Raw genomic sequence first — 65,471 nt, 5'->3', positions numbered from 1 at the left:
TTATAATCCAATGGCTGTTGGTTAATGTGCGTTTGACAAGTTGATTTTATTGATAAACGCTAACTCTGCTTTTTAATAACCTACGTATCTATCTATTGTTTTGCATCCTAGAGATAGATTTGACATAAAATTTCGGTTATTTGTTTCTACTTATTTCTAGTAAAAAAATCAACAGATGGATAATTTATTGAAATATAATAATAAGAAGTTAAAAATAAACTAACACAACAATTGTTTTGCATACTAGAGATAGATTTGACATAAAATTTCGGTTATTTGTTTCTACTTATTTCTAGTAAAAAAATCAACAGATGGATAATTTATTGAAATATAATAATAAGAAGTTAAAAATAAACTAACACAACAATTTAAACTAAAGATTCTAAATAAAGGCTAGTAATAAAAGCTCCGAAAAAAAAAAAGAATTGCCCATACTCAAAATACTAAAGCTACTGACTAAAATACTGACTTTCCGACTACTTTTCTCCGAATAAAAATTACGAAACGACCGAATGAGATACTAAAGTCTTCGAAAAATTAACATCACTGTTTGTTGCTATAATACTTTTCTACCAGTATAAATTACGTTCTACTGAAAACTATGCTTGGTATTTTTTAAACTTTACTTGCCTACTATTAATTCATAAATTACCTTTCATATTTCATAGACTTGGTGCCATTTTAACTATAACATTATACTGAAAATATTATTCTCAGTGGTTAAACAATACTTTTAAGAAATATAAAAATGTACTTGTAATAATAACTTATACTTGCTTCATTTATCATGAATTTTATTTACCATGGGTATGCTTCGATATCGGTACTTATTTCAGGTTCAGGAAAAAGTTAGAATTAAAGTACGAGTAGTATTTACGCTTTAATCTAAAACCAAGTAGATTTTGGTTTCCTAGAATATTGTTAATCGACTTCCCAAAAAGGAGTAGATTCTCAATTCGGCCGGTATGTTTTTTAACCGACTTCCCAAAAAGGAGGAGGTTCTCAATTCGGCCGGAATGTTTTTTTTTTCTATGTGTGTACATCGATTACGCCGAGGTTTATAAACCGATTTACGTGATTCTTTTTTTGTTCGACGCGAAATAGCTGCCAGTTGGTCCCATAGTCATCAGGTCAGGATCTGATGATGGAAACCCTGAGAAATCAAGGGCAGCCTTCGAAAGTTGTAGGCATTTAATCAACACCCAACTTTTGTTTCAACGATTCTTCTTCACCGGTATTGATGAACCAGCTCCCTCCTCTTCCTCCGATCCAGAACGGTACACGGGTACCTCATCCATATTTCGTAACAATACTAAGTTTCCTTAATAGATAGTAAGTTAGTAGTTTCCTTAGTACATTTAATAGTTATATTAGTGAAAATACGAAAGCAAAAGCAACAAAAAGCTATTTATTTTCTTAACATAAACAGACATTACATGCAAGCATCGGTCGTTGCAAACGCACTGCGCTCGGATCTTTCGAACTCGCACACGAAAACAGCTGAATGCGACCCGAACCCGATCGCGTGTGCCAAACTGTTGAGGTATTTTCATTATTATTGAGAGTTAAAAAATAAATTTAATAACCAACAATAGAAATTATAACAGTTCATGCAAGTTGTAAAAATATGATTATTTTGTCAAAACCTCTGTTGTCGGTAACTTAGTAATTTTGTCGGAAGTTCAGTATTTTAGTCGGAACTTTAGTTTTATTACTCGAAGATCGAATTTTCTTTAGGAGAAAAAGTTATTTGAACCTGCTCATATTTGTAGTTAAAATTGATATTTTTTGTCGTTTATGTTTTCGTTTTTTTGTCAGTAATTCATTATAACGCTGGTTAATTAGAATAATAGTCGGCCACAGATCGCTGGAGATTAATTTGTTTTTCGGAACCATTATTATTATCCCTAAATAAATATCATATTAAAAAATACCTAAAATTCTAATACTTACAGGAAAGCAAACCTGTTTTTCTAGCAGTTTCCTGATAACATTTTTTATATATTTTTTGTACTTTTTAATGATGTTACTTGGCAAGTTTTAATAGAAAATTATATACTTGATTCATTGCGTTTAGTAGGTTTATAACAAGGTGTGTGAAAACTTGCCAAGTCATCATTAAAAAGTACAGAAAATATATAAAAAATGTTATCAGGAAACTGCTAGAAAAACAGGTTTGCTTTCCTGTAAGTATTAGAATTTTAGGTATTTTTTAATATGATATTTATTTAGAATCTACTTTCCAAACTGCGGAAAATCAAGTGTGCATTCCTGTAACTATTTTAACTGAGGTATGTGTATGGAACTTGGTACTTATTCAGATCTCACTTCTTTTATAGGCGAAGCATTCCCATATTATCGAACTTGGTAGCCTTTCACATTTTTGTTTTGGGTTTTATTTTACCTAAAATATTTACACTTAAAATTGTACCTATTAAATATTTTACAATTTCTCTATTATGAGTAACATTAACTATGTACTTCAATACTATATTGCCTATCCAATAAGATTATTGATACTACAATAGTACAAGTTAGGTTTAAAACATTAGGTTTATAATTTTACTGATAAATTACACGCATTTATTGACTACCTACCTACTTTCTGCAGGGTTTGTGATCTGTGTTTGTAACTTTTACAGTTTACTAGTCCAATGTTAATTATATTTTAAGATTTTAAGACATTCTTCGAGTCCCTCAAATCTTGTTTAAAAATGCTTGTACCTAGTGTAATGGCAGTTAAAATAATTTTACTATATGAATTGAGACCTAGTCATTATTGTTAATTCTTCCTCCTACTCCTAACATATAATCACATGTCACATTAGTACTTAGTCGTCGAGGCGTAGCTGGATATTCTATGGGACCAAACTCTTTCGACTGGATGTGGTGGAACCCGGAGCGTAGAGCGAATATTTAATCCCTGGGAGTGTGTTTACGTCCCATTGGTTACGCCTTTGTCCTATTACATATTATCCACATGTTACCGACTCAGTCGATACCTTCCTTCTGCGCCTTCAAAGTTTTATCTATTGACTGACATATGAGTGATAACACTAGTTTACAAAATCAAACTTTTTGCCTGTTGCCGTGGATTTAATGGTTGGTAACATTCACTTATGTTTAGTTTTTATTAATTACACCCGCAAAAATTTTTTTGTAGCTCGACTTTACTTGTTATTGACTTTCTCTTTTCTGAACCTTTTTCAGTCGCTAAAGTACGTATTTTAGTGTAATTATACAAATATGTGAAGTTTTTACAACATGAGTAGTTCAAGGAGGCGTTGTTTGAACAATCCAAACCATGTTTGTTACTTATGTGGAAAATATGTGTTTGAGAAGAGTAGAAATGTCATCAGAGACGCTTAAAAATACTTATTTTTTATATTTTGGAATGTTGTTGGATAAAAATGACAAATCTTGGGCTCCTGATCGTGTTTGTAAATCGTGCGTTGAATACTTAAGATTATGGAAAAGTGGTAAAAGAAGTACTTTTAAACTTAAAACACGAACTATTTGGAAATAATCGAAAAATCATCTCGACGACTCTTACTTTTGTAGCGTGAACATAAACAGCTTAAACACCAAAAATCGAGCTAAATGGCAAAACCGAAGTAGTACATGTGTTCAGCGTCCAGTGCAGCATTCACCTGAACTTTCAGAGAATAAAAATTATATTGAATTTTGAAAAATTATAATGAAAATTATGTTGAACTTGTCGAAGACCTGTTCTTACAATTAAGAGATATGGGATGCAATTTGAGCATAAACTCACTTCCTCTTCAGTCATCTGGACAGATTTCCGGAAAATTTAGGAGATATGAGCGAAGAGCAGGGAGAACGTACCTATGCATCAAGATTAACGTGTCATGGAAGAACGTTATCAGGGTTTCTGGGATTTAAATGATGTCTGACTATTGCTGGTCTCTGATACGCCATTTCCCAAAGTCTACACATAAGAGAAGAGCTTTAAAGTCAAGTTTTTTGGAACTTAACAATTAATATAATTTTTAAACAAATATTCTTTAAGGTAAATACACGTTTTTTCTCTTTAAACCGCACTTAGCTGTATCTCAAAAACTAGAGCTGATAAAAAAAAACTACTAATAGTTTCAAATATGGTTAAATATGAGTAGTCAACAACAGCTTAAAAAATCCCGGCAACAAATGTACTGTAAACTAGTGTAATTATTGTGCTTGTGCTTTTAATGTACCAAGTTACATGTTTTTAATTTAAGATTTATCAAGCAAAATAAAAAAAGAAACATTACACATTACATACAATGTTTCTGTATGGCTTTAAATATAAAGGCTGCACACGCAACGAAAGCTTAAAAAATGGAGTAACTGCTCCCGTTTTCCCAACATTTCCCTTCACTGCTCTGCTCCCATTGATTGAACCTGCCCAGGAGTATGAAGAATAAATGTACCAAGTTTCGTTAAAATCCGTCGAGTAGTTTTTGTTTCCATAACGAACATACAGACAGACTGACAAAAATTTTACTGATTGCATTTTTGGCATCAGTATTGATCACTAATCACCCCCTGATAGTTATTTTGGAAATATATTTAATGTTCAGAATGAGTTCATTATGATAGAGCAATTTCATATTATCACAAAAATAGGTTATGTTATGTATTACTAGCTTTTGCCCGCGGCTTCGCTCCCGTCAACTGACTTCTCTACTTTACCCTATTTTTTTTTCCATAAGAACCTTCTCCTGACAATAATATACACAACAAAAAAAGAATTAGCCAAATTGGTCCAGGCGTTGTTGAGTTATGCGCTTACCAACACATTTTGCGATTCATTTTTATATTATAGATTTACATCAAGAAACATAAAAAACAAGGTACACCAACATTATACAAGCCAATAGTAATATCCCATAAATCCCAGTAGTTGGAGGGTTTGCCTGATGATAAAAGTGGTGATAAAACTCCTGAGTTTGACCCCTACCCATTGCACTAGTGACATGAATGACTCCAAATACGATTAAGCACTGACTTTATCTACTTGGAGAGGCTTCCCAGTTATGTGCAACCTTCATAACTGGCAAAGGTTAATAATAATAGAGACATACAAAAATAAAAACTATTTTTAGGTGCATTTTTCTTTTTTTTTTTCGGCCACGGCGACTGGTATTTGCGCATACATAGGCACGCATGGGTGTATCAATCACCAAATTCCAGACTACGGTCTGCTTTGTGAAAGTTTCTAAAACCTACAAAGCTATCTCGGCCCGGGAATCGAACTCGGGACCTCTTGCACAACGAGAGGGACCAACGAGGTATTTAGAATAATGATAATATGGATCTAAAATTCTAGACAACTGTCAAACTTTAGTTCACGACCGGCATATTCGGCAAGCCTGGACGCAGCCTTACATGGGGCGATTGCCTTCTAGACATTCTGGCTTTTTTTTTGACGTTTATGCCGCTTTGCGTTAAGTATCTATCAGGGATGAGCAAAATATTTTGAGACCAGTTTCATAAGATTTATTGACGTTGATATTCACAAAGAAACCACAGTTTAGCCGATCAAGTGGCTGATGACTTGTTTGACACACTCGGCATCTGTGAAGCACATATTGTGGGACCCTGGATCGTTGCCGCCACAAAGACATATGCTGCAGGGCTGGTTCGGGTTGTGGATGAAGGTACCTTTGGGACATGCGGCATTACCTGCAAAATGTAACGTGGCATCATTAATATAAAGATCAAGCAATCAATCATTTATTTATTTACGTACATCATTATAATAAAAGTGTTTTTTTTTCCTAGTTTATTAAGTTAGATATCAGTATATCTTCAGAAAGCCCTGGGGCCGTATGTTCCAAAACTTTGAAAATATTGGTAGTGCTTCAAATAGAACCACTTATATTTTCGCCATGTCTGTCTGTCCATCCGTCCGTACATCCGAGCTTGATCTCAGTGACCATTAGAACTAGACAGCTGTTTGCTACCAATATGCATATCAATAACGCCGGCAAATGGTAGGATACAAAATATGGAAAAGAATGTTTTATCAGGGTATCCGTATCATCCTTTTCTCGAAGCCTTTCGCGGCTATTTCACCCCTCTGTATCATCCATGTGGACAAAGCTAGGAGTTTAGGTTTTCGATGACCAAGAGTAAGTTGACGACCTCGATGGCGCAATGGTCACCATGCCGGACTGCCGAACTTGAGGTCCCGGGTTCGATCCCCGGTTCGGTCAACATTTGTGTGATGAGCATGCTTGTTGACCGTAGTCTGGGTGTTACAATATGTATTCATAAATATGTATATGTGTAGCTATATGTAGTTTATCAGTTGTGTTAGCACCCATAACACAAGTTAATTAATAACTTACCATGGGGCTAACCGACCGTGTGTGAAAAAGGTGCCCGACATTAAAAAAAAAAAAGTAGTAAAACAAACTCAGTCTCAAAATTACAAGACATTTAAATAAATAGTTTACGAGTTTTGTCACTCACTGACTCACTCACTGATCATCAAAAATCTAAGCAAACCTAAAACCTTTGGCTCCAAGGTAGGTACATCATCATCCTCCTCCGAGCCTTTTCCCAATCATGTTGGGGTCGGCTTCCAGTCTAACCGGATTCAGCTGAGTACCAGTTCTTTACAAGAAGCGGCTGCCTGTCTGACCTCCTCAACCCAGTTACCCGGGCAACCCGGTACCCCTTGGTTAGACTGGTGTCAGACTTACTGGCTTCTGACTACCCGTAACGACTGCCAAGGATGTTCAATGACACACAGTTACTGGTGTCTAAGATATACCTACTTAGAAAGTACATACAAACTTAGAAAAGTTGCATTGGTAGTTGCCTGACCTGGGATCGAACCCGCGCCCTCATACTTGAGAGGTTGGTTCTTTACCCACTAGGCCACCACGACTTTTTGGCATCAAGATAGGTACATATAAAGGGAAAATTATAAAAACCTTAATAACTTGTATACTTTAGTAAATAATAGGAAACAAATTTATATTTGCGGTTTTTCAAGAACATTGTATATGAATGTTTGATTGCATTGATAAGTTTGTTCTTTATTTATGTTCAAAATGTTACAGATTTGTTTTATTGTTATATAATGTGGTATATTGTTATTATGTATTAAATATACATATATATAAATAAAAAAGGTAGGTTAAAATGAAATGAATATATAATGATAAAATCTTTCATATTAATGTTCCATGCTCGCTCGATAGATGGCGTTGTCCTGGTCTAAATCCCGCTATAGTTTCGTTAGTAAAGTAGTACTTTAAAAAGTTATAAATAGGTAAATGTTGTGAATTAAATGCGATTTATATTACGTACGAGTTTTGTATTGTATATCTGAAAAGGAAAGGATAATGTTTATGTTTATCAGAAATTTAAAATTTACGTAAGTACCTATTCGTGTGTACACACACACAAAAGCACAACCTAAATTTGTCATTATTTACATATTCTTTTCTCATGTATTTGAACCAAACTGAAAACTCAATACCTACAAGCGAGTACTGGTGTAAGTCTTTTATATATTTTTGGTCATAAATCGACTTTTTCTATATTTTTGGTGTAACTCTTCCTAATGATGCCTAAAATGTGGAAATGCCAAAAAATTATATTTTTCGTTACAAACCTACATAACATTGTCGTTTATGAAACTGGTGTAGGTAGATTCAGTTAAAACACGTGGCCTTAATGGTGTCCACATCCGATTTCGGCCACAGCGGCTGCTCCCATATAAGGAGATCAGCCAGCTGCGCAAGACATATTATAGTGCACAAGCAGCATTTGCACTTACACAAGTGAACTCATTATTCCTTCACTCTCATAGCTCGATGGGAAAGAAAATCCGACACGACCGGAGAGAGATCAGGTGCTGGGCCGACATTAACGTTCTCTCCGATGCACGGGTGAATCAATCACCAACTTCTAGACTACGGGCTGCTTTTGTGAAGGTTCCTAAAATGCACAAAGCGATTTCGGTCCGGCCCGGGAATCAAACCCGAGACTTCAAGCACAGCAGTCTCGCTTGCGACCACTAGACCAACGAGGTAGTTCACAGCACTTGGCCTTAGGATATGATAAAATAAGTCGTTACGGTTGTGAGCAGCAGCAGGTCGGGTTGTCCAGTCTGCAGTACTGTCAGTGCAATGTGTCATAGTGCAGATCTTTCGGCCGTGCAGACATATGCAAGTGTTGCAAGCACCGCCGGAAGGGAGTTCCTCATAATCAACGCAAGTCTCGAGTTGCCGACTCGCTACAGCACGTGAAGTTGACCCTCCTTGGAGTTGTGCTGCGAAAATGACAAAATAACGTGAATGAAAAATTTTACTAAATTGTGGTCTCTAAATTCAAATTAAAATCAGCGGCAATAACTAACAAAGTCACTTTCGTTAGCAACGATATAGTAATCTGTGCTTTCGTAAGCAGAGCAAGCTTTTATGTACCGATTCCATGACCCCATGCACATTCCGGGCACCGGGGATCATTGTGCTCATACTTATACATTTCCCCTTCTTGGCACTTTTTTTCTTTTTTAATCCTCAAGTCCGCAAAAGATTCGAACTTATCTGAAGACATAAAATTATTAGTATTTTTTAAAATTGTAATTCAAAGTAGGCCTAGATGTCGTACCTGCAAACAAACACAAACCTACGTATCCAATCTAATGTTAAACATACTCTAGTATTTGTTTATTTATTTCACATTAGTTAATGTCATGGCGATAGGTTAAGTTACTCCCAAGTCCTATTCTAGAACAATATTATTCTAAATGAAGTTCATGTCGCCGCTACTTGAAGAAGTACTTACCATCAGCATTGGGCAGGCAAGGTCTTGACGTGCAGAACTCCTGGCCGCCTTGACATATGCAGAAGTTACAACTATCAGCCAAGTAATATTTGTGTCCTTCGACACATCTGCCAGATCGTCCTTTAACTGAATATAAAAAAAACACCCAAAAAAATGAGCTTGTATGTTAAGATGACATTTTACTGGTGGTCCGGCCCGGCTGTACTTCTTTGTTTTGAACTGCAAAACCCTCAGATGACCACTATCGCTGCGGGTGAAACAGGGAATAGGAGTGTAAGACTTGTGCCCAACTTTGTTCCTTCTGGACACTTTTGATTTCCAGATCATACAATATCTATCGTATAAGCGGTGAGCGCCGGTTGCACCTGGCAAAATAAACACAGCAGTAACCTCGAGATAACGAGCAACTGGTTTCACGTAGTTGAGGAGGTTATATAAACAGGAGCTCCATTCTTAACACCGATACTCAGATGCGGCCTCAATATAATTGCAAAAAACGACAGAAAAATTTGACTTACTTTTGAAAATGGAGCATTCAATGTCCGTACAAAAGTATTTCTTTTGAAAGCAAATACAGTAATTGCATTCATCTAGTGTTAATCTATGTCCTAAATCGCAATATCTCGTTTCAAGAGCTGAAATTTGCAAAAAAATACCTCTGAAGTAGTGTCAAAATTATTTCAAAAATACGTGCGGCACTCGGGGACTGCCGCGGTAAAGCTATTGCATAGCATTCTGTATCAACTTATGCAATTATAATAATTTATTTTTTATTTTACAAGTACAGGCGTTCACTGTTGTAGATAAATACTTATACACCTATATACTTTCTCACAAACAGCTGATTATGTATTTGTCCGATTTCGGAGCAGCTCGTCTCGATTCGGGCGAGTTCCGTAAAGTCGTACAATACGTCTAATCGCACGACACACAGCGCCGTGTCGAAGACTGCCGAACTGACACGACGTTAGACGATGCACGGCCTTCAAGCCACACCTCCGTGCCCGTCGGAGTGGGGAGCGTGAGGTTTTTTCGTTACGGAATTTCTGGATTTGGTCCCCGCGCTCAAGACCTGCGATAGAAGCTATGCAATAGCTTAAAAGTGTGTAGGTACGTCTTTCAGTAATTTTTTACTTATCTTAAGAGTATCCCTCTTAATATTATACCAGTTTAGATATTGATCGATATGAACGCCTAAATACTTAACAGTTTGTGACTTAGCGATGGCAGGGCAGTCACAGAAATTCGTGGACTTGCATGAGTGAGCTTTAAGAGTATAAGATGCCGATGGACTAAGATTTGATTTAATGGCAAACGGTATGTAAAATGTTTAACTCACGTTCACCGTTAGTAAATTGTTACGCATCCATTCCATAACACACGTAAGCGCCTTTTCTGCGTTTTGGTAGCACTGGGCCCAGTCATTTCCGTCAACTAATAGGCAGGTGTCGTCTGCGTGAGAAGTTATTTTACAGCTATTGCAGCGTTGATATATATCAGGAAAAGTGTAGGGCCCAGATTACTACCTTGTGGAACGCCGTAGCCATAATAGGACGCACATCGCTTTCGTTCCGTTCGAGTCTAACGACTTGTGTTCGTCCTCTCAAGTAGTCACGAAACATTTCCAACACTAGACCCCGGATTCCAATGCTCTCCATTTTTTTCAGTAATTCAAGGCTCAGAGACGGTGTCGGAGGCCTTAGATAAATCAATAAAGATGCCTAGACTTTTTTGTTTGTTATCAAGAGTCCTCACAGCATTTTCAGTCAATGCTAAAACTGCATCCTCAGTACTCATTCCTCTGCGAAACCCAAATTGGTTAGGATAATATCCAACATATTATGTTGAGGAAGGAGAGAAGACTCTTGTTTAGAACTCGTTCAAGGATCTTTGACATAGCGGGTAGAACCGAGATAGATCTATAATTGTTGACATCATCTCTGTGTCCGGATTTAGGAATAGGGTGAACCACTACTCGTTTAAAGACCGCTGGAAATAGACCTAATGAAATGGACAGATTGCATACGGGCGTAATGATGGGGACCAGTACTGTCCTGGTGGCCCTAATCACGTTAAACGGGATGCCATCCCAGCCTGTAGCAGAATCGGGCTTCAGGGCGAAAATTAGGCCTTCGACGTCCATTTCTGTGGTTTCTAGGAGAACCATAGAATTGGTTGATTTTGAAGACATGACAGTGGGTGAAGGGGATGTAGTCTTTATTTTAGCTGCAAGATTTTTACCGATACCAACAAAGTAGTCATTAACTATGTTAAGCGAGAGACGTGGACAATCAGAAAGATGTAACAGTTCGACCGGAGGAGTGATGTTAGAACTGATATCAGCCACTTTTTTAATTATGTCCCAGGTTGCTTTTATATTAGTTTTAGCTTTAGAAAATTGTTCTTTCTCGTACGAGGGTTTTAGTTTTTTAAATAATTTGTTGCAGTGATTGCGGTAGCGGTTATATGTGATTCCCAACATTTCGTTATTACTGCATTTTTTTTTTAATTTGGCGTTCATGCGGTCACGGTTTCGTATAACCTTAATAGACCAGGCGTGATCCAGGGCTTAAGAGTTCTTTGTTTTTTGGGTATTTTATATTCGTATGTGTTGGCCTAAATTATGGTAGAGAGATTACCTACTAACTCTTCTGAGGCACTATCAGCATCTGTCCTACATATTTAGGATGGGGTCCAGTCAAAGCCTTTAATGGTTTCTTTAGCTGCATCATAATTTAATTTGTACTTGGTAAAAGGGAGGTTACGATCCTTGTTAGCTTGCAAAAATTGTAATAAGGGTTTATGGTCTGCGACGGACGATTCAATGACAATTGCTGAAAAGTTAGTTTTTAGAAGAATATGGTCAATACAGTTTGAAACACGCGTGGGTGTGCCGGAAGTAGACCATGTGCGGCGGCACAGGTGAGATACTCGTCTGAGTTGGTGTCATTGTTGTTGTTCTTGATGTCAATATTGATATCGCCGATCAAGACAACAGATTGGGTGGGGTGTGTGAGAATTTTATCCAAACGTTGGTTACGATTCTATAAGAAGGAGAACGATACATAGCAACGATTGAGATAAACTCTATGGTACAGATAAGACAGTTTGTGTAGGCGAAATTAGGTTCTTTTGCATCATGTTTTATAGAAGATTTGATATAAATAGCACATCCATCATTTTGTTTAAAAGTTTAATTAGTGTGGTAAGAGGTATAACCGTCCAGAGTAGGTAGTTGAGATATTTTGCTCAGCCAACACTCAGATAGGACAATAACGTTGCAGTTAAATCATCGAAATTTTTTTGAATGCTCCTGATATTTAGATGAAGTACCTTTAACCCTCTGATAGGGTGAGTGATATACCGCAAACACGCCTCGGGTGGCCATTTATATGATTTGGCAACACTGAGTGAGTCTAGGTTATTGGGGATGCGCCTTTAGAGGGAGATTGGACATGAAAGGATAGATAAAACTAATAACAATAAATGAATAAGAAATTCGCTATGTGTATAGTTATGAACCGCTCATGTGTTAGATAAGGAAAAGATTTACGTGAGTAGTTGTGTGTGAGATCTTGAACCTATTCTAAAAAGTACACAAAAATCATAAAATAAACTTAGTATTGTTATGACTTTACAAAGTCATTGATTCACTTCCATATGACGCAGCATTTGTTCCGATTTTACGAGTATCTGTTTGTCGCCTTAATTTTTTCGTAGAAAAACATTCTCATTAGTGGTCCAGCAGAAACTAAATTGTTTTAGAAGAATAGCTTTCTTGTACTCGGAGGAAGATACTCGGCAGCAGATTGGGCAGCGATCGCCAGCGATACCAAGGATATGCATACTTAGTCGTTCTTCTTTATTTGCTTTCTTATTGAAATTTCGAACTGATGTGAGGAGTTCGAGTTTAGTCTGTACGCTAAACTCAGTAACTATCGGTCTGGTAGATCCCGATTTTGCAGGGAGGCTGCAAATGTCCCATATGTGCATGGAATTTGTGGGTAAGTTTACTGCAGTTCCAATTTTGCTAACGATATTAGTTAATTCTGATAAAGTTTCTTTTTCTTTTGAGGGAGGGACATTGCGGATCTCAATAGTGGATGAACGCGAAGATACCTGAAGATCTTGAATTTAAGCTTCCATTGTTTGAATGCTATCTTCAGAAGCGGTTCTATTTTTTTTTAACATCTCCATTTGTTTCTTACTGATAAAACTAACAGTCTTCTCAGTCTCCATATTTGATTTCTGAATAGAGGCATTTTGAGATTTTAACTCAGCGATATCGGAAGCCAGTGTCATCATAGAAGAAGCCTGGCCATCCAGTATATTTTTAAAATGGGACTCCTGTTCACTTTTCCATTTATTAAGCAATAGCATCTGCCAGTGGTTTCACCCGCATCCCGTGGGAACCTCGGCACGAACCCGGATAAAAAGTATCCGACAAAGTCCATAAATGGGCTGTCTAACCTAGTAGTTCCTGAGATTAGCGCGTTCAAGCATGCAAAGAAACAAACAAACTCTTCAGCTTTACAATATTAGTATAGATTTGGAAAACCACATGTTTGAAGCCCTCAAGTTCGCTTAGAGATGGTGTCTCCGCTTGAGGCGATAATGACTCGTCTTGAGCACGTTTGTATCTGGAAGATATATTTTCATTTCCGTGTGGGCTACTGGATAGTGAATGCGTTATGTCTGAGTCCAAGGATACTTGCACTAAGTTCTTGTTAGTCGCCGGCGGGGATCGCTGCACGCGTGACATTATCTACGGTGAGATGTCGACCGTAAACTTTAGTGGATAGGTGCGAGTACTATCTCGAGCGAGGCGTCCCAAGGTCACGGTCGGTGCAAGCGCAGATGTCCGAGCGCGATGGCAATTATGGCCACTCTCTTAGCCCGGCCGCAGACATTCGGTTTCCGGATTCAGTTTCCTGATCAGGAATTCTGATTCGGAAACCGAAATTTTTCATACAAAATGTTCACAAGAGCACACACGTTCTTACTTTTTCCGGACGGAAAAAAACCTGACATTCGGTTTAAAATTTTCTCCGTACGTTCGGGTACTCAGAACGGAATAAAACCTAATGACGTCATTCCGAACGCAGCGCTTGCGAACAATTTGGTTCGACCGCCGCACACATACGGAAATTTTCATTCAGAATCAAGGTATTCCGAATAGACGTGTATCAGAGCATTCAGAGCCCGCCTGTGACTTGCTTTTTTATTTCTGTATCAAATATTATTTTTAAAAAATCCTGTATATTTAACAATTAACAAACGTATACATATTTGCATAAATAAACACCTTGTTGTCGCTCCTCTGTCCGTCCGTCCGTCTGTCACCAGGCTGTATCTCATGAACCGTGATAGTTAGAGAGCTGAAATTTTCACAGATGATGTATTTCTGTTGCCGTTGTAACAAAAACAGAAAACTAGAATAAAATAAATATTTCGAGGGGCTCCCATACAACTAACGTGCTTTTTTTGCTCGATATCTATAAATATATATATAGAATATTACTTTTTACACGCTTTTTATTAGCTTCACCTTTATGTTTGTATGTTTGTAGGTTTGTTTGTAACCGACTTCTTTGGGCGCGATTTTGACCTAACGGCCAGATTTCGTTCAAACTTTGTAGATTTATTGAGGACCGATGACAATACACTAATTTGATAAAATTATTCCATTTTTAACCGACTTCCCAAAAAGGAGGAGGTTCTCAATTCGGCCGGTATGTTTTTTTTCTATGTGTTCGACTCGGAATAGCTGCCAGTTGGTCCCATAGTCATCAGGTCAGGATCTGATGATGGAAACCCTGAGAAATCGAGGGCAACCTTTGAAAGTTGTAGCCATATATAGGGTAAAAACTTGACACTCAGGTGTACGCCTAAAAGCACTATTCAACTGTGAAGATTTGGAGCTGACCTGATGATGGAGACCAGAGAGGGTCGAGGGAACTCGACAACTGAATATGTAAAATACCTCATTTGGACTTATATTCTTTGTATTGATGAGAACTTCCCACTTGTATGGATAGTGACAACTATTCGTATCACTGAAAAGCTTTAAATAAAAAACTTATTTACAAAAAAAATAAACCAACTTCCCAAAACACTAAAAAGCAAAAAAATACTAATTTTAGGTGCATCGGCCTAGAAGTAGGTGGCAAAATTAACTTAGTGACATCCATTAGACACCGACTTCTAGGCTTTTCAATTTGCAAAATATGATTTTTGTTAATTTATATAATTTTCATCTATAGTCGATAAGGTAAGGAAATTAATTAAAATTTTCTAGAATTTTTCTCTACAGTCGATAAGGCAGGACTCGATGTTAATTTTTATTTCTTTAGCCGTTTTCTCTAATATTGAAATTTTTTTGTATACTAAAGATAATTTTAATTCTACAAAACAAATAATAGTTTAAAAACAAACTAAAAAGTAGAAAATAAAAAATAGTTAAAAAAAACTAAAAAACACGCTTTTTATAGAAAACCGAACTAAAAAATAGAAAATAAATTTTAATGAATTTAAATTAAGAAAATAATGTTAAAAATTTCAATGAATATAAATTAATAATAGTGTGAATACAAAAAAAAAATATTTAAAAAAGCCAAGTCCGACTCGCACTTGGCCGTTTTTTTATTATTTCTCTTTTACCTATGAAGTTCAAAGTTCAAAGGATTTAATGGACTTTCTATAATACTTAAATAATTCTTCTGGGTATGCTCGTAATTTAGCTCTTTTAACATAGAATTGACTTTCGGATAATCTTTGAGCATTCGACGGGTGTACCTGTTTAGTGTGTTTTTGTTTAGCGCCAGTAAAAGTGCAACCGCAATCAATTCGTCATAGTCCATGATGTTGTGCTTTCAATATAGTTCCTCTTTACATACTGACCATGCAAATTCCGAATGAAAACCGGAACGTGTGCGCTAGTGTCACGGAATCCCGAATCTGAATTCCTGATCAGGAAACCGTATCCGGAAACCGAATGTGTGCTTCCAGGCTTAGTCTAGCACGGAGGCGTGGCCGGCCGGGCGAGCGCGACGGTATGGAAATTAAGATGACAAATATTACTTTATTGTTTATAGGGAAACTAAACTCAATAACTTTGCCCTGACGGTTTATAGTCGCGTGAGCACTTTTAACTTTTTATTAAAGTCGGCGACACGTCCACTCTCGGCAACGATCACGGGCGAAGAATCAATCAGAAAGAAGTTGATTTGAGGGCGGATAAAAATATGAAAAGCAAAATATTTATTAATGATGCAGATATGTTCTGTTATTGATTCTGAACTACCAGTTTTTTGCGCACTGCTTAAAATTCATTCTCAGTAATATTATAATATTATTATCTGTACCTTATTGAAATATTGTGCATGCTTGTAAGTGACATATTTACACTGTAAACACATACGTATGAAACTAAGCAACTATACTTTGTTTTGTAAATATTTTGTTGGTTTGCCTGAATAAATAAATTCCTGTATAAAACTTGGCAATCGAGATCAATCCACCGATACCCTTATAGGTAATACGGTTTAATGCTGTTACGACGGTATGATGTAATCAAAATTATTACATACAAACAAGATCCACTCGAAAAACCCATCTTTCTTGGCAGTCGGGTGAAAAAATCTTACTTAATAATAAAGTAGGCGATTTACTTGCCACTAGCTACTAAACGCGGTTTCGCCCGCATTCAGGGGCTATTTCTTCCCGTAACCGGACAAAGTAGTAGCTTTCCAACAAATATGTAATTTTTATAAGTAGTTAAGTACTTTCGTAGCTTTTGGGGTACAAAGAAACCATCAAAAATGGTTCATTTTATCTATAGAAGTATCGTACCTTGACAAGTTTTTGGATCCAAGTTTCTATCTTTTGGACAGTCTGAAAAAAAAAACCAAAAAGACCATCATATAGAATTATAATATTATTGAACAGACTTGTAGTTTTTATTTCGATTGTATAGTTTCTGTTCTCTGTGGGGTGGTGCTGGCGGTGTCCTCAGACATCTCCAACGCATTCAACACCGTTCCCTTTAGTTGTATGCGAGAGGCTCTCAAATGGCATCGCGTGCCTCCCTGCCTCCGAAGTACGGTAGGGGCTTATCTGGAGGGTAGATGCATGACCTATCGGGGACATGACGGTGCCGGTCGGCACCTCGGTCGAAGGGGAAATTAGGGTGCAAAGTAATTGACCCTATAGACTTAATATCATTTAATTTAAACGTTTTATTGCGCAATATTTTTAGTGTGGTACTGCGTAACTTAATCCTCAAGCCTGCCTCTCAAATTATGAAATACCAAGATATTTTGAGTTGACTTACCTGAGACGATGTTACACTTAATATCTGGGTTACAAAGATATTTTTTAAGTTTAAAAGGACGGCAATAACACCGATGACATGTACCCAATCTAAATTGATGTCCTAAAGGGCATTTTCTATCGACGGGAGCTGAAAGGAGCATAAAAAGTGTGGCTATATAGTATGACAGTGATCTTCCGCGGTTTTTAGCGTCAGCCATCCTCCTAGCCTTTTTCCCAAACTATGTTGGGGTCGGCTTCCAGCGGCGTCTCATACAAAATATATTATGTACATTTGAAATAAAAAATACAACTATTGGATCTGTATTAATGAAGCTTCTGAAGGCTTATATATATATATATATATATATATAAGTACACTTGTTTTATATTCAGAAATTCATTGCCGCATTAATGTGCATTTCACAAAGCGCATCACCCTTGGTCGTGGTCTCCCTGAATCAATATACGTAGTTTGTCGGTGAGTACTCTGGATCCCTCGTTACGACGCTCAGTCCTGGATTGCCAAGCTGATAACGCTCAATGTGGTCGTGTGGCTCTGTTACTGTCACGAAATTTGTCATAAGCCACACGACATGCGTCAACAGCTACGTAGTACAGGATCGAGTAACAATAGTAATGGCGTCCAAGGCCTATTTTGTCACGACGGCCATTCATTAGCTTGCTGCGTGGGACTATTTTAGTGCACAAGCATTTACATAGACACAGATGCACTACCAATTCTTTCGCTCTCATAGCCCGGCCTGAAGTAAAAATATTAACATCTTACTCTTCTTATACTTGTCAGGAACACAATGAATATTATCTGTACAAAACCAGACGTGGAGATGGCAGTAACAGCTGTTACATGAATCTATCATATGCCACCTTCCATTTTTACATCTTCGTGCATCTTTGATAACTGAAAACAAAGAGGATATAATAAAACGAGCGATTAAAAAAACGCTTTGCGACTGGTGATGACATACTGTATTAATAACTTGAGCGGTATGAATTTGAGTAAGGGAAAAATTAACTAAACTAACAACGAATATTGATTAATAATAAAATCCAGAACGAGCTTACAAAAAGTGAATTGTGATAAATCCATTTCATATATTAAAATTTTATCCGAGCGACTACATTATAAAGTGAGTGACTGGAAATACAGAGAGGGCAACTTCATTAAGATAAAATCGATTTTCTAAGTGAGGTTATACATAACGTACTACTAAATAGTTCACTTTGAGCAAAGTTTTGTAAGCTGCTTTGTTAATGATTATTGGTTCCTGATATTCTGTTTTAAGATGGCAGAATTTTGAAAAAGAATCACTGCAAAACCGACTCCATGTAGTCTTGTTTGCCCTACCGCTAGAGTGCAATTAGGCGCGGAGGGGAGAGGCGGCCTGCGGCAAGCCGAAGCTGCGGTGGTGAGCGTGAAAACCATCTGCGACGATAAGCTCGCATGGGACCGCCGGAGCCCCGCAGCGCCGGAGCCGTGACAGAAGCCATGCTTGCTGCATGTTGCATTGTGCTTCCATGCTGCATGCCTGCTTGCATGCTTTGCTTCAATCCCTTCCCTCGCTCCGCTATCCCTCGCTTACCCCTTGATATCTTAATTATACATTTCCGATTACTATTTAGGAAATGTATAGATTTCCTAGGAAATTTGTCTAATGTAATTTATTTCACACATTTTGTATTCGAAACACTTCATTTAAGATGCCGCTTAGTATAAAAAATACATTTGCCAAATATTGAAAAAATTGAGGACGTATCGTTGACACTCAAACAAATATTACGTCGCTCAAATATTATGAAGCTGCTCATTTTGTATTTTAAGTAACTCAAATTAATGTTTGTTAGATACTATTCTGTTGATTTTTCGTCACTTACAGTCAGTCGCTCACTTAGTAATTATACAACCCAAATTAATTAATTTTGACACTTAAAATTGTAATTCACAGTCACTCGTTTAATTGCTATCCAAAACAAAGGAGTTAAAACTGTCAAGTTTCAAATTCTTACGTTTAAAAAATAGCTGGAACTAAAAGACTAGAACTGTTTCCGTACTAATTATAAGTAATTATTTTTTCCAAAATCTCTGTCTCCTACAGAACATCTCGTACAGTGCTAAAATATAGCCAGCGCAAGCTTGCCCAATCTAACAAACTTTAATAGATTCTTAACTTTATCTCTAAAGGCTAAGGTTTAATAATGGTGGTCTGTATATTGAAACAAAACATCCCATAAGTTGTAATACCGTTAATCAAACTGTCATACCCACCATCTTTTGCAATAATGATTTATCTCTATAGCAAATTCCATTTACATTTGTTCAGTCGTTTTATTGCGAAAGAGTCAGAAATTTTGTATTATATTCTGTACTAGCTTCTGCCAGCGACTTCGTTCGCGTTAGATTCGGACTTTGTGCAAAGAGAGGAAGAAATAATAAACACCAGCCTATCCAATTATCTAAATCTATGCGTACCTACTACTACTTTACCTAAATAGAAATAAAATGTAAACTATTCATAATTTGTGAGCCAACCATAAAAGATAGACATATACTGTCATGGTATTTTTTACATAATTTTAAGGAGAACATTTCCGTCCTACATGGTTTCTGTGTATCTTTAACCATTAAGGCGGCACACGCGATGGAAGCATAAAAAATGGAGTAAATTCTCCCGTTTTCCTAACATTTAACTTCACTGCTCTGCTTCTATTGATCGTAGCGTGATGAAAAGTATCCTATAACCTGCCCAGGAGTATGAAGAATCATTGTACCAAGTTTCGTTGAAATCCGTCTAGTACCTAGTTTTTGTTTCCACAACGATATACAGACAGACAGACAGACAGACAAAAATGTTACTGATTGCATTTTTGGCATCAGTATAAATCACTAATCATCCCCTAATAGTTATTTTGGAAATAAACTCTTTTGCAAAAAAAGCGGGCACCTATGCGAAATCCTAGTTTTAAGGACTTTACGTGTATTTCAAAGGGTTTTAATTATTATAGTATGTTTCTAGCATCAAAAGGGTTAGCCGAGCGTGCGTGAGAGTGTATTCTAAATTTGAATTTTGTAGAATTGCTAAGAAATTGGTTAAACTCTGTTTTGGACTAATTGCTGGCAGAAAGTTCGTCGGTGTTTTTAAAAGTTTTTGAAGCGAATTTCAGAAAAATTATAATGCAGTTTTAATTAACAATTAATGTACCTTTTTTGTTAGATCAAAACTTTTTTGAACAACTATGCGTATTTAATACAATTTTCACCTGCTCTAAATGGGTGTACTGATGATTGATGGCAATGTTAAGAGTTTCAGGGCCTTACTACAAAAACTTTAAACCCTGTTTTACACTTGTCTAATAAAATTTTGGCTGCAAAATGAACCATATGTCAACGTCATAATTTGACATTTTTTTAGACAAGGCATAAACTGACGTTTAAAAGTTTTTGTGGTAAGACGGTCAGTATTTTAGTGTAAAGCGTTCTATAGTTTAGATATTGTACCCACGTGTTTTAAAATATCGCTTTTTCATAAATAAACACTATTTAGAGGAGTGTCAATATTTTGGGCTGCGACAAAACCAATCTAAAGTAAGCAGTGCCGATCACAACTGGTCTCCTACCAGACTTTGACATTTAAAAAATACCTTTCTGCCAGCAATTAGCCCAAACCAGAGTTTAACCAATTTCTTAGCAATTGTACAAAATTCAAATTTAGAATACACTCTCACGCATGCTCGGCTAACCCTTTTGATGCTAGAAACATACTATAATCATTAAAACCCTTTGGAATACACGTAAAGTCCAAAAAACTAGGATTTCGCATAGGTGCCCGCTTTTTTTGCAAAAGAGTGTATATTCAATGTACAGAATTCACCACTCTACAGATTTATAATAAGTATAGATTTACTAAACAGTAGATAATACACGGTGTTGATTTCCATTTGTGCCATACTTCAGGAGGAGGACATAAAATCGTAAATAATCGATTGGAATTTCAGTAGACGGGAAATAGCTATATAATATGCACTGCTATTTTTGGCATTGTAATGTCGGAGTATTTCAGAAGTAATCCAATTTTATGAATGAAAATTATGAATAATCGTTGCGTATGCTTTGTGTTTGCGTTTGTGCGAGGGCGCAGCACGGTTTTAAGGCCAGTAACACACGCGTCAAGTTTAAATACAGCTAGATGACATTGACGGAATTCCGAAAAAAAAAAAATTACGTACCAATTTTTTTGTTGATTTGGGTGGAGAATCATTAGCATAATTACGTCCTTGAATATGGCACGGATGCAAATCAACAGCTTGTATAAAAACAATTTATTATTAGTAGAGGTATTTTATTACGATTAAGGTATTGTAAAAATATCATTCCATAAAAAACCCTTCTTTCTTAGAAATCGGATAAAAAAAAATCTTACCTAAAAATACAGGATTTCCATTTTCATCATACTCTGGGGGTAGCTTCATTGATGTTTTGGACGTTGTTGATTTATATGGTCTAGTAGGTGGGTTCTTACATTTATGACATGGTGTCCTAGATGGTTTAGTAGATGGTGGAGTAGATGGTTTCTTAGGTGATTTTGTACATGGTTTAGTCGATGGTTTAGTAGTTGGTTTAGTAGATGGTTTCTTAGGTGATTCTGTACATGGTGGAGTACATGGTTTAGGAGTTGGTTTAGTAAATGGTTTTGTACATGGTGGAGTACATGGTTTAGGAGTTGGTTTAGTAGATCGTTTTGTACATGGTGGAGTACATGGTTTAGGAGTTGGTTTAGTAGATCGTTTTGTACATGGTGGAGTACATGGTTTAAGAGTTGGTTTAGTAGATCGCTTTGTACATGGTGGAGTACATGGTTTAGGAGTTGGTTTAGTAGATCGTTTTGTACATGGTGGAGTACATGGTTTAGGAGTTGGTTTAGTAGATCGCTTTGTACATGGTGGAGTACATGGTTTAGGAGTTGGTTTAGTAGATCGTTTTGTACATGGTGGAGTACATGGTTTAGGAGTTGGTTTAGTAGATCGTTTTGTACATGGTGGAGTACATGGTTTAGGAGTTGGTTTAGTAGATGGTTTCTTAGATCGTTTTGTACATGGTGGAGTACATGGTTTAGGAGTTGGTTTAGTAGATGGTTTCTTAGGTGATTTTGTACATGGAGGAGTACATGGTGGAGTAGATGGGTCTGTACATGGTGGAGTACATGGTGGAGTTGATGGGTCTGTGCATGGTGGCGTAGATTGTTCTGTACATGGTGGAGTTGATGGGTCTGTACATGGTGGCGTAGATGGCGTACAAGATGGTGGGATAGATGGTGGGATAGATGGTGGGATAGATGGTGGGTTAGATGGTGGGATAGATGGTGGGATAGATGGTGGGATAGATGGTCGTTTAGTCGGTATCGTAGGTGGTAACTCAGGTTCCCTGGTTTCACAATATCTTAGACACGCCCACTTCGTGCAGCCGTGACAGAAGCAATGAGTGCACTCATCCAACTGAAGTTTGTCTCCTTCATTGCAATCTTTGATATATAATACTGAAAGAAAAAAAAAGTTATATCTATATAGGAGTACCACTAAGTATAAAGTATCCTACTTTATATAGGGGTTTTATACCAATTTATTAATTATACCAATTAAAAGATTAAAGTAATTAAACGTAATATAAACTACATATTTTCACCATCAATGTTTTTTTTTTGTATTGGCCATTATTTTATTGACAGGTAACGAAAATCTTTCAGAGTCTCTGTTCAGTTCTTTGCTGTTGATTAAGAGACCAGCTACGTAGAACATTTATTTTATTACCATAACAATGTTTATGTACCTAGCTAAAACAACCTATATGGGTGCACTGTAGTACATAACCTTAAGAAACAAAACTGGTTATAACTTTTACTACCAAAGTTTAAGTAAGAATTTACAAAGGGCTTGTCTATCATATTCAATTACCCACCAATTAAAACAAAAAAATATCACAAAACACGAAATTTTATTAGCGGTAAGGAAGTTCCATACGAGCCTGCCGTTCGCCTTTAAAATATGAATTATGTGAAGTTAGGTTTGATTTGATTACCCCAGTTTTTTAAATTTATAGTTTATTGAAGCACATGTTGCGTAAGAAAAACGCAATTTATTTTACTTCTCACACTGGGGTACAATAACTTACACGGAGGTATTCTTTTTACAATCTCATATCTTAATTGAGTGTAGGTTGTTATAAGGTTATGAAGGAAAGGCTTATACATACAGTCTTCCTCTGTGACTTGGTAAGCTCCCCTAGCATTTTGAGGATCATGCAATTCTGGACACCGTCTTCCCATGCACATCCAGTAATGAGCTATGCATTTGCAACGTGCACATCTTTCATATTTTACAGCCCACAGGTCACATTTAGAATTTACTCTCAAAGAATCTGAAAATAAAAATATCATCATCTGCCTCGCTTGTTCCCAACTATGTTGGGGTCTACTGCCTACCTGACCTCCTCAACCCTGGGCGACCCGATACCCTTTCTTTATATTCCGATAACTTTAGTCTTAACATATAATTTATCAATTGTTCTCTTCTCTTCTTAAGATGGAATATAGCGCTTAAAAAGCCTTTTAATTGATATATGACTCATAAATAGAGGTGGTGTACATTATCTTTCAGACATATTACTTATATATGGTAGTTTTCATTTGGCTAACGGTGAATATTTGCACAGACATAACCAAGTGGGCAAGATTATCCACCAGCAGCTTGCTCTGCAATACAACCTTGTAGACCTTGAGGTACTGTACTACAAGTATGCGCCCGACCCAGTTCTCGAAAAGAACCATATCACCTTGTACTGGGATCGATCTATCATCACTGACAGCACTATTGTAGCCAATAAGCCTGATATAGCGGTGGTAGATCGATTAGCGCGCCGTGCGATGATAGTCGATGTCGCCGTTCCGCATGACGAGAACCTCGTGAAAGCTGAGAAAGAGAAACAAATAAAATATCTCGACTTAGCGCACGAGGTTGTCGCCATGTGGATACGGCCGTTATTGTGCCGATTGTCGTTACGGCCAATGGTCTAATAGCCAAGAGCCTCGATCAACACCTCATGAGGCTCTCGTTAGGCAGCTGGATCAAGGGACTGATTCAGAAGGCAGTACTCCTTGATACGGCGCGTATTGTGAGGAGGTTTCTGTCTCTGGGACCCTAACCACAGGTACCTTGGACCCTGTGCCCGGTATCGGTGGCAACGTATATTTTGTATTTTTAAATGTTTTTTATTTTATGTTAAATATTTAAAAATGTAATTTATATGTTTAACAATAATTAAATGATAATTAGAGATATAATGTGTTGTTTGAAAATACAGCTTATAATTGATATTTATCAAGTATTTTTCTGTCTTTCCAAAACCAAATGTTTACACTTGTTTTTAAAATTGAATGCGTTTTTAATATTTTTAAAAGGTGGGGCAATATTATTCCATATTTTCGATGCTGCATATTTGAAGCTACCCATTATCCCTGTGTTCTGTGGTATAATAAGTTTATTTTTCAGTTTAGATCTAATATTTAAGTTATGCGCATCAGCGCACCAAAATGATGGACGTTTATCAGTGATAACCCTATGTATGAAACCTAATAAATGCACATGACGTCTTGATTCCATATTAAGCAATCCTTTTGCATTTATGATAGGAGCTATATGTGAGACCTTCTCGGTTCTCTGTAGCAAAACCGAATGCAAGCAATTTGAATATTTTTAAGCTATTGCATAGCTTCTATCGCAGGTCTTGAGCGCGGGGACCAAATCCAGAAATTCCGTAACGAAAAAACCTCACGCTCCCCACTCCGACGGGCACGGAGGTGTGGCTTGAAGGCCGTGCATCGTCTAACGTCGTGTCAGTTCGGCAGTCTTCGACACGACGCTGTGTGTCACACGTTTCGAAATTTCAATTATGTTTCGACATTTTTATGTTTTTTTTTTCATTTCGTTGTAAAATAAATAATTATAATTGCATAAGTTGATACAGAATCTATGCAATAGCTTTACCGCGGCAGTCCCCGAGTGCCACACGTATTTTTTTTTTGTCTTTTGAAGTATCCTAGTATACATTCACAACATCACAGCAATTGAATGATGAGAGCACCAATAAATCAGATAGTAGTTTCCTTACGTCTTCAGAGAGGAATTAACGAATAAAATGCATTCCGCACTAAGTTATTGAAATGGTCTGAAAAGCGGAGTTCATTGTCCATAAGCGGACCTAAGTTTTTAGTAATTCTTACCCTTTCGAGCTCCTCTCCGCTCACAAAAATTGGTTCGTATAGATTTTCAGCAGTATTTATTTGGTGTTTCGTGCCGATTATCATGCATTTGATTTTCGATGCTTTGAGTACCAGAGTGTTATTTTGAGACCAGTCGACGATTCCATCTAAATCTTTCGTGATATTTTCAATAGCATAATTTATTTCTGAAGGCATACATGATTTATATATTTGAGTATGGTCTGCATTTATATTATGTACCTCGGTGGACTTTACAGTATTGCAGGTTGCAGGGTCTTTGGTAAGTCGGCTTTGTGAAGTTTCTAAAACCTACAAAGTGATTAGGGCCCGACCTGGGAATCGAACCCGAGACTTCGTGCCGCGCTTGCGAAATTTAGACCAATGGAGCAGTAAATTCAACTATAAGTAGATTAGTATTGTGGAGGTATGAGAGCAGAAAGTAAAGCTCATCATACCTCGCAGTATAGGGAGGATCCTCCGACCGGACAGGAGTTTTGTCCGGTGGTCTACTGCCCGATCTATGTGTATTCATTGTGCGCGCGAACACTGCATGTGCGATGCAGGTTAGTTGCGTCTCCGAATGTGTAGACGGCGGTGTTGTGAGTTGTAGTAGTTTTTAGATTCTAAGTTGTAGATGGCGGTGTGAGTTCTAGTACCGCTACAGTATATAAAGATAGAGAAATGAAAAAATATTTTTATAAAAAATAAAACCAACTCCCAAAAACATTGAAAAGAAAAAAAAACTATTTTTAGGTGCACAGGCCTAGAATTCAGTGTCTTATAGATGTACTTAAGTTCATTTTGCTATTTAGCTATTTTTTAACTCTCCAAAAGAAAACCTCCCATTCAAGTCTGAATAATAACGCGCTTGAAATATTTTATTTTCATAAAACTTCTAAAAATTAAAACTTCTCTCCTGGATTTATGCATCAAAAATTCACCTGTTACTTAATATTCATTAGTTTTACCTACCTGGTATATTTCGGTAGTTGTTTGCGAATTTTATTAAATTGTCAGTAAAGTTGGATGCCCATATGTTTTCATCGTAGATAACCTCACTAACTGTAGCCTGAAATATTTTAGAAAACAATAGAAACATTGGTTCTTCATGTTTACGATTTGTCAATAATCAACAAAATGTAGGGTAGCTGTTGTAACTAAAAATATCAAGACGAGCAATACCTTAGTCTGCCCGTGACCATGGATGCTGTAAAGGATCCGAAACGTCGGGTTTAAATAATATTAATATAACCGCGATAACATCCGCAAAAGAAGTTTATTTAAATGTCTAATATTCGTGTAAGTAGCAAAAATCCACTATAAACCAAGCCAAAAATACTCGTTTTATTGTATGAGACCCTTAAAATTTAATTATAGTTATTTCGGTCAGTATTTGCTGTTAAAGCGGCAACAGAAGGACATCATATGAGATACAGTTTACTAGCAGGTGGAAGGACAAGTGGCGGAATCTAGTAATACCTACCTAGTTATATCGCTAGTATATATTTACTGTAGTGATCCATATCGCAGTCCGAGTCTAAAGTTTCGGAGCGGCCAAGACGTTAAACTGCGTCTGCGCCTGAGTCTTTGTTTCAGTTTCACTGCTGTGAGCATTTTTGCCATACAGAAAGGGGTTTTCTCTAGAATTCCTTCTCATTCCTTAACCAATGAAACCGTTGAAAACACATTCTGGTAACCATTGATTTTGAAACTACCACTTGTAATGCTTCTATAACTACCTATGTTATATATTAATGATGGCGTTTTAGTCGATCACCTGCCACAGCGGCTGTTCTCTTATAAGGAGGTCAGCCAGTTGCGCAGGACATATTATAGTGCACCAGCTTTGCGGATACACAAGGTCCACTCCCAATTATTTTACCTCATAGCCCGATAGCCTATATATAATTATCTTACAGTGGTAAAAAAATATAATTATCTTACACATATTATCAGGCACAGTACTCTCAACATGATTACCAAAAGACCGAACGTTTACTGGAACTTAATATTCTTACGATTGACGTTTTATATGGAACTGATTAAAAAGTTAAAAATTAATTGAAATACAATGTTGCTTGTCACATTATAATATCGTACTTTTGAAGGTGTTTATAATTTTTTTTTATGATTATTATTTTTATCGCATATTTCAGGAAGATTAGCGGTTTCTGTGTACTACTTTTCGTATTGTTAGACGGGAAACTGAGGGAAAGTTTTGAAAATCATTTTTTCACTTAAAACACTGTATTGGGTTATTGAATTAGAATCATTACACTGGACTTGGAATGAACTAGAGATTAGAGACAGAGGCTAAAATTAGGAATCTGGAAGATGACTGAATGAAAGAGAGAGATTGCCTAGCTAGTGGCAAAAGTTCTGATGAGGCACTTTTGTCACTAAGAGGGGTTACTTAAATGCGGATTTTTAAAGAGTTTGACAATTTAAGGAAGCTCTGACTTGTCATCGTGGTGTAGCAGTCGTGCGTATTGCACCTGCGCAACAGAGAAGCGAGTCGAACCCGTAACGTCCAGTGGCGAGGTGTAGCTATCAGGCGTCGTCCTAATTGGCAGCGATCGCGCGATGGCGCGATGCGATTTTCATCTCACGATCTCACTTGCGAGGTTCCGAGGTTCAAATAGGACACTCTGATGAAATCTGTATGTTTGAACTCATCGAACGACGAGAACGCATCGTATCATAGCACAATCGCTGCCAATTAGGACGACGCCTCAGGCATTGCAAGCTACTAAAATATCTATTTTTTTGTAGGTTTGCTACTGGAAATTATCCATGGAAAAATGATTGGGTAAGAATAATAAGGAATTGTAGAGGTCAAGAAGGTTAGGATTACCATACGATGTACTTATTTTATTTAGTATTTTCTTTTGTGATGTTAAGTGGCCTCACTTAAGTGTAAAGGTCAATTTTCAGTTTCATTTTCACCTGTATTGAAATTAAATCACCCAAACGCGCATTGTTTTCTTTTTCTAAAATCTAACTCCATATTTATTGCACGTACTTTTCCATTCTGATAAAACAAAAAACTGAATAAGTTTCAGTAGTCACCAATAGAATGAGGGTTTTCTAAAATGGCGTCCACGAGGTGGCAGCACTGGAGCGTCAGGTCCAGGTAACTGTCAAAGTGCTTATCTTTACTATAAAAACTGAACGATTATAGTGATTTTTTATTTTATAATTAAAGCACTGCATTATTGTTTTACAATTGCGGTTTAGTAGATAAAAAATTAAATCATTTTGTGTAAACAAATTCTAGTACATTACGTTATTTACCTTTCAACCTGCTTTTCCTTAGTACCAGCGACTTTTGCACCCCTCTTTCTGAGCTCAATTTTTAGTCCGGAATGTTTATTCTGACCGTAGTCCATAATAAAATCAATAACACTTCCAATATAACAGAATTCCAATAAGCAATAAGTTCGGACCTTACAATTCCATACTATTTGACAGCTGTTTGGACCAGACGCATACGTGGCGCCGCCCGGTGGCAGAAAAAGGAGAGAAAACCCTCATTATAGGTCTGTAATTTACATCACCATTCGGATATCAGATTGGAGGCTCACTGTCTTTTTATTAAATTTGTGTGTGTCAGAAACATAAACCATTTTCAGCCTAACATCCGTCACTCTGATGAAGTCTGATGCACACAATGACGCGAGAATTTTCCCCGTAACGCACACATTGACAGTATAAATGTTGCTTCACTTGCTAGCATCGCGGTGTGGAGTCCTTACTTTTTGTACAAGTCCGTGCACTAGAAATGAAAATAAAATAGCTATCCCGCAGTTATAATAAAGTAGCTATCTAAATTATATACTTCTTTCATGGGATATTGTGTCAAATGTTAGAATAAACTACCATACAATATTCTGGAACTGAATGACATGAGGTTTAGAACTCATATAAAAGCTACAAGATGCTTGGAAACATCCTGGTCCTGCTCTATTAAGGACATACTCATCATCCTCCGAGCCTTTTTCCCAATCATGTTGGGGTCGGCTTCCAGTCTAACCGGATTCAGCTGAGTACCAGTGCTTTACAAGAAGCGACTGCCTATCTGACCTCCTCAACCCAGTTACCCGGGCAACCCGATAAGGACATACTGACATCGAATTAATTACCAAATTAAAATTACACCAGGCATCACCTGCACGACGAGAGAGACCAACGTGGCAGTAGCAGAGGCTTTTAGAATAATGATAGAACAGATCTAAACAACTGTCAAACTTTAGTTCACGACCGGCATATTCGGCATGGGGCGACTGCCTTCTAGACATTCTGGTTTCCATATTTTTTGACATTTATGCCGCTTTGCATTAAGTATCTATCAGGGATGAGCAAAATATTTTGAGACCAGTTTCATAAGATTTATTGACGTTGATATTCACAAAGAAACCACAGCTTAGCCGTTCAAGTGGCTGATGACTTGTTTGACACACTCGGCATCTATGAAGCACATATTGTGGGACCCTGGATCGTTGCCGCCACAAAGACATATGCTGCAGGGCTGGTTCGGGTTGTGGATGAAGGTACCTTTGGGACATGCGGCATTCCCTGCAAAATGTAACGAGGCATCATTAATATAAAGATCAAGCAATCAATCATTTATTTATTTACGTACATTTCATCGTCATTATAATAAAAGTGTTTTTTTTCCTATTTTATTAAGTTAGATATCAGTATATCTTCAGAAAGCCCTGGGGCCGTATGTTCCATAACTTTGAAAATATTGGTAGAGCTTCAAATATTACTACTTATTAGTACTTTTTGCTTGAAATCGGGTTAAATTATAAAACGTGTCGACTTGGTGAAAACATAAAAGTGAATAATTTAAGTATCACCAACTGGACACGCATCAAAATCTTGACGTGTCGAGTTGACGACATGATAAATGTTAAAATTTTGAGTTTCACCAACTGAGCACATTCGTGGTGAGTTAAGTGTGTCGAGATGACGAACCAAAATATGGAAAAGAATGTTTTATCAAGGTACCTCCGCTAACTGGGGAATGTTTTTTTTTTCATCCCAACCCTAAAGATTGATATATGTATTGTTGGACAGGTATTTAAAATAAATAGGAGTTTACTCAAATTTTAATCATGTTTATGTTTTCGGAAATAATGTAAGGCTTATAATTATTTTGGGCTACTTCGCGCTGTTAAGATTTTTCTGAGTTTATGGGGATGGGATAGGTATAAGTTATTATCGGGAAACTACGGAATCCTACACTGAGCGTGGCCCGACACGCTCTTGGCGTGTATTTTCATTATACTGAAGTTTTACTTAATGTGATCTGAAATAAAGTATAAATTGATCATAAGAAATACTCGCAGCGTGAGTGCGATATCGTACAACACGTTTAATTAAATCTTTAATTGCAAACAAGTCTTTGTATGAGTAGATATCGCCTTTTTCCCAAAAAGTCTATAAATAGCTACATGTTGTGCATAATTAAATGTGATTTATATTACTTACGAGTTTTATATTGTATATCTACAAAGGAAAGGATAATGTTTATATTTATCAGAAAACGTACCCATGTATGTGTACACACACACAAGCACAACCTATATTTGTCATTATTTAGGGTGGAGTTTATTTATTATTAAGATATTGTAAAAAGTTTTTAGTAAATAAAAAGTATACATATAAAAAAAATATGATTCCGACATAAAAAAAATTAAGACTTAAAATAATAGGTGATTTTATAATGCCATGAGCATTAATTCATATAATGAGCAAGTACAAAATGTATTTTCTTTTTCCCGGATAGAGTAAAGTTTATAATTATTGTTAAAAATTAAGTTTTAAGGCTTAAGGATTTATTGGTTCTTATATAATGCTAAACTTAATAAATATGGAAACTTATAAATGCCGTATTTATTATTCATTTAAAACCAACATTTACGATTTTGTATATTACCGTGATTCATTGTGTAGGTACTACATGTCATTAAGTACCACCCCCCTCAGTACCAGTAGTTCTTTGTGTACCCCTAGTTGTACCACAGATTACTGAATAGTTACTACGTAACAGATACTTCACTCAGTAGAAAATTTCCAATACCTATTACGATAATTGCCTACTCCTTCGCGTTAACAACCACTGTATGCTAAAATGCGCCTAAATGCTCAAGCGTACAGCAGTGATTGCTTCGCACCGCGCGATTCCACAGTAATCGCAGGGCTGCCTCTTCGGTAAAATTAAATTAACATAACTTTTTATCTATGTTATTGAGAACTGTGAATATGTTCTGACTTTTATGTGGCAGTTAAAAATTTTATCATTTATAAAATATTTAACCAACTTAAAAAAAAGTAGGTGATCAGACATAGGTACAGGCCAAACTGAGAAGTTTGACTTGTATGGTTTGTAGGTATGTATGTTTGTGCGCGATAATCTCGCGTTTGGTTAAACAAATGTTAGGTGTTTATCCCTTCTTTTGCTCGATTTACACTCATCTACAGCACATAAGGCACCGCACGGCATCGTAATACGCGTACGAACGAACAGCACTATTAGAAGTCGGTTAAAAATTGAACGGCGGCGTGCGCGCGCTTCGCTTGCGAAAACCGCACTGAATTTGATCCGCCGGCGGACCGAGACCGCTCGGCTGGGCGGTAGGCACTTATAGCGCGCAAGTACATGGAGTGACGGAGGCCTGGTTGTACGCTAAGAACCATTTCTCTTGTTTATTATAAAACCTGTATAAATTAGGCAACTCATTAAATAGCCTATATTCTGAGATAAAAATATTTTCTTAAAGCGAGCGCGTTAGAGATCTTCAAACTTTTGGTGGTTCAATGGCTACCACTCCACCTTACATATTTTTTTCTCCTGTATTTGAAGCAAACTGAAAACTCAGTACCTACAAGCGAGTACTGGTGTAAGTCTTTCTATCGACTTTTTATGTATTTTTGGTGCTCTAACTCTTCCTAATAATGGCAAAACTTTGGAAAATTCCAATAATAATTATTTGTTATACAAGAGTGCAAAGTTGCTTTTTAACCGCGGGCTCAATTTTGATGACCGAGCAAGCGAAGGATTCTAAAATCATTAGAGTCCTGAGCGATAGCGAGGGAATCAAAAGAGCACAAGGTGAAAAATCTTTGCACTCGAGTGCAACACGTAACTTTTCATCCCACCTCATCGAGGAAATTACTAAATGCAAAAAAAAAAACAAAATGGCGCGCACATATGAGTATCAAAATAAAGAGAAGTACCTATTAAAGTTCATTTATTTGAAAACTCAATTTAAAAATGAAACGAGGTTAAAAATCTATGTAAAAACAATAATAAAAATTACTGAATGAATTGAATAATTATTTTAAGCAGTATTTTATTTGTTTAATATGTATTTGTTTGAAAAATCTTATCAAGATTGTCACAAATGGAGTATTGCCATAGACATAATATTAGTAAACAGGACTGCGCACCTTTACCCAAAAAACGAGCCGAGTGAAACAGTTAGTACCGAGGCCGTCTATCCCTTTCTAATAGGGTGACTATGAGATTAAGCTATGTGAGACAAAGGAGATGGCCAAAAAAACACCCAGAGTCGACAGAAACTTCATATGTACGATTGGATTCAGTATAATGTAAGGATTAAAAAAAGTATTTCATTTCATCTAAAAACCATGGGGTTCTCTTTTTATAACGTTTTTTCGATCATGATTTTAGTTCACAGAAAAGTTTACTTTTACTGTTTCATGTTCATTAGAAGTTGAATGCAGACTCGTAATTGGACCGTTTTGCATCGCTAAGTCATTTGTTACATTTGACAATGTCACATGGCGCGATTTTCAAAGACAATTTTTAAAAAGACGTTTCATAGCCAGTTGTGAAGGTTGCATATAACTGCGAAACCTCTCCAAGTAAGTAAGGTCGGTGCTTTCGTGTTTGGAGTTGTTAAATATAAGACCTTTTAATCACCATCATCATGGGGATATTACTTTTGGCTAGTAAAATCTTAGTGTACATAGATTTGTTTTTATGTTCCTTGATGTAAATGATCTTTAAAATCAATATAAATTCAACGACCTATTTTTGTGAAAATATGATATAGCTCCTATACCCCATGGATTTCAGGCTGGAGTTTTTGGCACCATCAAAGGTCTATCAAAATGAACCTATTGGTAAGCATTTCATTGCTGTCGATTCTGGGTTTTTTTACTTTGAAAATTTGGCCATCTCCTTTATGAAGCTATGTGAGACGAATTTGCTAATATTATTAAACACAGATTGGTATTGAAATTTTAACTTACGCAGTTTGTGACCTTAACATACTAATATAGGCTTTTAATAATTAGCGGGAATTAGCAGTATAAAAGCAGGGAGATTCGAAGTGAAGACTGTTTTGTTTTTGTATTTTTGATGCACATATAGACTGCTGAGCCATTTATGTCGCCTTTCTTCATTTTTTGGGAAGCTATAACAATAGTACAACAGTTTTAAAATCCATCACCCATATTTTGACTCATTACAAGAATTCATGGGCACCCTAGTTGTTTGATTTACGAAAATGTTATTATTAGCTAACCTGTGGAACGATATATTGCAACCACCATAGGATTCACTTTTACAAGTATAAACGCAACACTTTTTCACCATTTTAATAGTTTAAATTGATTTAATACAAAAAATATAAACAAAATTTTAAATGCTGATTACGCGCCAAGAATGTTCAGGGTTACCGCTAAAAAATAAAAAAAAAAAAACAAAATTAAATTAATTTATGTTGTTTATGTTTTAAGAATAAATTAATGCGATTGTTATTAATTTGTTGACTTACAATTGTTAAAATAAGATAAAAATATAAGTGATTCAATAGTATTTTATTTTTAGTTTTGTATAAAGATAAGTAGTTTAAGTTTGTATATATGTATAGTGTGCACATAAAAGTGATTCAATTGTTTTTTTGGGAAGACAAAACTGTTGATCATAACTTTTTTTATGCTGGCAAGGTTAGAAAGAGACTAACGGCCTCCGTTCTAACTATCCCTCTCGGCTCGGATTTGCCTCTGTGTATTATGCAACCAATTTAGTACCTTATTGTGTTGGAATAGAGTTCATTTTCGTAAATATATATTTTGAGCGTGCGCAATCTTGTTTAGTATATTACATCTATGAGTATTGCACACGATATTCTAAATTCAAATCACTTTGCCGCTCTAGAGGATAAAAACGGCTTTTGCGCTCAGATATCAAAGGGTAAAACTACTCTTTCCGAGATGGTGGGATGAAAAATATATTTCTCGCTTGCTTCGTTATAAACCTACATAACATTATCCTTTATAAAACTGGTATAGCCGATTTCGGCCACTGGAGATCAGCCAGCTGCTCAAGACATATTATAGTGCACAAGCAGCATTTGCGCTGACACAAGTGCACTCATTATTCCTTCACTCTCATAGCCCGATGGGACGGAAAATCCGACACGACCGGAGAGAGATCAGGTGCTGGGCCGACATTAACGTTCTCTCCGATGCACGGGTGAATCAATCACCAACTTCCAGACTACGGACTGCTTTTGTGAAGGTTCCTAAAATGCACAAAGCGATTTCGGCCCGGCCCGGGAATCGAACCCCGGACTTCAAGCACAGCAGTCTCGCTTGCGACCACTAGACCAACGAGGTAGTTCACAGCACTTGGCCTTAGGATATGATGAAATAAGTCGTTACGGTTGTGAGCAGCAGCAAGTCGGGTTGTCCAGTCTGCAGTACTGTCAGTGCAATGTGTCATAGTGCAGATCTTTCGGCCGTGCAGACATATGCAAGTGTTGCAAGCACCGCCGGAAGGGACTTCCTCATAATCAACGCAAGTCCCGAGTTGCCGCTCTGGACTCGCTACAGCACGTGAAGTTGACCCTCCTTGGAATTGTGCTGCGAAAATGACAAAATAACGTTAATGAAAAATTTTACTAAATTGTAGTCTCTAAATTCAAATTAAAATCAGCGGCAATAACTAACAAAGTCACTTTCGTTAGTAACGATTTAGTAATCAGTGCAAAGTCAAATAATTTATTTCATTTATTTTAGGCCTTCACAAGCACTTATGAACGTCAAAAAAAAATATAAATAAAGTTGATTCTAGTTGCCCATTCCAAAAGTAGCTTCCTATGGAGAAGAACGGGCAAGAAACTCCATGGTTACTCTTTTAAAAATAATAGGTATTACAGTTTGTATGTATTGATACATACTATAATAACATGCGAAGATCATGCAGAATCACAATAGACAAAGAATATGAGAACAAAAAAAAGATTAAAATGCTGCATGGTGTTCACATTTACAAATGTTTATATTTTTGTACAAAGTTACAAACAAACAATCAAAAGAAGAACACAATTTTACTAGCGGGTGTAATTTTAAATTCGCAATTTGATACTGTCAGTGCGTCCTATGGAGCAGGACCAGCATGTTTCCAAGCATTTTTATCTTGAATATAATCTTCTAATTTATAATATGCTTTTTTACAGTGTGGCTTTTATATGAGTGCTTTCGTATGCAGAGCAAGCTTTTATGTACCTATTCCATGACCACCCCATGCTCATTCCCTATTAGTGCAGAGCACTTCGTCGTGATCTCAAATTCATATATAGGGGCACTGGGGATCATCATGCTCATTCTTATACATTTCCCCTTCTTTGCGCTTTTTCTCTTTTTTTTTTAATCCTCACGCAAAAGATTCGAAGTCACCTGAAAACAGTTTTTCAATGAAGTTCATGTCGCCGCTACTTGAAGAAGTACTTACCATCAGCATTGGGCAGGCAAGGTCTTGACGTGCAGAACTCCTGGCCGCCTTGACATATGCAGAAGTTACAACTATCAGCCAAGTAATATTTGTGTCCTTCGACACATCTGCCAGATCTTCCTGTAACTGAATATAAAAAGATACACAAGAAAATGAGCTTGCATGTTAAGATGACATTTTACTGGTGGTCCGCCCCGGCTGTAGGTACTTCTTTGTTTTGAACTGCAAAACCCTCAGATGACCACTCTCGCTGCGGGTGCAGTGAATAGGAGTGTAAGACTTGTGTGCTCAACTTTGGTCATTCAGCTCCATACTTAACACCGATACTCAGATGTATCCGTTTAGACTCGAAGCTGACCTCAACAAAATTGCAAAAACCGGCCAAGTGCGAGTCAGACTCGCGCAGGTACGGTACTCGCTCGGTAAGGAACCCATTTATAAAAAAACGGGAAAAAAAGTCACGTTTGCTGTATGGGAGTCTCCCGAAATATTTATTAATATTTTTATTTATTTATAATTAATATTTATCAACATGTGTGGTTATAGCGTCAACAAAAGTACATCATATGTAAAAATTTCAACTCCCTTACTAACACGGTTCATGAGATACAGCCTGGTGACAGACGGACGGACGGGCGAAAGGACAGAGGAGCGAAAACAATAGGGTCCCGTTTTACCCTTTGGGTACGGAACTCTAAAAAGGGACAGAGGAATAAGACTTACTTTTGGCACTGGAGCATTCGATTTGCGTACATGTATATACTTTGCCAGAATTGCAAACGCAATAATTGCATGCATCTAGTCTTAATCTGTCTGCAAACTCGCAAGATTTCGTTTTGGCAGCTGAAATTGGCAAAAAATACCTCTGAAGAAATGTCAAAATTATTTTAAAGGTGTACGTCTTTCAGACATATGTATTAACTTAGATTAAGGGTCCGTTCAGACAGAAGACTCCGGCTCGGAGAGGAGAGAAAATCGAGTACTTAGTATTTGTAGTAAGGTTTATTTTTGAATGTGCACTGAATGAATGAAATGAATGAAATTTATTTATTTGCTAGAATATAGGTACATTATGATATAGTTGATACAATAAAAAAAAATTAGTCTCACTATATTCGACTTATAATTTAGTCATGCAAATATTTTAAGTTTTATAATCTAGTAGCTAAGTTTAAAGTACAATAAGTATATTTTTCCTCTAGGTAGGTGCTCTTTGACTGTATAAAAACATTTTTCAATAAGCCAATTTCTGAGGGACTTCTGAAATTTACTCTGTGACTGTACTGTATGTGTGTGCGTCTTCTTAAAATGTTTGTACAGACAGACATGATCATACCCGACCGATTTGGTGTCGTTAAGACTTTTGATGGCTTTAACTACTTCTGTCGGTGTGCAAGGTTTAAAAAATATGTAAGAGTTCATGTTTTCAACACTGTTTTTTTGTTGCATTGCATTTGGTACCGTTTTTTGAAGTATTAAGTGTAGTATAGTACTCATTAAAGATATCTGCTATATCTGATATATAATATGCATTTGGATCATTTACAATCTTATTATTTTCGTTTTCATAATGGGGAAACAAAGAGAACATAAAAATGGTGTCATAAAAGACATTGAATGCATTATTACTATCGATCTCATCGTACACATCAGATCAATAATTGAGACTTGACAAACAGTTAATGAGTTTCCGAACATTTTCATCGTGACAACATTTTTTTAGTACATACCAGTATTTAAGTCTATTTGTTTCTGTTGAAATTGAGAACTTTAGTACTTGACACGTGTTATGATCTGATAACCGATGATTATGAATTTTGTTTGAAGTGTTTTTAATATTACTATAAATGTGATCAATGCATGACTTCAGTCTGGTTGGGGAATCGATGTGTGATATGATATTAGACTGTAATTAGAAAGTATATTTTTAGTTATATTGTACCTATGTTGTATCAATATTTACATCATCATCATCAGTTTGTATCAATGTTTACATCGCCTGCTATAATGATTCTTTTCTTTTTATTTCTGTAGGTTAGTTTGTGTAAAAGTAGGTAAACAGTAAGCGATTAGTGGAGTCCACTCGTGACCAAAGGGCTGGCCTATACTTCGGCCAAAGGATATGCATTGCCGTCCAGCGTGGCAATGCAGCTAGCCTTTTGGGCACGATCCTAGCTGACAGCGATGCGGATGAATATTTTGATACTTAGTTTTAATATTTCCCTATCAAAAGTAGGGTTAATTTTTCAAATAATTTAGTTGCGTTTACATTTGGGATTGTATAAACACAAATAATTTAACAATACAGCAAGGGTATATTATCAACCACGCAGCATCCGAAACAAATTTTAATTGGTGTCATATCCAAATTTTTACGCAGTAGGATGATACATACGTCTCCACGCTTTTGATTTCCCCTAGAAAAATTATTGTCTAATTTAAAGGTTTCAGAAACACAAATATTGTCAATTCTTCAATACTTCATTCTAGAAGGCTAAGTTTGTTCAGTACTCTGGCGATATCCTGATGAAAGACACTAATAACATCGAATTTTCTTTTTTTATTATTGCCGAAAAAATGTTTCTGTTTTGTTTTTCACTACGTTATTTACTGATTTAGCAGACAGGGGTCCTACCATTTGACGCCGAGGATGTTAATAGTAGGTAATTATTTTATCCCATGACTAATAAATAAATACTTACTGATCAAATTAGTTATACAATAACCATAAAACTCAGAAACAGAGTTAAATAAAGTCAAAGCTAAGTGTAAAATGGAACGTTTTCAAGGACGTTTTCAAAATATTATGTTATGCAATAGAAAAATAATATTTATTTATTTCATTTCTATACATAGTCAGGTAAAAAATTAACTTTAATTGTTCTTTGTATTGTTTTGTTTTAATCGATTTCAAAACATGACATTTGCCTAAACAACAGTATTTTATCGAAGTTGTTTGAAATGGTTTCGCATCACTACTACAACTATCAGTTGAAACGTCATAGGGATCATCATTCGGCATGCGAACTATAGCTATTTCCCGCGGTTTCGCCCGCATCTAGGGGCTATTTCTTCTCTAGCCAACAAAAAATGATTTTTAAAAAGTAGTTCAATACTTTTGTAGTTTTAGGGTACAAAAAACCATCAAAAATGTTTCATTTTGTTTACAGAAGTATGCGTACCTTGACAAACTTTTGGAAACCAGTATTTATCTTTTGAACAGTCTGAAAAAAGAAAAAAAAACAAATTATTGAACAGACTTGTAGTTTTTATTTCAACTGTATACTTTCTGTTCTCTATTTATTTGAGGTCTGCACCGCGCCGGGCATGCGTGTTGGTGAGCGCAGCGTGGGAATGTTTTAGCTTCCAAGATGTTGCTGCTCAACTCCGAGCAAGGGACTTATTTTACTGAGTGTTGTTTGGTGTTTATACCGCTATCAGCACCCCGGGCAGGTAAGCTGGGTAACAAAAATCATCAAATGACCCCTCCCGCTGTGGGTTAGCAACGGTGAGGCAGTGTCAGACTTTTACTGACTAAAAACCATCCATTTATGTACCAGGGCCGCGGTATCTCTTTCGAACAAACCCGCATTGCCGGCAGGCCTTGGTTCTGCTGGGCCCGATGGGGTTTGCAGACGACACGGGTCTGTTGTTTAAGCAGACGGCCCCAGATCATGGCCTGAACCAGGGCCGGACGCCAGAGGTCGCCGCTGCCAATTGCCTCGACGAGGACACGGCGGTGCCCCTCCCACGCAATGCGCACGCAGGTGCGCACAGTCCAGACTGTGTGGTCCACCGTGTCCTTAGGGCTGTCTGCTCAGCGGTGACACCCGGGCGCCACCTGCGTCCTGCGGCAGGTGAGGGCGCCGTAACTCCTCCCGAGCCACTCCTCAAAGAGGAGACTTTCCGCCACTATGGTGGCGTGCATTCCAAGGCCCATGAAAGCACATTGCCTCGGAATGTGCAAAGCCAACTCCAGCCCCAGCAGCTGGATCCTCTCTATTACTGTCGCAGTCCCGCGCGTCATTATGTCGGCCGCGTCCTGGTGCGACCTCCCTTGTGCCAGTACCAGCGTGTAGTCAGTGTAGCACAGTACGCTGACGCCGCTAGGGAGGTCGGCGCACAACACTCCGTAGCCGATGTTCGGTGCAAAAGCGGCCCCAGAACATTTCCCTGTTTTGACTGGGGTATATGACGAACCAATCCAACAGATAGACTGGTACACATTCAAACGTGACTATTCAAGCGCTAACTTACTAAAATTTTAAGTGTGCATGGAAGTGATCAAGTTTACAGATGTATTCGAAACAAAGAGTGCCGAACAAGCGTTTGCTTTATTCCACAACGCATTTAAATTGTTCTATGACCTGTGCTTTCTGTATATTATTCTGTATATTCCTGTGCTTTTATATATAATTGATAAATACCAAAGATATAAAAAATAAATAAATAGTCAATAAACGGAAAATAAAGATAAAAGAATAACAATATAACGATAGTAGTCAATGAGCCAGTCAGAGGCAGAGCTTGGGTTCTGGGCGGAGACGTCAAATCGGATGTACCGGTGATCAGAATAGACGCTCTCCTCGAAGCGCCAGACGATGACACAAAGAAGCAAAGCCGGGCTGGCGAACGATGTGAAGATGTCCACCACAGACCCGCCCTGCATCCGTACACATGTGGGGACGCCCACTTGACGTGTTATGCCCAGGGGAGCTCGCACAGGGAAGCGACGTTGATAGCCACGGCTGCTTCACAAGAAGAGGACCACAGTGTGTCATAGCACCCGAAGTGCGCCAGGATACCACATCATGGTCAGCGGCCCGGATAGCTGTCGAGTCCACCATTAAGTATCTAACGGATAAAGCGGGGTGCTACCCCGCACCGTGCACCTCACTACCCCGTACATGTGATGAGGCCAGCACCAGTTGGGAATTTGGAAGCTCACGGCCCCGCGTTGTGCGATATTGCGCAACTTAATACCTAGTAATAGTAGCCTGCCTCTCAAATTATAAAATACCAAGATATTTGACTTACCTGTGACGGTAACACAGTTTATTTCCCGCTTACAGGTATATGAACCGTCAAGATGCATGCAATAACACCGATGACATGCACCCACTCTAAATTGTTGTCCTAAAGGGCATTCTGTTTCAATTTGAGCTGAAAGTAGGATAAAAAGTGTGGCTTTTAAAAATATGGTATGATCGTCTGGCAAAAAAAAACAGAAACCACAGTGAAAGACTAAAACATTATTTCAATTTTTTTTTTCAAAAATTTTTTCATTAGTAAACAGAAGAAAAATGTTGGACTTCACATTTTTCCACACGCTTTTCCCTTTACCTCATGATTTTTTATTCAAGTTCGAAAAAATTATGTAGGTAAAACTAAATAAATGAACACGTGTTTCAGGATTTTTTTTTTATTGAAAATTGTAATAAAAAAATACACTTTTCATTTTTGGATCAAATTGAGCACAAAATTACTTTTTACATTTGGATCACATTTGGTTCATTAAGCAGAAAATCAACATTAAAAAATAAATAAAAAACCGGCTAAGTGCGAGTCGGACTCGCACACGAAGGGTTCCGTACCATTATTTAAAAAACGGACAAAAATCACGTTTATTGTATGGGAGCCCCCCATTTTATTCTACTTGTCAGATTTGTTTTTATAGCGGCAACAGAAATACATCTTCTGTGAAAATTTCAACTCTCTATCACGGTTCATGAGATACAGCCTGGTGACAGACGGACGGACAGAGGAGCGAAAATCCCCGCCATGGGACTTGGACGGGAAAGCCCTCGCGTCACTCTATACATGGTGCGAGGTTGCGGTGGGGCGGGGCGAGCGCCTCGTGCCTCGGCAAGTTGCGGAATGGGAGCAGCGACTTGCGCGACCCACGGCAGGGCACGCCGCTGAAGGAATGGCTCGAGAGACGCCACGGCCTCAGCTTCCGGCTGACAGAGGTTCTTACCGGACATGGGTGTTTCGGAAGGTTCCTGTGTCGCATAGGCCGGGAAACCACGACCGAATGCCACCTTTGTGGCATCTGCAGCGAGGACTCGGCGCTGCACACGTTGGTGGAGTGCCCAGCATGGGCAACGCAGCGCCGTGACCTAGCGGCAGCAGTAGATGCTGCGGGAAGTCTTTCGCTGCCGGCTGTCGTGTCCTGCATGGTCGGCAGCGAAGAAGGGTGGAACGCCGTCTCCTCCTTTTGTGAGGATGTAATGGTTTTTTGTCTGCCAATTAGGACGACGCCTAACATAGGCTTTATTTTATCCCGGTACGGGTAGTAGTTACCACGGGACGCGGGTGAAACCGCGGGAAAACGGCTAGTACATATAAAAGAAAGTCGTGTTAGTTACTCCACTTATGACTCAAGAACGGCTAAACCGGTTTAGCTGAAAATTGGCAGGGAAGTAGATTAAAGCCAGGAGAAGGACATAGGAGTTTTTGTCACCATCCGGCTATGGGAAGCGGTTATCTCGGGACGCGGGTGAAGCTAGTAAAAAATATAACTATCGGATCTGTATTACTTTAGTTGTAGTTGTCAGTGAGGGTTAAAGCCCTAAAAGTAAATTTGTTTTATATTCAGAAATTCATTGCGACGTACATTCATGAGGTTAGATACCAGCCAGCATAAATATGCATTTCACAAGGCGTATCACCCGTGGCCGGGTATCGCCTTCCCTGAATACGTAGTTTGTCGGTAAGTACTCTGGATCCCTCGCTCAGTCCTGGATTGCCAAGCTGATAACGCTCACTTTGGTCGTGTGGCTCTGTCACCGTCACGAAATTTGACATAAGCCACACGACATGCGGCAACAGCTACGTAGTACAAGATCGAGTAACAATAGTAATGGCGTCCAAGGCCTATTTTGTCACGACGGCCATTCATTAGCTTGCTGCGTGGGACTATTTTAGTGCACAAGCATTTACACAGACACAGATGCACTACCAATTCCTTCGCTCTCTTAGCCCGGTCTGAAGTAAAAATAGGAATATCTTACGCTTCTTATTCTTGTCAGGAACACAATGAATATTATCTGTACAATGCCAGAATTTCCGCGCGCAGAAACACGCGTTACATGAATCTTTTACATAATAGTCTTTATGTTTACATAGTTGTGAATTTTTGATAGCTGAAAACAAAGAAGTTAAAACTGTCAGGTTTCAAATTCTTACATAAAATAACTGGAACTAAAAGACTAGAACTGTTTCCGTAAGGATTAATAAGTTATTCTAAAAACTTCATTCTAAACTTCGCATCTGAATCCGCCGTGAGTTTCCTTCCGTGAGACTTCTGTATTTACTAAAAATTAGATATATAAAAACAATGTATTATTAATAGAGGTATTTTATTACGATTACTGTTACTGTTACTGTTACAGCCTTTTTATCGTCCCACTGCTGGGCTCAGGCCTCCTCTCACACGGAGAAGGATTGAGCATTAATCACCACGCTTGCTCAATGCGGGTTGGTGATTTCAGACTTTATAGTCCAGGTTTCCTCAAGATGTTTTCCTTCACCTTTTTATCAGCCATTGGTGTCTAAGTATACTTAGAAAGTACATACAAACTTAGAAAAGTTGCATTGGTACTTGCCTGACCCTGGAATCGAACATACACCCTCATACTCGAAAGGTTGATTCTTTACCCACTAGGCCACCACGACTAAGGTACTGCAAAAATATAATTGCAGAAAAACCCCTTCTTTCTTAGCAGTCGGATAAAAAAATCTTACGTAAAAATACAGGATTTCCATTTTCATCATACTCTGGGGGTAGCTTCATTGGGTTCTTACATATATGACATGGTGTCCTAGATGGTTTAGTAGTTGGTTTAGTAGATGGTTTCTTAGGTGATTTTGTACATGGTGGAGTACATGGTTTAGGAGTTGGTTTCGTAGATGGTTTCTTAGGTGATTTTGTACATGGAGGAGTACATGGTGGAGTAGATGGGTCTGTACATGGTGGAGTACATGGTGGAGTTGATGGGTCTGTACATGGTGGCGTAGATTGTTCTGTACATGGTGGAGTTGATGGGTCTGTACATGGTGGCGTAGATGGCGTACAAGATGGTGGGATAGATGGTGGGATAGGTGGTGGGATAGATGGTGGGATAGATGGTGGGATTGATGGTGGGATAGATGGTGGGATAGATGGTGGGATAGATGGTCGTTTAGACGGTATCGTAGGTGGTAACTCAGGTTCCCTGGTTTCACAATATCTTATACACGCCCACTTCGTGCAGCCATGACAGAAGCAATGAGTGCACTCATCCAACTGACGTTTGTCTCCTTCATTGCAATCTTTGATATATAATACTGAAAGAAAAAAAAGTTATATCTATATAGGAGTACCGCTAAGTATAAAGTATCCTACTTTATATAGGGGTTTTATACCAATGTATTAATTATACCAATTAAAAGATTAAAGTAATTAAACGTAATATAAACTACATATTTTCACCATCAATGTTTTTTTTTTTTTGTATTGGCCATTATTTTATTGACAGGTAACGAAAATCTTTCAGTCTCTGTTCAGTTCTTTGCTGTTGATTAAGAGACCAGCTACGTAGAACATTTATTTTATTACCATAACAATGTTTATGTACCTAGCTAAAACAACCTATATGGGTGCACTGTAGTACATAACCTTAAGAAACAAAACTGGTTATAACTTTTACTACCAAAGTTTAAGTAAGAATTTACAAAGGGCTTGTCTATCATATTAAATTACCCACCAATTAAAACAAAAAAATATCACAAAACACGAAATTTTAGTAGCGGCAAGGAAGTTCCGTACGAGCCTGCCGTTCGCCTTTAAAATATGAATTATGTGAAGTTAGGTTTGATTTGATTACCCCAGTTTTTTAAATTTATAGTTTATTTAAGCACATGTTGCGTAAGAAAAACGCAATTTCTTTTACTTCTCACACTGGGGTACAATAACTTACACGGAGGTATTCTTTTTACAATCTCATATCTTAATTGAGTGTAGGTAGTTATAAGGTTATGAAGGAAAGGCTTATACATACAGTCTTCCTCTGTGACTTGGTAAGCTCCCCTAGCATTTTGAGGATCATGCAATTCTGGACACCGTCTTCCCATGCACATCCAGTAATGAGCTATGCATTTGCAACGTGCACATCTTTCATATTTTACAGCCCACAGGTCACATTTAGAATTTACTCTCAAAGAATCTGAAAATAAAAATATCATCATCTGCCTCGCTTGTTCCCAACTATGTTGGGGTCTACTGCCTACCTGACCTCCTCAACCCTGGGCGACCCGATACCCTTTCTTTATATTCCGATAATTTACCAATACAAAACATATAATTTACCAATTGTTCTCTTCTCTTCTTAAGATGGAAAATAGCGCTTAAAAAGCCTTTTAATTGATATATGACTCATAAATAGAGGTGGGGTACATTATCTTTCAGACATATTACTTATATGTATATGGTAGTTTTCATTTGGCTAACGGTGAATATTTGCACAGACATAACCAAGTGGGCAAGATTATCCACCAGCAGCTTGCTCTGCAATACAACCTTGTAGACCTTGAGGTACTGTACTACAAGTATGCGCCCGACCCAGTTCTCGAAAAGAACCATATCACGTTGTACTGGGATCGATCTATCATCACTGACAGCACTATTGTAGCCAATAAGCCTGATATAGCGGTGGTAGATCGATTAGCGCGTCGCGCGATGATAGTCGATGTCGCCGTTCCGCATGACGAGAACCTCGTGAAAGCTGAGAAAGAGAAACAAATAAAATATCTCGACTTAGCGCACGAGGTTGTCGCCATGTGGACACGGCCGTTATTGTGCCGATTGTCGTTACGGCCAATGGTCTAATAGCCAAGAGCCTCGATCAACACCTCCTGAGGCTCTCGTTAGGCAGCTGGATCAAGGGACTGATTCAGAAGGCAGCACTCCTTGATACGGCGCGTATTGTGAGGTTTCTGTCTCTGGGACCCTAACCACAGTTACCTTGGACCCTGTGCCCGGTATCGGTGGCAACGTATATTTTGTATTTTTAAATGTTTTATTATTTTATAGTAAATTTAAAAATGTAATTTATATGTTTAACAATAATTAAATGATAATTAGAGATATAATGTGTTGTTTGAAAATACAGCTTATAATTGATATTTATCAAGTATTTTTCTGTCTTTCCAAAACCAAATGTTTACACTTGTTTTTAAAATTGAATGCGTTTTTAATATTTTTAAAAGGTGTGGCAATATCCTAACTAATATTATAAATGTGAAAGTAACTCTGTCTGTCTGTCTGTCTGTCTTTTCTTCACGCCTAAACTACTGAACCGATTTGTGTGAAATTTGGTACAGACATAGTTTGGAACTTGAGAAAGGATATAGGAGATTTTTATTTCAAAATAAAAAATAAAATTTATTCCGGACATATAGCGCCATCTATTGGTCAAACCAAAAATATGCTGGAAGTCACTATTCCATGCGAACGAAGTCGCGGGCAAAAGCTAGTTATTCCATATTTTCGATGCTGCATATTTGAAGCTACCCATTATCCCTGTGTTCTGTGGTATAATAAGTTTATTTTTCAGTTTAGATCTAATATTTAAGTTATGCGCATCAGCGCACCAAAATGATGGACGTTTATCAGTGATAACCCTATGTATGAAACCTAATAAATGCACATGACGTCTTGATTCCATATTAAGCAATCCTTTTGCATTTATGATAGGAGCTATATGTGAGACCTTCTCGGTTCTCTGTAGCAAAACCGAATGCAAGCAATTTGAATATTTTTAAGCTATTGCATAGCTTCTATCGCAGGCCTTGAGCGCGGGGACCAAATCCAGAAATTCCGTAATTGAAAAACCTCACGCTCCCCACTCCGACGGGCACGGAGGTGTGGCTTGAAGGCCGTGCATCGTCTAACGTCGTGTCAGTTCGGCAGTCTTCGACACGACGCTGTGTGTCACACGTTTCGAAATTTCAATTATGTTTCGACATTTTTATGTTTTTTTTTTTCATTTCGTTGTAAAATAAATAATTATAATTGCATAAGTTGATACAGAATGCTATGCAATAGCTTTACCGCGGCAGTCCCCGAGTGCCACACGTATTTTTTTTTTTTGACGTGACAACGTCTTATAAATCGATGGAGCCGGCTGCACGCACGAAAAAACATGACTCATGCGGCGTTACCTCGATCTGAGGCGTTACCTCGCTCTGAGGCGTTACCTCACTCTGAGGCGTTCCGTTTAAGGCTTGAAGTGCAAGCGAGAGCACGCAGCGAGCGACAAAGAGGCACAATCGGCAGCTACTCACGTTGTCACGTTCAACTATCGTCAGTAAAACGACTTTACAAACAATGGTTTTTTTATCTTTTGAAGTATCCTAGTATACATTCACAACATCACAGCAATTGAATGATGAGAACACCAATAAATCAGATAGTAGTTTCCTTACGTCTTCAGAGAGGAATTCCCGAATAAAATGCATTCGGCACTAAGTTATTGAAATGGTCTGAAAAGCGGAGTTCATTGTCCATAAGCGGACCTAAGTTTTTAGTAATTCTTACCCTTTCGAGCTCCTCTCCGCTCACAAGAATTGGTTCGTATAGATTTTCAGCAGTATTTATTTGGTGTTTCGTGCCGATTATCATGCATTTGATTTTCGATGCGTTGAGTACCAGAGTGTTATTTTGAGACCAGTCGACGATTCCATCTAAATCTTTCGTGATATTTTCAATAGCATAATTTATTTCTGAAGGCATACATGACTTATATATCTGAGTATGGTCTGCATATACCTAGGTGGACTTTACAGTATTGCAGGTTGCAGGGTCTTTGGTAAGTCGGCTTTGTGAAGTTTCTAAAACCTACAAAGTGTTTAGGGCCCGACCCGAGAATCGAACCCGAGACTTCGTGCCGCGCTTGCGAAATTTAGACCAATGGAGCAGTAAATTCAATTATAAGTAGATTAGTATTGTGGAGGTATGAGAGCAGAAAGTAAAGCTCATCGTACCTCGCAGTAAAGGGAGGATCCTCCGACCGGACAGGAGTTTTGTCCGGTGGTCTACTGCCCGATCTATGTGTATTCATTGTGCGCGCGAACACTGCATGTGCGATGCAGGTTAGTTGCGTCTCCGAATGTGTAGACGGCGGTGTTGTGAGTTGTAGTAGTTTTTAGATTCTAAGTTGTAGATGGCGGTGTGAGTTCTAGTACCGCTACAGTATATAAAGATAGAGAAATGAAAAAATATTTTTATAAAAAATAAAACCAACTCCCAAAAACATTGAAAAGAAAAAAAAACTATTTTTAGGTGCACAGGCCTAGAACTCAGTGTCTTATAGATGTACTTAAGTTCATTTTGCCTATTTAGCTATTTTTTAATTCTCCAAAAGAAAACCTCCCATTCAAGTCTGAACAATAACGCGCTTGAAATATTTTATTTTCATAAAACTTCTAAAATTAAAACTTCTCTCCTGGATTTATGCATCAAAAATTCACCTGTTACTTAATATTCATTAGTTTTACCTACCTGGTATATTTCGGTTGTTGTCTGCGAATTTTCTTAAATTGTCAGTAAAGTTGGATGCCCCTCTGTTTTCATCGTGGATAACCTCACTAACTGTAGCCTGAAATATTTTAGAAAGCAATAGAAACATTGGTTCTTCATGTTTACGATTTGTCAATAATCAACAAAATGTAGGGTAGCTGTTGTAACTAAAAATATCAAGACGAGCAATACCTTAGTCTGCCCGTGACCATGGATGCTGTAAAGGATCCGAAACGTCGGGTTTAAATAATATTAATATAACCGCGATAACATCCGCAAAAGTAGTTTTATTTAAATGTCTAATATTCGTGTAAGTAGCAAAAATCCACTATAAACCAAGCCAAAAATACTCGTTTTGTTGTATGAGACCCTTAAAATTTAATTATAGTTATTTCGGTCAGTATTTGCTGTTAAAGCGGCAACAGAAGTACATCATATGAGATACAGTTTACTAGCAGGTGGAAGGACAGACAAGTGGCGGAATCTAGTAATACCTACCTAGTTATATCGTTATATCGCAGTTAGCTCTTGTACTCGAAAGTGTGAAGACGTGTTGCAAGTTGCGCTGTGATTTATGTGAAGTACTCTATTACCAGTGTTGTGATTGGCTTGGATCCTTATTTTCGATTCCTTGTCACTCTTGTAGTGTTTTTACCTGAGGCCCACGCCCACTGGGTGGAGCTTGACAGAGATAGAAGATTTTTGTAAGCCCATACTTCAATTTTAACTTTAAAAATCTTCCTAAAACTTCGAAAAATTTTTTGCTGCTGCCCGGATGCGAACCTGGGTTCGTTGAACGTGAGGCGGTGTGTGTCTGAACTCGACCACCAGTGCACTTAGTTAAGCGCTTGAAATACCTAACTGCTATCCTTTGCTAAGGCGTATCCACGTCTGTCAGTGTGCTTTATTGAGTAGTTGCTTTTTCGCACACATAACCAACATGCCCCGCATGATGCGCTCGCCTCCGCAAAGCTCACCCGGCAATTGTGCACTATTGGAAACGCAGTCGGAACCTGATCTCTCACCTGTCGTCGTGGCATCGGAATCTAGTTCCCATGATTTAGGCAACATTACTACAAGACCAAGTAACAAACGTTTTCGAGGTGATGACAGCTGGACGGAACCGGACAAGTTTATAGATTTGAAAAATATGCTGCTTTCGTGGAAATCCGACCAAGATATCATCTTGAATAAACTGGTTGCTGAAGTTTCTGAGCTTAAACAACAGGGCCTCAGTATTCAAAAGACCAATACAGAGATTGAGAAAACAATTCAGTTTTTCAATAAAAGTTATGAAGACATGAGGGAACGTGTTGAAAGATTAGAAAAGGAACATAAGGAATGTGAGAAGCGCATAAACGACATGATCAACATCAGCAGTGGTCCGACGATAACCAAACTTGAGGCGAAGATCGACTCGATGGAACAACAGGCGCGGCTATGTAATGTCGAAGTCTGTAACTTGCCTGAGAAGCGGAATGAGAACTTGTTCACAATTATCGAGGCGATAGGCAATGCAGTAAAATTTCCTGTGTCACAAAATGACATTGTCGCTATCCACAGAGTCCCGCATGCACATCAGAATGACAACAAGCCCAAAAATATTATAGTAAAATTTAAATCACTGTTAACTCGTGACAACTTACTGAGCGCCTACCGAAAAAGTAAATGCATTAAGACCGACCAAATAGGAATATCAGGCGCTTTGACTTCAATTTACTTAAATGAACATCTGACATTGAAAAATAAAGCGTTATTTCGTGAGGCAAGAAAGCTCGCTAATGAATGTGGTTTTAAATATGTTTGGGTACGAAATGCTACGATACTTGTGCGCAAGCAAGATGGAACCTCTGCATTTGCGATACGTTCTAATGTTGATCTGGGTAAAATTGTTAATGGCAAGAAAACCCCTACTGATACTGATGCTAAGGAACTTTAGATATTTTAATGGTTGCTGGACATATCGCCTTTGCCTGTTGTTTTCAACTTTTTCAGATGTACTAATCCGCGCCTACATATTAAGATTATTATACTTTTGTTTATTTGATTTTTTGTTATCGTACTGTGAAATTGTTTACCTTATGTCATCAGTAAGCGACTGTGTAGTAGTTAAAAACTTATACCCGTATGTACAAAAGATAAATCAGTACATTTTCTATTTTATAGTTCGGTCCTGTTTTCATTATAGTTTGCTGGATTGTTCCTTTATAATTTATATTAAGATGTGCACCATCACAGTGTATAAAATTGTTATATGTTATACAGATTTATTGTTTTTTATTATATAATGGCTTTAAATAATATCGTGATATATTACCAGAATTGTAGAGGAATACGCACAAAGTTACATACTCTTTATATGAATATATTATCATGCTCTTATGACGTCATTGTGTTGACGGAAACCTGGCTTATTCCTAGCATTGAGGACAGTGAGTTTATTGACAACCGTTACATCGTCTTCAGACTTGATCGCGACCGCTTAGCGACTAAAAAACGCGAGGGGGGAGGCGTTCTAGTGGCCGTCCTTCGTGAGCTGCGACCCACCAAAATAATGACACACTTTGTCCACTCTGAAGTGGAACAGATTGCGATACAGTTGCCTTCAGCACGACAAAACTCACACCACATTATTAGTGCCACATACATACCGCCACGAACACAAGAAGACACATATTTACAGTACTTCGACATGCTACAAGATCTGGCTAATGACACCACCTGTGACTCATATTTCTTTCTTGGAGATTTTAACATCCCGGATATGGACTGGTCAGACCAAGATGGTTATGCTATTGCTCAAGCTTCAAGTACGATTGGGCGCGGCTTATTAAATTTTATGGGACTGGTTAATGGTACTCAATACAACGCCACTAAAAACAAATTAGGTCGAATACTGGATTTGCTCATTTCTAACGTAGATTGCCAGACAATATCCTGTAATACTCTACTAGACCCCGACAGCCACCATCCTCCTTTCTGTACATTGACTAGTCTGGGAATGCTATTTGCTCCCATGAAATATCACTCCGTCCAAAGATACAATTTCCATAAAGCAAATATTGATGAAATAAAGCTTGAGCTAGATAAAATCAACTGGGTTAAAACACTTTCCCACCTATCCTCTGAGGAAGCTGTCAATACCTTTTATGAAACAGTATACGGCATTGTAAAACTGCACGTTCCGTTAACTCGCTTTAAAAACGCTAACTATCCGGTATGGTTCTCTCCATCTTTGATACGTATTTTAAAGAAAAAAGAACGTGCATGGGTCAGATGGAAGATCTATAGTAATCTCTCAGACTATTTAACCTTCTCCAACTATCGCAATTTGTTCCACAATCATTGTGCTAGATGCTACCGGAAGTATATGGAATCTGTTGAAAACAACATTCCCAAAAATGTTAAGTACTTCTGGTCTTTTATATCAGCTAGAAAGTGCAAGGCCAAACTACCCTCCAACATGTGCTTTAGAACTATTACCTCCGACGACCCCACTAATATCTGCAACTTATTCTCAACCTACTTCTGTTCCGTCTACGAACCCTCCTCTTTTAATCCAAATACTTGGCAGCCACCTACTGCGTGCTTGGATCATGTATCAAGCATATCAGACATTCACCTGACTGAAGATGCCATAAGTGTGTCTTTAAAGTCGCTAGATCCTTCCAAAGGAGCTGGGCCCGATGGATTGCCACCTAGTTTCTTCATTAAACTATATGAAAGCCTCTGCACACCCCTGTACATAATATTTAATAAATGTCTACGAGAAGGTGTTTTTCCCGCTGTCTGGAAAAAAGCCTTTATTACTCCAGTCTACAAAAGTGGCGATAAAAGTAATGTGGAGAACTACCGCCCTATCTCAATACTTTCTACCTTGTCTAAGGTTTTCGAGAGACTGGTGCACGGATCATTATATCCTCATATTCATCAACATATTATCCTTGAGCAACATGGATTTGTTAAACGTCGTTCCACCACAACAAACCTCATGGTTTTCACTAATGATTTATTTGAACACATGGATCAACGAATTCAAGTAGACGCCGTGTACACAGACTTTCAGAAGGCTTTCGATAAGGTGGATCATAAAATACTAATGGATAAAATAGCCTTCAACGGTATACGCGGTAACTTACTGCGCTGGTTTATGTCTTATATTTTTAACAGAACCCAGAAAGTCGTCGTTAATGGTTATGAATCTGAGGTTGTAACTGTTACGTCTGGAGTTCCACAAGGATCCATTTTGGGTCCTCTTCTCTTTAACTTATTTATAAATGACATTAAACAATGTTTCGTCAACTCTCGTTTTCTAATGTACGCAGATGACATTAAAATCTATTCTCCTTGTAAAACTATAGAAGATTGCTTACTACTTCAAGATGACCTAAACAGGTTGCACACTTATTGTACTATTAATAAGCTCTTTCTTAGTCTCCCAAAATGTCATGCTATTTCCTTCACTAAGAACAAAAATAAAATCAACCACATTTATTCCATTAACGACGTACCCCTAAAGACTGTGCGATCTGTACGTGATTTGGGTGTAATACTTGATTCCTGTCTACACTTTGACGCTCACCATGATGCAATAATAAACAAAGCATTTCAAATGTTCGGTTTTGTCATGAGATCCTCTCGTGACTTTGTGCGTCCCTCTACGTTCTTACTGCTTTACAAAACATTAATTAGATCTCAGTTAGAATACGCTTCTCCCATCTGGAATCCTTTGTACGAAAAGTATATTTCTGGTTTAGAAATGGTGCAGAAAAAGTTTCTGCGTTCTATGAACTATAGGTGTTATCACTCAAAAATTCCATACACACTATTATTAGAAAAATATAATATTTTGAGCCTACAGCACAGGCGAATGTTTTTGTCTGTTATGATGCTACATGGTTTGTGTAACAATAGATTCGACTGTACTGATTTAACCAATAAATTATGTTATACGGTACCCAGAACTGTCATCCGGCGCAGAGTGCGCGCCTTTCATCTGTTTTATCTTGAGTCCTGCAAAACGAATGCTGGAGTGCGTGTGCCTCTTCGCCGTCTTGCGGACATATATAACTCGCATTTCACACAACTTGACATATTTAATCTAGCTCATAATCAGTTTAAAATTAAAGCTGTTAAACTTTTGTCTGAAATTGTAATTATAGGCTAATCAACCGCAAATCTACTAAGTACTTTTATATATTTCATTTTTACTGTTTAATTTTGTCAGTGTAATCAGTTTTCATACTTTCTTTTTCTTTTCTTTTGTTAACTTGTGGATAATGGTATGGGTTGCATGATTGTTAAGTTAGTTTTAATATAATTTATCCGATAAGTTTTATTATGTAACTGTTTTTTATCCCTAAATAAATAAATAAATAAATAAATAAATAAATAGTATACAGGGTTACTGGTAAGTAGACCGCATCCTTTCAGGAGGTGATAGTATAGGTCAATACGGACAAATTTGACCCTGGGATACACTGGGCAAAAGATAACCCGTTTCAAGATAATCGAATTTCAAGATCAGTCGTCTAGGTACACGTATTTTCATTATTAGTCAAAAGTCTCGTTTTTGTGTGTTTTTGGATAGAAGATGAATCATTTCATAATAACAAACCATAAAACTGTACAAATAACAGAGGAAATTATAGCGAACAGCAATTACTTTTTTAGTAGATATTTTCTCAAAAATATTACTCTTCATTTTTTTGTGCAGAATACTTAAAAAACATCTAAATTTATCTAGCTATCCAAAAAGCCACAAATCACACAAAAATCCGCAAAAACGAGACTTTTAACTAGTAATAAAAATGTATACGTGTACCTAGACGACTTGTAAAGAAAAGATCTTAAAATTCGATTATCTTGAAACGGGTTAACTTTTGCCCAGTGTATCCCGGGGTCAAATTTGTCCGTATTGACCTATACTATCACCTCCTGAAAGGATGCGGTCTACTTACCAGTAACCCTGTATATTTACTGTAGTGATCCATATCGCAGTCCGAGTCTAAAGTTTCGGAGCGGCCAAGACGTTAAACTGCGTCTGCGCCTGAGTCTTTGTTTCAGTTTCACTGCTGTGAGCATTTTTGCCATACAGAAAGGGGTTTTCTCTTGAATTCCTTCTCATTCCTTAACCAATGAAACCGTTGAAAACACATTCTGGTAACCATTGATTTTGAAACTACCACTTGTAATGCTTCTATAACTACCTATGTTATATATTAATGATGGCGTTTTAGTCGATCACCTGCCACAGCGGCTGTTCTCTTATAAGGAGGTCAGCCAGTTGCGCAGGACATATTATAGTGCACCAGCTTTGCGGATACACGAGGTCCACTCCCAATTATTTTACCTCATAGCCCGATAGCCTATATACAATGTGTCCCGGGGATAAGTGACCGCCCGAAATTTTTTGAATATTTGTACAAAATTAAGGATAATTTCCTTTATATTTGGGACTTACCGCCTTTGGTTTTTTTTTTATGATTTTTTGTAAATACTGTGACGTACTGCAGTTTTTTTAAGATATTTCCTAAGTTTTTACATCTTTTTAAATTCTTTGTTCTTTATTGACTAGCCGACATCATAGTTTATCAATTAAAATTATCAAACATAACAAAAATGTAATAAAACATTTATTAGAAAAAAAAGAAAATAAAAATTCAAAGAAAATAACGCCTTTTTTCAGTTTTTTCAAAATAAGTCCAATAAATGCCCCCTTAATATCACTTTCTTTTAATTTATTAATAAACTACATGATATTTCCTACAATAGCTCACAACAATGTTTGCTGCTATTTCAAACAAATGCAAAAATACAGTCAGTTGAAATTTGAAAAAAAAGAGCAAAGCCTGTTATTAACAGGCCTGACAATAATTTTTTTTTTATGATTTTTTTCAAAAATATAAATGAAATTATCCTTAATTTTGTACAAATATTCAAAAAAATTCGGGCGGTCACTTATCCCCGGGACACATTGTATATAATTATCTTACAGTGGTAAAAAAATATAATTATCTTACACATATTATCAGGCACAGTACTCTCAACATGATTACCAAAAGACCGAACGTTTACTGGTACTTAATATTCTTACGATTGACGTTTTATATGGAACTGATTAAAATGTTAAAAATTAATTGAAATACAATTTTGCTTGTCACATTATAATATCGTACTTTTGAAGGTGTTTATAATTATTTTTTTATGATTATTATTTTTATCGCATATTTCAGGAAGATTAGCGGTTTCTGTGTCTGTTAAGGCGACGAATTGGTCAAAAATAATTCCATAACCGGCACGCGCATCTAAGGCGCCAAAAGGGGTCGGAGCGTCTGAGCGGGGCGAGGATAACAATACGCGCGCTAGTTTATAACTAAAAGTCGTAAGCGACAAAATGGTTTTGTAATTTTATTATTTAGAAATGATAATTTGATAAAAATTCCTTCTACAATTTTAAAGAGTACCTATGTATGTATACAGGGTTACTGGTAAGACTTTTGACTAATAATGAAAATTTATACGTGTACCTAGACGACTGATCTTGAAATTCGATTATCTTGAAACGGGTTAACTTTACCCAGTGTATCCCATGGTCAAATTTGTCCGTATTGACCTATACTATCACCTCATGAAAGGATGCGGTCTACTTACCAGTAACCCTGTATATAAAATATTAGTTTGTATGGTACCTACCCTACGTGCGCGAATCCGACTCGCACTTGGCCGGTTTTTTTTGGGAAGGCGGTTAAAGAATACGTTATGTATAAAAAAAAAAACATTTCTAACATATTGTACGGTATACCAAAAATCCTCAGATCTGTCTGGGAATTTCCGGCATCAAATGATTAGATATAAGAATATGGTATCAAATGATAAGATTGCTGCAATAAAACCGTCGCAACTTTCAAGTCTTCACGTATCGCTATGTACGTAGCCTCGCCCTTATCGGCCCGAGACTGAAACAGAAGCTGCCATGTTCGATAAAATATTCATAATACTTAACAAGATAATGATGCACGCCAGTCAGGAATTTATCGGAGAATTTGCTGCAGTTTAAAGATGCTCCGATTAATATTGATTGAAAAAGTCTAGTCAAGATTTTCAAGACTTCCTCAAGAATTTTGTAATAGAGGTATATATATATATAGTTTGCTGTTGGTTTTCATGTAAAACATTTAGTATGATATGAAGTTTTTCCCTATGCCTATCAAAATAACTATTGTCACAGATGGGTAATATCAAAAATTTTTGTACAGTCACTAAAATGAAACAAAATTGAATGTCATTACAAAAATGAAGAGTGTTATAAAAAGGAAACAAAAAGGAACTACTAATAAGACAATTTCAGAGTGAACAAACAAAACACATAAGGTTGCGTCATCAATCACAAGATTCTTTGATATAATTTTTTTAATCTTCTCCAGTCTCTTCTTTTGTTTTGTTGAGTTTCTGGTATCTTAAATCTATACTTATAATAAATCTGTGGAGAGGCCAATTCTGTACATTGAATATATTTCCAAAAAAAACTATCAGGGGGTGATTAGTGATTGATACTGATGCCAAAAATGCAATCAGTAAATTGTTAAAATTTAATAACAAAAATGACATAAATCTTGGACGAAGGTTTAATATTAAGTAATTTATATATTTCTTTATTATAATATGCTACGAATTTTATTTTATATATCTACAATAGTGTAGGTCTACATATCATAACTCGTTTTATATTATTTTTGCACAATTTTGACAGAACCTACCCTGGACATATTTTCTGGATGTACAAAAAATTTTGATATTACCCAATAACAAAAAAAATACTACATCTACCTAACCTACAATATCTAAGCTCTGTAATAGAAAATAATTACTAAAATCCAACTATGCCATACAAAGTTAGATCCTGAGCACTTGCGCCTACACGTAAATCAATTACGAAGAGCAATGTAAAATAGTTGACAATATTGCCTAGAACTATGTGGGGAAATTATATCAGGGCAATAACTGAGTATAACTCTGAAATAACGTGGATACCGAGTGTTGGAGAGGGGATCGCCGTATCGAATTGAGGACAGAAGGCCGGTCCCGATATTATACATAGATAGAGATGAGAATTTGATATTACTTGAATGGGGCTATTTTCAGCTGATGCCTAGATGCAAGGGATTCACAAGAATATTAAGAATACAATAAATAACAAAAAAAAATATTTAGCTTTAAGTTTACTCTGTTAAAATTCAATGATAATTTTTTTTGCTGTGTGACCTCCTGGCACCGAAGCTTTATCCGCCCTTGCCTAGATGGCGCTGATCTTGGTATGCTGCGTCAAGGAACTGGGCGTCATATCTTATCAACGTCATATAATTTTGAGGCGGTATTACGAGACGTACCTACTTCACATCAACAAATAAAAAAAGACGAAACAGGGAATCAAAATGAAAAGGGAAGCACAAAAGAAGTCATTCAGATTCTTATCCGTAAGTCCCAAGAAATTTTGAAATCTATTAATGCAGAAATCTGTGACTTTATTAAACCATGACAAAGATTGATAAATGGCTCGGCGCAATGTATTTTTCTAGCTTTTAGCTTTTTAGCTGTTTTTAGCATTTTAACAAAGGCCCAGTTACGTACCTAGTAGGTACCTACAACTTTTTTAATTCTCACAACTGTTTTTTAGTTCTGAAAAAGAAAACCTCACATCTCAGAAAATCCTCCAATTTGTAAGGATACTTTAAAAAACAAAGTTTTAAAGTTATCAGATTTCTGTACTATGATACTTCTGTTCAACTTATCTCGTGGCATGTGCTGACGATATTGCATATTTCCCCGTTACATTGCCTAATATCTACGTACGTTGATATCTGCGTTAGATAATAGTATTTTGGCTTTGGTTTAATTAGCTTTTGGGTAGTATGAATTTTGAAGACATTTAAAAGTGAGCTCTCCATTTATGATAAGATTCCGATTGTAAGACCCTGTGGCAATAGGTACTGGTGTCTTTATGATATTGAATTTGTAGATCTTTTCTTCAGCACATTTAGAGTAATTTCTTGTCCAAGCAATTATTCTGTGGAATGCACTGCCTGTATCTATCAGGCCCGCTCAGTCTCTTGCTGTTTTCAACTCTCTCAACTTTGTTTAAATATATTTATACTAGCTTTCCGCCCGCGGCTTCGCCCGCGTGGAATTCGGTTCACCCCTCCCGCTGTGGGTTAGCAGCGGTGAGGGAGTGTCAGACTCTTACTGACTAAAATCGTCGTGTTCCGTCCTAGGCCTTTTATATACCAGGGCCGCGGTACCTCTTTCGAACAACCCGCAGCCGCGGCTGGCCCTGGCGCTACTGGGCCCCACTGATTTCAAAACAGACTAATTCGCGGCGAACCTTAACACCACGATACAGAAAAGCACAACGCCATCTATCGAGCTATCGGGAAGCTCGCGATTGAACAATGAGCTACAGGTTAAAGCGCGAGATATCATTGCACTTCTTACGTATCTTAAAAAAAACAACGTCACCACGTTTTAAAAAGCTATCATTCCACTTCTTATGTATTTTAAAAATACATCGTTACCACGTTTTAAAAACACCCAGCGCCATCTATCGCATACCTCAAGAACGAAATAACTTAACTAATACTTATACCAATTAGTAATTCGTTGAATTATAGTTAATTCAGGATAAGTAGATGTAAAAAAAACAGTTAAGACGATAAAACAAATCGTACGTCATCCCTCGGGAATTCCTCATTTTCGAGGATTCATTATCGTATCATTTAGCTTCTAAATTTATATGTTCATATTCGTTTGCAATATATAAGTAGATGTAAAAAAAAACAGTTTAGACGATTAAACAAATTGTACATCATCCCTCGGGAATTCCTCATTTTCGGGGATTCATTATCGTATCATTTAGCTTCTAAATTTACATGTTTATATTCGTTTGCAATATATTACCTTGTTTTAAACGACACACAGCGCCATCTACAATCCATCCATCAAGCAAACAATATTTTTGTTTTCCCTCGGGAATATCTATTTTTTTCGTGATAAAAAGTACCCTATTATTTAATCCGGACTTCTAACTTTACGTCTGCAAAATTTCAAAGCAATCGGTTCAGTAGTTACGGCGTGAAAGCGGAACAAACAAACAAACAAACAAACAAACTCACTTTCCGATTTATAATATTAGTAAGGATTCTTGTCTCCCATCCAACTTTCCTTAAATATGTGTATGTATTGTTTATTGGTTTATATTTGTACGCCCACTACCCGTAAACTATCTCTTTACAAATCAACCCCATCCATCTAAAGCTTGTCTGGAAGAGATTGCTTTAGGCGACAAGACCGCCTATTGTACTCACACATATACGTTTGTTACGTCCTTGTCCATATTTGGTGTACAATAAAGAATATTCTATTCTATTCTCTATCTGAAACATTAGAATCGATATCATTTCCCATAAAAGGACTTAACTTATATAAAGCGTCGCAATGACCTGTATATTTTCCTCACTTTTCTACTAGAGGTAAAAGTAAACGTAAAATCTTCTACCATCTTCCGTCACGCCATATTTTCTTCAAAAAAAACATTCAATCAACAAATTCCCTCAATCTGTGTTACTCAAAAAACTCTATCAATATCGTATCCATCTCGACTGAACGACGTGTTTCGTCCATCGATCAGGGGAAAGAGTAGAACTAACTTGTCAGATTGGAGCGTGATCACTCAATGCCCCCATTACATGGGACTATCAGTCAACTGGAGGGAAGGTTCCATTGAACCAAGTTACGGGATTTATTAGAAGCGTTTTCAATAACCTACATATATGATGGTTACTCAATGAGTAATCCCGACTGTTCTAATACAGCTTGTCGTTTTCATATGCCTTTTTTCCAATAGGTAAGTGCAATAGAAAAATCTGTGACACTATTACTATCTATTATAAAGCTGAAATTTTGTGTGTATGTCATGGCTGTATATTTGTAGATACCCCGACTGAGCGATGATGTATCAATTACGTATCATACATCAAAATAACATTATATAATGACCTGACCTACCTTTTTGAATACTCATTAATTGTGAATACTCATTGGCACCGGCCGGCTGGTTTGACAGCTACGTTCTAGAAGGCAAGGCTTGTCGAATCAGTCGGTTTTCATTCGTAGTGAGATTATTGTATTATTTGTTTGTTTTAGTTAGCTATGTAAATATAAGTAATAAATAAATACAATAGTTTGTTTCTCCTACACTACTTTCATCTGGGTGCGAGACGTAGTTCCCTATGTAGGCTCAAGTTTAAAACCGCTTACTAAGCTTTTAAGTTTTTATACTGAAGAGTTTATCGTTCAGTGGTCCTTTGGACCTGTGCGCATATTTATTAGTGTGAATGAATAGAAGTTAACTGCATAAGAAAATTATAAATTGTTGACTGCTTCATTGCTTGTAAGTTCAAAACTGGAGTAAAGTAACAAGACAGCTGCGTCTCACAATGGACACAGTCCCGCATAACTCAGTGCTCAGATGAAGATAGATCGCGACGAGACGCGTGGTCACCCTGTCCGCGCGCAGTTAGCCCTACTTCTACAGTGATCGATGTCTTCGCTGTTATGCTAGCCTGGTACTTTCGGCTCATCTGTGATCTGTTATAAATTTCAATCTCAAGATCAGTGACACTTTATGGGCTGTTCGAAAAGTGCAGTTTTTTCTTTTGGTCCCAAAAACCAATGAAAATTTTTAGTTATGCTTTTGTTATTCCTAATATAAGTTAAATCAATATGACTGTAAAGCTAACCTTTTTTATAGCGGATCCTATGAATATAGAAATACACTCTTCCAGGGCTCTCATCCACATTCTGAAAACTGGTGCTAGTTTTGGGTTGAAAAAACGAAAATACTGACAAGAAACAGGTTCTGTAAGACTTGATTAACATTCTTAGAACACAATGTCTTTGGATACCTAAATTCAGTTATGACTTACACATATTTGTAACGTTATCTCGTTACCAATGGAATTATTCAGAGCACGGCCTCTTTGAGGCGTGATTTAATTTCAGTTCTGTTACATAGTTACAACCATAGGACGCATGCTAAAATGTTTATTCTAATTATTGATTTACTCATGTTTTGCGGGAAAACCATATTTTCTAGGCTATTGGAATATTCATAATATATTCTAGGTATCTATGTATTTCAAAATTTTCTTATTTATTTCATTTGCAAACAAATTGTCAATTGATCGAACACTTGTGTGTAAACACTTAATCGATTAGGATTGTGGCTACCTCAATCCTAACCGATTAAGTTCGTCATCAATCAACTTGTGACCAACGACTTAATGGGATAGAACAAATCAATAGTATCGTATAATAATGCCTGATTACGAAAGGCCCACGCAGAAATCATTTAAGTCATTTTGTTTGCTCGTTTTGAAAAGTAGGAGTGTCAGCAATAAATGCTCAGAAATTCTCACCATTCAAGCAACGTTAACCGTCCCTACTGTGACGCACACAAATGTTTCTTCTGGTCTACTCGCTCTAGTAAGCAGAAACAAATTGTGTGCATACTTTCCCCAAAACTTTAAGTTTTATGACACATGCTGTATTGGATTCGAGCTGGCGCGTGTACATTCTTTGTTCGCACTAATGAGTACTTTTTTCTTTGAAATTGAACTTAATTATAGTTCGGCCATTCAGAGAATGCGTTCCTGACACGTCGCGATTGAACTGACGACGTAATAACATTCATTGATTATTGATATAATAATGTTGTTTTAATGCTCCTCAATTGTTAAAACGGTAAACAACCAGCAAAAATATTTTTATCGTAACTGCAACGCCATTGCAAAGTTACGTCGTCAGTTCAATCGCGACGTGTCAGGAACGCATTCTCTGAATGGCCGAACTATAGCCTTAACCCTCTGCAGCTGAGGTGGTAGTCCCACAGACACCGCAAAATGCAAAATCAAGTTTTTTACCGTCATTTTTCAAATTTGTGCGCCAGCTCTTCGAGTACCTTCCTATAAAGGGCTCGCTCGTCGGACAGTGTGCGGAAGGCGGTCGCAGTGAGCTTACTTTAGCGTGGAGGAAAGAAAGTGTCCACGGGACTACCACGTCAGCGTCAAGGTAAGTTTCCACGAGACTACCACCTCAGTCAAATGGTTATATCTTCATAGTGTCTCCTAAACTACCACGTCAGTAACCTAGTGTAAATGATTCATTTTTAGTGTTATTTTCCAATTTTCCTGAAATATTACGTTAATATTTTAATTACTTATCAATTAACTTGGAAACCAAGCTAACTGGTGTTAAGTACCGAACAAGTTTTTAGATGGACATCTCAAGCAACAACCCTAAACCAGGGACTTCTGCTCGTAAAAGAACATCGGCTGGAACTCTCCAGAGACATGAAGGGGAAATATTGAACTAACTGTAACAGGAAAGTCACGATGCCTTTAGTGTTAGGTATTGATGATAAAGATGGAGATCCATAAGTTTCGAGCCTGAAACCGAACGCGATGAAGATGACGCCATTTCACGTGGAGAAGAGTTTTAGGCATGGATGGGGGTCCCTCCATCTCTGGTAGTTCGATTTGTTCCACTGAGTGACAAAACATTTTGTTATATTTTTCCAACTTAAATAAAAAGACAAACTAAGTATCGTTGCTGTGATTGTTCGAAGCCAATTTGCCTTCAGTTCTCTAAGCCACTGTGTGATAATTGCCAAAAAAGGTGTGACTTTGAATCACTCTAGTTTATAATTTGACCAACGAATGTATCTCATTTTTCCAACACCGATTCATATTATTGTGAACTTTTAAAATATGTAATTGAAAATTTGAAAAAGTACATTTTGTTACTTTTTTTAGTTCATAAATGATTAAGTAGAATTTTTCAGACTGATTTGACATAAGTAAATAAAAGTTGTTTAATTTTGAAAGTACATTTTCTTTTTTTTATTCCAAGTTAATTTATCATTTAAAATAGGCTATAAATCTAATAAATATCAATAAGTTAGCTGTATAGTTTAATTTTACAAAAATATTTGCAATTGAAGTGGTGTCTCGTGTACTACCACCTCAGTTGAATTGTAAAAATTTGACCACGTCAGTTGCAGAGGGTTAAACACAGCAAGATATTTCAGAGTTGCAAAACAAAAAGGAATCATGTGCAATATTAGACACTTAAATTCGTTTAACTTTGGAAATACTTCAGAATAACTAGGTTTAACAAAACCAGGTCTTGTTGAAGTCAGATAGCATTCTCGATACACTTATACCCAGGCAGTTACTCTCAACCGTTAGTAGGAAAGTTAACCACAGCTTAGAGGATAAAAGGTTAGGCGGGATATAAAAGGCCATTGAGGGCTTACCTAAAAATAGATCAGTACTTTATTTCTACTTCGGATTATCTTTCGTATTTTAAAGAAATATTTTTACATTTATGTCATAGCGTATTTCAGTATTCGTATTTCATTTAAAAGTACCTACTTAGGTTTTTGTATATTTTACTGGCCAAGTTGATAAACTAATATGGCCTACAACTTTGACGGTATTTATGGGTAGGCAGAAACTAGAACGTCCAATCACACTACCAAGCAGATCATTTTTTGAGCAAGTCTTTTTTTATTTATTTATTTACTAGCTTCTGCCAGCGACTTCGTCCGCGTTAGATTCGGACTTTGTGCAAAGAGAGGAAGAAATAATAAATACCAGCTTATCCAATTATCTAAATATATGTATACTACTACTTCACCTAAAAAGAAATAAAATATAAACTATTAATAATTTGTAATTTGAACAAATATCTACCTAAACATTACCAAAATAACTAATAGGTACTTAAGTAGTTTCCTATTTTGTAAAATATCAATAAAAGAAAGTTAAAAATAAATTATTTAAAACCTAAAAGTCGCTCTGATAAGCAAGGTTTGTTAATATAAATTATTGTCGGTCAATAAGGTTAAGCCAAATACCTATTGTATGAAGCTCGCGCAGCCAACGCGCCGCGAGCCGCGTCGAGCTCGGCGACCGTTGCACAAAAATGATCCTTATTTGATTCAGTATTTACGCGCGATGGCTTATTACCTTATTTCATGTATAACTTTGGTGTTTCTTTACCGATTTATATGATTCTTTTTGTATTGAATAGGTAATAATGTTAACTTTTTTTAATAAGTGTCAGTAAGAGTGTTATAAATGTAATACTAGACAAATGTAGTCAGAAAGCTCCGAACTTCTAAGCTATCGAGAGATAAACGTGTTATTCTGAGCCAACCATAAAAGATAGACATATACTGTCATAGTATATTTTTTACATAATTTTAAAGAGTACATTTCCGTCATACATGGTTTCTGTGTAGCTTTAACCATTAAGGCTGCACACGCGACGGAAGCTTAAAAAATGGAGTAACTTCTCCCGTTTTCCCAACATTTACCTTCACTGATCTGCTCCTTTTGATCGTAGCGTGATGAAAAGTATCCTATAACCTGCCCAGGAGTATGAAGAATTATTGTACCAAGTTTCGTTGAAATCCGTCAAGTAGTTTTTGTTTCCATAACGAACATACAGACAGACAGACAGACAAAAATTTTACTGATTGCATTTTTGGCATCAGTATCGATCACTAATCACCCCCTAATAGTTTTTTTGGAAATATATTCAATGTACAGAATTGACCTCTCTACAGATTTATTATAAGTATCTATAGATTTAAAAACATACACACTAT

General features: G+C 37.2%; 4 protein-coding genes and 1 long non-coding RNA gene across 5 annotated transcripts; 1 reads left to right on the top strand and 4 right to left on the bottom strand.

The window, feature by feature from the left end:
* Positions 1 to 5,482: 5,482 nt before the first annotated feature.
* LOC124635694 (kielin/chordin-like protein) lies at positions 5,483 to 21,606 on the bottom strand. The gene is made up of 9 exons (XM_047171645.1): positions 21,558 to 21,606; positions 17,909 to 18,040; positions 17,141 to 17,269; positions 16,660 to 16,701; positions 9,327 to 9,443; positions 8,809 to 8,934; positions 8,096 to 8,290; positions 7,324 to 7,341; positions 5,483 to 5,685 (listed from the first exon to the last, which is right to left on the bottom strand). The coding sequence occupies exons 1-9, from the start codon at positions 21,604 to 21,606 to the stop codon at positions 5,534 to 5,536; spliced, it is 960 nt and encodes a 319-aa protein (XP_047027601.1). The 3' UTR covers positions 5,483 to 5,533.
* Positions 21,607 to 29,781: 8,175 nt separating this feature from the next.
* On the bottom strand, positions 29,782 to 35,246 carry LOC124635696. Its single transcript, XR_006985051.1, has 2 exons — positions 35,112 to 35,246; positions 29,782 to 29,984 (listed from the first exon to the last, which is right to left on the bottom strand). It is a non-coding gene; the product is annotated as an uncharacterized LOC124635696 (long non-coding RNA).
* Positions 35,247 to 35,825: 579 nt separating this feature from the next.
* Positions 35,826 to 43,359, bottom strand: LOC124635695 (von Willebrand factor C and EGF domain-containing protein-like; the record flags this gene model as incomplete). The annotated part of the gene is made up of 5 exons (XM_047171646.1): positions 35,826 to 36,309; positions 36,907 to 37,026; positions 39,366 to 39,407; positions 41,221 to 41,346; positions 43,197 to 43,359. Coding segments are annotated over 5 exons (597 nt in total), but the record flags the coding sequence as incomplete, so codon positions are not given.
* A 391-nt stretch (positions 43,360 to 43,750) lies between these two features.
* Positions 43,751 to 55,883, bottom strand: LOC124635692 (extensin-like). Its single transcript, XM_047171644.1, has 4 exons — positions 55,765 to 55,883; positions 48,725 to 48,821; positions 45,225 to 45,389; positions 43,751 to 44,511 (listed from the first exon to the last, which is right to left on the bottom strand). Exons 1-4 carry the CDS (start codon positions 55,792 to 55,794, stop codon positions 43,904 to 43,906), a joined length of 900 nt encoding a protein of 299 aa, XP_047027600.1. The 5' UTR covers positions 55,795 to 55,883; the 3' UTR covers positions 43,751 to 43,903.
* LOC124635691 lies at positions 49,368 to 51,147 on the top strand. The gene has a single exon (XM_047171643.1). It carries the CDS (start codon positions 49,683 to 49,685, stop codon positions 50,679 to 50,681), a length of 999 nt encoding a protein of 332 aa, XP_047027599.1. The 5' UTR covers positions 49,368 to 49,682; the 3' UTR covers positions 50,682 to 51,147.
* Positions 55,884 to 65,471: the final 9,588 nt, after the last annotated feature.

Source organism: Helicoverpa zea, chromosome 13 (assembly GCF_022581195.2).
Source record: "Helicoverpa zea isolate HzStark_Cry1AcR chromosome 13, ilHelZeax1.1, whole genome shotgun sequence".
NCBI classification, from domain to species: Eukaryota; Metazoa; Arthropoda; class Insecta; order Lepidoptera; family Noctuidae; genus Helicoverpa; species Helicoverpa zea.
This window is presented reverse-complemented; position numbering and strand designations above follow the sequence as displayed.

Bases quoted from the DNA above. Each gene is read 5' to 3' on its own strand.
- LOC124635694 (XM_047171645.1), bottom strand. From the start codon at position 21,606: ATGAAGCTACCCCCAGAGTATGATGAAAATGGAAATCCTGTATTTTTA. The intron at 17,270-17,908 runs GTAAGATGTTAA...TGCTCCTTTCAG, and splicing joins TCCTGACAAGTATAAGAAGA to CTCCCGTCGATAGAAAATGC. The intron at 16,702-17,140 runs GTAAGTCAACTC...TTTTTTTTTCAG, and splicing joins TAAGTGTAACATCGTCTCAG to ACTGTCCAAAAGATAGAAAC.
- LOC124635691 (XM_047171643.1), top strand. From the start codon at position 49,683: ATGCCCCGCATGATGCGCTCGCCTCCGCAAAGCTCACCCGGCAATTGT.
- LOC124635692 (XM_047171644.1), bottom strand. From the start codon at position 55,794: ATGTTGAGAGTACTGTGCCTGATAATATGT. The intron at 48,822-55,764 runs GTAAGATAATTA...AAAATATTTCAG, and splicing joins TACTGTGCCTGATAATATGT to GCTACAGTTAGTGAGGTTAT. The intron at 45,390-48,724 runs GTAGGTAAAACT...TTTTATTTTCAG, and splicing joins CAACAACCGAAATATACCAG to ATTCTTTGAGAGTAAATTCT.